Source organism: Lepus europaeus, chromosome 13 (assembly GCF_033115175.1).
Source record: "Lepus europaeus isolate LE1 chromosome 13, mLepTim1.pri, whole genome shotgun sequence".
In the NCBI taxonomy this organism is placed as follows: Eukaryota; Metazoa; Chordata; class Mammalia; order Lagomorpha; family Leporidae; genus Lepus; species Lepus europaeus.
Window position 1 is genome coordinate 84,135,742 of NC_084839.1, and position 69,218 is coordinate 84,204,959.

The 69,218-nt window shown below is 52.1% G+C and overlaps 1 protein-coding gene across 1 annotated transcript; it reads right to left on the reverse strand.

Moving 5' to 3' along the window:
- Positions 1-13,565: 13,565 nt before the first annotated feature.
- On the reverse strand, positions 13,566-57,819 carry FBLN7 (fibulin 7). Its single transcript, XM_062209844.1, has 8 exons — positions 57,619-57,819; positions 39,342-39,501; positions 33,749-33,919; positions 25,175-25,300; positions 22,245-22,385; positions 21,650-21,787; positions 19,483-19,621; positions 13,566-18,019 (listed from the first exon to the last, which is right to left on the reverse strand). Exons 1-8 carry the CDS (start codon positions 57,694-57,696, stop codon positions 17,647-17,649), a joined length of 1,326 nt encoding a protein of 441 aa, XP_062065828.1. The 5' UTR covers positions 57,697-57,819; the 3' UTR covers positions 13,566-17,646.
- Between the last annotated feature and the right edge of the window lie 11,399 nt (positions 57,820-69,218).

Below are 69,218 nucleotides of genomic sequence, written 5' to 3' on the forward strand. Positions count from 1 at the left end.
CAGGCAGAGTGGACAGTGAGAGAGAGAGACAGAGAGAGAGGTCTTCCTTTGCTGTTGGTTCACCCTCCAATGGCCGCTGCGACCAGCCCGCTGTGGCCTGCGCGCCACGCTGATCTGAAGGCAGGAGCCAGGTGCTTTTCCTGGTCTCCCATGCGGGTGCAGGGCCCAAGCACTTGGGCCATCCTTCACTGCACTCCCTGACCACAGCAGAGAGCTGGCCTGGAAGAAGGGCAACTGGGATAGAATCCAGCGCCCCGACCGGGACTAGAACCCTGTGTGCCAGCGCCGCAAGGTGGAGGATTAGCCTGTTGAGCTGCGGCGCCAGCTGGAAGACCTCTCTCTCTGTGTCTCCCCTCTCTCTGTGTAACTCTTTCAAATAAATAAATCTTAAAAAAAAAAAAAAGACGTTTCCTGCCCTGGGTCACCATGGTTTACATGCTGTATACTATCATGTGTATTTACTCCTCTCCTAACGGAATGTTAGTTTTGGTTAGCTTCCTCCTTCTTCCATGGAATCATCTGTGTTTTGTGGATAGTGGGCCCTAGCCCAGACCCTAAGGATTATTATCAACAACAGGAGTCTAAGTTTGTGGTTCTCAACCTTGGCTTCACAGTGAAATCATCTAGTAAGCTATTACAAAAAAAAAAAAAAAAAAAAAGTACTGATGCCTGGGGCCCACTCTTAGAAATTCTGATTCCCTCCCCATCCCCTTTTCTTTTTTGGCTTTGGTTGTGGACATGAGGTTTTTCAGTATCTCTCAGATACCTGATTCCAAAGCACAGCCAACGTTGAATACCACTGGGATCAAAAAATAATGGAAATGCCATTCTTCTTGCCAGTAACTTGTTCAAGCTTGAAATAAGAATATGTATCCTGGGACTGGCATTGTAGTGTAGTGGATTAAGCCACCTCCTCCAGTGCCAGCATCTCATACAGGTGCCGGTTTGAGTCCTGGCTGCTCCACTTCTGATCCAGCTCCCTGCTGATGTGCCTGGGAAAGCAGTGGAGAATGGCCCCCAATACTTGTGTCCCTGCTCTGACTTGGGAGACCCGAAAGAAACTCCTGGCTCCTGGCTTCTGCCTGGCCCAACCTAATTGTTGGTGGCCATTTGAGGAGTGACCCAGTAGATGAAAGATTTTCTCTCTTCTATCTCCCTCCTTTCCTCCCTCTCTCTGCCTTTCAAATAAATAAATAAATATTAAAATTTTTCAATAGTAGATAAAAATCCCAATATAGCTTTGTTCCCTCTTCCCTCCTTTATACTATATGCAAATTAAATTTGTATACATATACATTGTAAGTTCATCAACATGATTTTGCAATTATTGTTTCATGCAGTTGTCGCTTAAATCAGTTAAGATTTGTGGCCAGGAGCCTGGAACTCCATCCGGTCTCCCACATGGGTGGCAGGGGCCCAAGCACTTGGACTATCTTTGCTTTTCCAGCTGCCTTGGCCAGGGAGCTGGATTGGGAGTGGAGCAGCCAAGATGCAAAGTGGCACACAGTATGGGATGCCAGCATTGCAGGCGGCATCTTAAGTTGCTATACCACAACAGTGGCCCACCCCCCCCCATCTTTCATGTTTATGTATATATCTTTACTGATGTTCTTTATGTCTAGACCCACGTTTCTGTCTGTACGGTTTGGATAGTTTGAATGTTGGATTCCAATAATTACCAGATAAAGCGCTCATGTCTGTTGGCAAGAAGCTCCTGGATCAGGAGAACTCAGGTTCCCCTTACTGCACATTTCTAAACTACTTTTTAAGAGATTCTACAGACGTGGTCTTACCATTCCCATAAATCTTAAATAAATACAAGCTTTGTATCCCAGCTGTATTCTGCGCAAAAATACTTCAAATTTATTTGCCTGGATATGTTGCTTGGCAGATAGAGTCGTTACATAATCATATGAACTGGACTTTAATCTTGGACTTCCTGAACAAATTGGTGATTCAGCCTATACCTGCTGACATACCAGCTCTTTCAGACTCCCTCCGATAGGCCCGCCGACTGCAAGCCAACTTAAACTTCCTCGTGTAGCTGAACTCAGTTAGGTAAACCCGGAACCCGCAGAAACGATCCCCCATTGCAGCCAAATGCACATGAAGCAGTCATTTCAGTGCGTGAAGGAACGTCTGGTCGCAGTGAATTCCTGATTGTTTCAGAGTCTGAATGCTTGTCCTTGTGCGGTTGTGAAGGGCTCTATGTTCTCCCCAAGTTAGGGAGATGATGTGAGCAGCTCTCCAGGAAACAGAAGCCTGCCCGGCCTCCCCAGGGCCCCACTGCTCTAGACTGCCAGGAGTTTTGGATGGCTGTGTTCTTTGGGATGCACCCTACAGCCAAATCCGAATCAGGAAAAAGAAGAGGGCAAAAAACAGCTTTGACTTTTGAAATGGGATGTGCAGGCCTTCTCTCCCGGGGCTGGAGAGGGAAGGAAAGGGGAAGGGACAGCCTGGAACAAATGAGGAGACCTGGGAGATTCGCCACTGGAAGATATTTTGGTGCCCGTGGCCTTTGATCTCTTAAATTTTGGCCAGAGAGGCCAGTGTTGTGGTGCAGCGGAGTGAGCCACTGTTTGCAACTCTGGCATCTCATCAGAGCAGCAGTTCATCCCTGCTGCTCTGGCTTCCGATACAGCTCTCTGCTAATGCACCTGGGAAGGCAGTGGAAGATGGCCCAAGTCCATGGGCCCCTGCCACCCACACAGGAGACCAGGATGGAGTTCCTGGCCCCTGGCTTTGGCCTGGCCCAGATGTGGCTATTTCGGCCATTTGGGAAGTGAACCGGCGTTGGAGGATCTCTCCCTCTCGATCTCCTCCTCCCTGCTTTCTCCTTCTCCCTTAGTCTCTCTGTCACTCTACCTTTCAAATACATACATAAATAAATCTTAAAAAACAAAATCTGCCAGAACCCCCAGCTGTGCCAAGGCTGTGGTGTGGGAATGCATGAAGGCCCATGAAACAGGCCTCCTGGGCTCACCCACGAATTAGCAAGGGTGCGCTGTTCAGAGCTCTCTGGCTCCAGTGTCAGCATTTGCAGTGGGGGTCTCTGGACCCTGCCTGCTGCCTCTGAGGCCGCACCTCCATTTCCTCTGATGTTAGTGCACAGGCAAGGGCACCCCTGGCCCTACACCCTCCTTTGATCTCGGCAGCCTGCATGCTCCTTGTCTTTGTCTTCCCTGGTATTCTGGAAACAGCACAAAGGTGTTCAATGTATTTACCTTGTTCACGGCTATATTCCCTTCAAGGATCAGGCACATAAAACACACTTGCTCAGTATTCATTAATTTATCCTATTCATTCATTTATGTGAGGGCCCAACGTTGTGGCACAGTGGATTAAGCTGCTGCCTGTGATGCCTGCATCCCATATAAGTGCCGGTTTGAGTCTCAGCAACTGCACTTCCAATCCCTCTCTCTGCTGTGCACCCGGGAGGGCAGAAGATGGCCCAAGTGCTTGGACTCTTGCACCCATGTAGGAGACCTGGGTGGAGTTTCAGGCTCCTGGCTTAGGTCTGGCTCCGCTCCAGCTGATGTGGCCATTCTGGGAGTGAACCAGTGATTGGAAGGTTTCTCTCTTTCCTTAACTCTTATCATTCAAATAAAAACTGTTACCTGTTGCCTCCTAGGGTGCACATTAGCTGGAACTGGGATGGGAGCCAGTTCTTGAATCCAGGCACTCCAATATGGGATGTGGGCATCTCCACAGTATCTTAACTACTGTGCCAACGCCTGCCGCAAATCACACAATTTCATACATTAAAGGGGTGCTGGTAGTTTCCCTCCCAACAGTATGGGAAATGGTGGACTTTTATATGAGAGATAATAAAGATATTTTAAATAGTTAGGCTCTGAAGTGGTGGGGGCCAATCCAGGAAACCATGCAGGTTGGGTTGATGTCTTTCTGCTTAGGAGATGTAAGAATTGCCCCAGACAAAGGCAGGAAGGAAGGGGGCTGCCCACAATGCAGCCAGTTGTGCGTGCATAAGCTGCGCACACGTGCCACTCCGTGGGTGACTTTCACCGGCACGAGTTTTATATCCAGACTCAGGAATCTTGACCAGTAGTATCCGCCAACTGCTGATTAGCCTGCACCAGCAGACCCAGGCAGCATGGTCGAGATTGCTGGATGCCCAAGGTGGGAGCTGGTGTCTATCAGTCTAAGGTCACCAAGAACCCACTGTATGTGAACAAACTCAGGTTTATGATTTGTTGCAGCAAGAAACACTGGATTTGAGGGCAGCTGAAGGAGATTGCCACGGAAGAGATTTGAGAAAGATACTAACAGGGTGTTAGGGACTAGAGGAGGCCACAGGCTGGGCCTGGAAGGGGGTTGTAAGGTTTTGTAGCCTGGAGAATTGCCGAAAAGCCAGTGGACTTGTCTCGGGCTGGCTGTGGGTGAGCAGGTGTTAGGAGAGTTTGTGCATGGATGGCTTTTGATGTTCCTTTTCTAAATGGGTACAGTGTATGGGTTTTATGAGTCCTGCAAAAGCCCATTTTGAAAGGTTGAGGTTTCTGCTTCAATTCTCAAGTGTTTTTGTTTTTTAAGATTTATTTATATATTTGAAAGGCAGAGTGACAGAGTGGGAGAGGAAGAGAGAGAGAGAGAGAGAGAGAGAGAGAGAGAGAGAGAGAGAGAGGTAGAATCTTCCATCTACTGGTTGATTCCCCAAATGGCTGGAGCTGGGCCAGGCCGAAGCCAGGAGCCTGGAACTTTATCTGCATCTCCCACATGGGTGGCAGGGGCCCAAGTACTTGGGCCATCATCTGTTGCTTTCCCAGGCACATCAGCAGGGAGTTGGATTGGAAGCAGAGCAGCTGGGAATCCAACTGGTACTCCCATAGGGATGCTGGCATCAGAAGCGACAGCTTAACCCACTGTGCCACAATGCCAGCTCCTCTATTCCCAGTTTTACCCGACAACCTCATTACTAGGGCGGTAGTTTTTCACTTTATTACAAAGAAAATTGGCAAATGAGAGAAACGGAGTGTCGCTGGGAAATGAGACTGCCCATCTGATGATTGTCTTCAGCCTGTGTGGAGAGGGAGCGCAGCACACGGGGACGCTGGCGGAGATGCCAGGTGGCTTCTCACAGTGCGCGTGGGCCCTGCCGGGGAGAATTTCAGTGCAGTTCCTCCATGTTTGCCTTGGGCTCTCTCCTGGTCTAGATTATCAGTTGCTTTTCCCTCCTGTACGTCTAAGAGGCAGAGGCCACCCAGGCCAGGCATCCAGTTTCTGGGGAAGGACCTGACTTGAATGTACCGGCAGGGGAGCCCACATAGTCCTTCGCCTGCTTGGTGAGGGCCTTTGAGCTTAACAGGAGCTGAGATGCCAGTGGGCGCTGCGGAGAGCCTGGTCAGCCATGGTAGACCACAGACAGGGTATGGCTTCAGGAGGGGCTGGCTTAGTCTGTCTGAGCTGCTGTGAAAGCTTGGACTGGGTGGTTTTTGATCCTGAGACATTGATTTCTCACACTTCTGGAGGCTGGGTAGCCCCAGACCAAGGTGCCAGAAGATTTGGTGTCTGGTAAGGCCGGATCCTGAATCCCAGGTGGTACCACCTTGCTGCATCTCCCACGGCAGAAGGGGCTCACCGCTCCCTCAACTGTCCTTTACCAGGGCCCGGATCCCATTCTGTGGCCTGCCCCAAAGTCTCCACCTCCTACCTCCATCCCCTTGGGGGTTAGGTTTCAGCAAAGGAATGAGGGGAGAGATACAAACCCTGAGACCCCCGGAAGGGGCTGAGGCTGTGTCCCCTTCCCTGCAGGAACCCTGCTGGACATGTCCTCGGAGACGGGGTGTGTGTGTGTGTGTGTGTGTGTGCTGATTTTGATTTTGCAGCTCTGGAGGGGAGAATGGCTTTGATTTTGTTTGCAGTCCTCTCGGCTAATTCAGGCTTGGATTAGGATTTCTTCCCGTCCCTGGGGTCAATGAGTCTCTTTATAAAATCTGCTGATTGAGCCCCTGGTTTTAGCTTGTACTGCTGAGGTAAGCAGAGTTATGTCATTGCCAGATATAAAACTGTCAACATCTCTTTCAGCAAAAGAAAAAAAGACCACAAGGCTTGAAAATCAGCCTCCTGAATGTCCCAGTGGACTCTGTGCTCATTGCAAAAGGACTCTCCTGTCTGACTCTAAATTTAGCAGCAGTTACGCTAAGAAAGGCATCTCCTTGCTCCCAGGAAAGGGTGGCGGAGTTGGGGTGTGGACCGTCTGCTTGGCAGTCGCTGCCGCCTGTGTTCCCAGGATGGGGCTGTTCCCTCCACTCTGGGGACGTGAGGCCGTGGACCCTCCATGGACATCTGAAGGGGAGGTTGAATGCTTACATGTGTTCATTTCCTGAGGCTGCCTTGACAGATTGTTGCAAACTGGTGACCCATTAAACGATGGAAAGCGGGGGGCCTGTGCTGTGGTACAGCAGGTTAAGCCACCATCTGCAACACCTACATCCCGTTCACTTCTGATCCAGCTCCCTGCTAATGTGTCAGGGAAGGCAGCAGAAGTTGGCCCAAGTGCTTGGGCCTCTGCCATTCAGAGACCCCATCGGGGTCCCCGATGATGCTGGGAAGGCTGTCCTACCACTGAGGTTACATCTTTCTATAGTTTTTTTTTTGTTTGTTTGTTTTTTGTTTTTTTTGGTTTTTTTTTTTTGGACAGGCAGAGTGGATAGTGAGAGAGAGAGAGAGAGACAGAGAGAAAAGTCTTCCTTTTTGCTGTTGGTTCACCCTCTAATGGCTGCTGCGGCCGGCTCATCGCGCTGATCCTAAGTCAGGAGCCAGGTGTTTCTCCTGGTCTCCCATGGGGTGCAGGGCCCAAGCACTTGGGCCATCCTCCACTGCCTTCCCAGGCCACAGCAGAGAGCTGGCCTGCAAGGGCAACTGGGATAGAATCCGGCGCCCCAACCAGGACTAGAACCCAGTGTGCCGGCGCCGTTAGGCAGAGGATTAGCCTGTTGAGCCACGGCGCCGGCCACATCTTTCTATAGTTTTGATGGGACCCTAAAAGTTCACATGCTGTGCACCTACTCCTCAAATTCACCTGTTTATAGTACTTAGAGGCGTGGCATTTGGGAGGTGATGAGGTCCTGAGGGTGGGGCCCCGTGATGGTGTTCATGGCTTTATAAGGGGAGAAAGAGGGACCTGAGCTAGCCCACTGACTCTGTCTCGTGACTCCCTCTGCCATGTGATGATGCAGCAAGAAGGCCCTCACCAGATGCCAGCACTTGTTACTGGGCTCCCCAGCCCCCAGATCCATGAGTCAAACAAACTCCTCTTTATAATGTACCCACTCGGGCTGGCGCTGTGGCACAGAGGGTTAACGGCCTGGCCTGAAGTGCCGGCATCCCATATGGGTGCCGGTTCAAGACCCGGCTGCTCCACTTCTGATCCAGCTCCCTGCTATGGCCTGGGAAAGCAGTAGAAGATGGCCCAAGTCCTTGGGCCCCTGCACCCACATGGGAGACCCAGAAGAAGCTCCTGGCTCCTGGCTTCAGATCGGCACACCCCCAGCCATTGTGGCCAATTGGGGAGTGAACCAGCAGATGGAAGACCTCTCTCTCTCTCTCTCTCTCTCTCTCTCTCTCTCTCTGCCTCTCCTCTCTCTGTGTAGCTCTGCCTTTCAAATAAATAAATCAAACTTTAAAAAAAAATAATGTACCCAGTCTGTGCTATTCACAGAAAATGGACGGAGACACCCTCCCAGCCCCAATTTTGCAATGTAGAAGTCAATTTGTTTTTTCTGAGAAAGCATGTGTAAGGACTTGGATGCACGCCCTCACTCAGGCCATGGCATGATCTCATGGTCGGCGATGGAAGAGTCTCTTATTTTATGATTCTCCCTTTCTGCCCTGAATCAGTCCGGATCGTTATGCTGGAAGAACAAACAACCCTCAAATCTCCATGGCTTAAAACAACAACGAGCCATTTTTGGCTCATGCTTCTATGTGTCACAGGTCAGCAGTGCACCGCAATCACCCAGGCACCTGAGCTGACAGGGCAGCCCCCAGCCTGAGTGGGCCCAGCTGCCAAACAAGAGAGAGAACTTGGGGTCCCGACATCTGCAGCGAGATGCTTGGCTGGAAGACTTGCGCACCTTCTTGGCTGGCACTAGTTCCACCACCACACCTGCCCACTAGGGGGCAGCCTGCCACCCTACCATGGGTTCAGAGTAGAAAAGCAGAAAGTGGCTGAGTTACTCTACCTGTGGCCTGTGCAACACCTGGCCCTGGGACAGGAAGGAGCTGGAGCTCCCTCAGCAAGCATGCGGGGGGGGGGGGGGGGGCGGGGGGGGCGGGGAGTTGCGGTTTCTTCCTGCAGGTTAGATTGGTGAGGATGCTTTCGGCTGCAAACAAGAACTCCTGCAATGCACTTAATCCCTAACCGTGGGATCTCACGTAACCCCAGTCCAGAGGCAGGAAAGACTCTAGCACAATTCAGCGGGGAGTCCAGCTCTGTTTTCTCCAAGCTCTGGCTTTCTCCAGGAGGCTGCTTCCTTCAACTGGCTTTTCTTGTTGTCTAGAGAAAACGGCTTCTAGCAGCAACTGTGATGAATATCTCCTCGCATTCAATGGAAAAGAAAGAGAGCAGTCCAGTCATGTGATAAGAAAACCCTTCCCTTTGCTCTGCCTCAAATATCCATGGACACACAGCAGCCACCCTAGGGACGCCACCTGTGGCTGGCTCTAGTCTGGGTCTCTGTCACTCTTTGGCTAAGGACGTTTCACCGTGGTTGTCTTTGGAACCTGGAGGGTGTGTGTGGTGGGAAGAGGGGGTGGAGGGGTGTGGCCTTCTCCTAAGATGGGCTGGAATGAGGAGTGCAGCAGTTTGTCAGGGCTGCCATATAAAAGCACCGAAACCCCGGGGGTGTGAACAACAGAAGTGTGTTCTGTCACCATTCTGGAAGCTCAAGTCTAGATCAAGGTGTCTGCAGGGTTGGTTCCTTCTGGGGCCATCCTCCTTGGTCTGTTGTTGCCCTCTTCTCTTCCCTGGGTCTTCACAGGGTCATCCCCATGTATGCCTCTGTGTCCTGAGCTCTTCCAGTCTGGACACCAGGCATATAGGATTAGGGCCCACCCAAATGACCTCATTTTAACTTAATCACCTCTTTCAAGATCCACATTCCCAGGTACTAGAGGTTACGAAGCTGTCACAATTTGGGTCCTAACAAGGAAGGAAGGGAGTCTGTGCACAGCACTCTCCTTTTTAGAAGGTAGAAAAGGGAATACTGGATGGGCATGCAAAAGGGTCTGTGCAATGGGGAGGGAAGAAACTTCAGGTGAACACATCAAAAATGTCAAATGGTGGAAAGTGCTTTTAAAGGAAAGAACATAGGGCTAGGTCATCAAGACAGACTGGAGAGGGACGAGCGGCATTGGCACGGGTGGCTGGGGGAGGGGAGATTTGAGAGCCCACCCAGTGGACAGCAGAGGTGAGAATCAGCCAATACAAAGCCCCGGAGGTGGGCATGAGCATGGTGGAGCCCTGGACAGAAATAAGCCTGGTGCATTTGGGAGCATCGTGACCAGTGGGGATCAGCAGAGGTCCAGGAGGTCAGCAGGGGCCAGGTCACTGGGGTTGCACTACGAGTCACTCATATTTGAACAAACACAGTGATTATGATTGAACATGGGGTATGTGGAATTACCCCGTGGCTAGGGAGCTCTGCAGAGATGCATCTGTCCCATGGGCACAGATGACCAAACCACCATAGAACCAGCGCTGGCACGAGGAAGACTCCCCAGAGGGTCATGTTCTTTCTCCGTCAGTTTTCCAGGCCCAGCCCCTAACCAGGTGTGGCTTTCCTATGGGCTGGAGGCTGGAATGAAAGAGTGGGTACAGTAAATTACCTTCCTGCTTGGGATCCCAGCCAGGAGTGGGCACCACACTTCATAGAAGGAGCTTGGCCTGGGTTGGGGGAAAAAAATGAGTCTAAAAAGCAGCAGTCTTTATCTACAGAAACACATCTGATCACTCGGCCAACCGTAAGAAAGGAAAGGAAGCGGCTACTGTTGTGGCGCAGCAGGTTAAGCTGGTGCCTGTGATGCCAGCATCCCATCTCAGAGCCAATTCAAGTCCCATCTACTCTGCTTCCACTCCAGCTTCCTGCTAACACACCTGGGAGGCAGCAGAAGATGGCCCAAGTGCTTGGGCCCCTGCCACCTATGTGGGGGACCCAGGTAGAATTTCAGGCTCCTGGCTTCAGGCTGGCCCAGCCCTGGCTGTTTCAGCCATTTAGGGAGTGAACCAAGAGATGGAAGATCTCTTTCTCTGTTTCACCCTCTCTCCCTGTCATTTTGCTTTTCAAATAAATAAAATAAATCTGGAAGGAAGGAAGGAAGGAAGGAAGGAAGAAAAGAGGAAGAAGGCAGACTATTGTCCAAGTGCCACCATGTAGGTTTTTGAGTCCTGGCATAAGCTAGCAAGGTATATGATAGAGTCCACTTCCCCTAAAGAGTATATTTAAAGGTCTTCCTGGGGATTTCTAAGACCAAATTTTTCATCAGAAGATAGATTCAGAAAGTTCTGTCAGCCCAAACCTAATTCTCATAAAGTCAAACTCTCTTGTTTGCAAGTCAGCTGACAGTTCCTCAGCTTTGCCAACGCTGGATTCTGTTGGAAACCTTCCTCGTTAGAGGAGCTATGCCAGGATGTGGGCTGTATTCCCATTAGGTTTTCTGTAATAAGAACCATTTCAAGCACCAACTTCTCTGTGAACTGGTCCTGACCCTTCTAGTGGTCCCTTTCTCCCAGACTCTGATCTTGGCAAACTTGCAGGACTATGCATATTGGATTTTTTTTTTTTTTTTGCTCTGTTTCTCCTATTGTCCAAGGTATCCCCTTATGACACATGAAGATCTTACCTCCACAACTTGAGGATAAATCCTATCTTAGCAGGGACATTGTTTGCAAGGAACATTCAAAAGAGCTTACACAAAGGAGGACAGAAAAGACACAGGGCTGTCTGATAAAACCCACAGGCTGGAAGCCAGGTTCTGTGTGGCATGGGAACCCTAAGCAGGAATCCAGCAGTGGTGGTTTGAAACCATGGCCCTGAAACCCTGTCAAATCTCTCCTCCCAGTTCAACCCAGTGCTTACTCACTGGCGCACGTCCACTTCCACTTCCCTTTTTTCCATGCTGTTTGTGATTACATCAACCAGCAGACTTTGGCAGAGGTGACCCAACGTGACTCCTGAGATTGGGTCATAAAAGGCCATGCAGCTTCTGCCTTGTTCTCTGGAACACTCATGCTAGGAACCTGAGCCGCCCTGGCAGAAGTTCAACTCTGAAGCCACCATGGCCCTGAGAAGGCTGAGCCACGTGGAGGGTCCAGGATAGATTCTCCAGTTGTCAGTCCCAGTCTTCGAGTCATGCCAGCCCAGGCCAGTCCATCCCCATACTCGAACTCAACTCCTGGCCCACAGACTCCATGATAATCCACAATAAAACCATTATTTTAAGCTACTAAGGTTTGGAAGTGTTTTATGCAGCCATAATAACCTTTGGAGCCTAAAATTAGTCTCTTTCCCTCTAAGTCCTCATGATTCTACTGTTTGCTCTCTTCCCATGTCAGCACCACTGTTCTCTGCAGACAAGCAGACATGATGTCTTTCCCTTGTGCACATGATGAGCTCAATGCGGTCATCCTAGGCTTTTGCTCTGCAGCACCATCTCATTCAGACACCCAAGAGAGATTCTGAGTCACAATTTCAAACACCTGGGAAATGGGATGCAACTGTCACCAGACACAGTTACAGGCTTTGCGACATCCAAGCTACATGTATACATGCTGTGCAGGACCTTTGCTGTATACTGTCATTTGCTCTCTGTCATTGCTTTCGTGTTGGACGATATTCATCCCCTCCTTGCTTCACACATTGTTTACACATGTGTTTTCTGTCTCCCCTGCTACAACTTCAGTATCTATGGCTTTTTTTTTTTTAAGATTTATTTATTTGAAAGTCAAAGGTACAGAGAGAGAAGATAGAGAGGTCTTCCATCCACTGGTTCACCCCCAAAAATTGTGAGACGTCAGATGGGTTAATAGGCAGTCAATGGAAGTTGGGGGACGGTTCCTTAGGGATCTCCCAGCTTTACCATGAGAACAGCAAGGGGGTGGCGGTTCCATCCTCCTGAGCTCACAGTTTACTGTGAAAACAAGTTACCTACCTCACCCTTCTGGATGGCTCTTTTTTTTTTTTTTTTTAAGATTTATTTATTTATTTAAAAGTCAGAGTTACACAGAGAGAGAAGGAGAGGCAGAGAGAAAGAGAGAGAGGTCTTCATCTACTGGTTCACTCCCAAGATGGCCACAATAGCTGGAGCTGCACCAATCCAAAGCCAGAAGCCAGGAGCTGCGGCACCGGCATACCAGGTTCTAGTCCCAGTCGAGGCACCAGATTCTGTCCCGGTTGCTCCTCTTCCAGGCCAGCTCTCTGCTGTGGCCCAGGAAGGCAGTGGAGGATGGCCCAAGTGCTTCGGCCCTGCACCCACATGGGAGCCCAGGAGAAGCACCTGGCTCCTGGCTTCGGATCAGTGCAGTGTGCCGGCCGAAGCGCGCTGGCCACAGCGGCCATTGGGGGAGTGAACCAATGGCAAAAAGGAAGACCTTTCTCTCTGTCTCTCTCTCTCTCACTGTCCACTCTGCCTGTCAAAAAATAAATAAATAAAATAAAAAGAAGCCAGGAGCTTCTTCTGGGTTGTCCCATGTAGGTGCAGGGGCCCAAGCACTTGGACAATCTTCCACTGCTTTCGCAGGTGCATTAGCAGGGAGCTGGATGGGAAATGGAGCAGCCGGGGTTTTGAACCAGCACCTATATGGGTTGCTGGCACTGCAGGTGGCAGCTTAACCCACTGCCTCACAGTGCTGGCTCCATGGCCATTTTATCACTCATTATATCTTCAGCAACTAGTGCCTAGAGTGCAGTAGTCATTCAAGAATATTTATGCAGCTTATAAATGCTCTGAGATTTTCCTGTGTACAAACTAGAGGTCATCAAAGTTCATCTTTCAACCCCGAAGTGGGAGCTTGGGTAAAGCTGAGTCATTGGCTGGGGGAAAAGTGACTCATCCAAATCTCCGACATCCTCCTGTCTCTCCTTGGCTTGGGCTGATTCCCCATAAACCCATCAACATCGCTGTGACTCTGAGATGAGATAGGATCTTGTTTTCTGCCTGTTTTCTTTTTGGCTTGCTAGGCATGGGGATGGGTGTTGCACTTTCAAAATGAAGTGAGTTTTAGAAGTCATCCCAAATCCTAGCTAACTTCTCATCACTGGAGAGTCCATCATCTACTCGGCCTGTCCTGCATCCGTTCTGGTGTTTGCTGCTTGCCACTCAGTGTTCAAGACAGGCTGGGCTAGGCGTGGGTTGGGTGCCACTCTGGCTTCTCTGTCCTTCCACAGGAGCACCTGGTGCACAGGGCAAGTGCAAGAACCAGGGACATCTTTGATTTAGGAACAGGAGTTCTCACACATTGCTGTTGGGGATGGAACATTCCAAAGTCTTACGGAGGAAAAACTGACCCCAGAGACGTGATGGCAAAAATATAAAAAAAGACACACACATATTGCTGCAATATTTTTAATAGTAAAGGACTGGAAACAACCCAGTCAGTCAGGAGTGACTGGCTGAATAACAATGGTATGTTCTCAGAACAGAGCACTTGATAATAGAGAATATACGATACAGTTCTATGGAGTGATACCCAATGCATTGTTAAGCAAAAAGAGAATCAAAGTCAACAAGAGCGTGGAGTAGTATGCTTCCATTTCTCATTTGCTTTACATTTTTTTTTTAACATGGAAGGGTAAAAGGGAAAAAAGTTATTATCTGCAGCAAAAGGAGGAATTAGGGTGGAAGATGGGTCAGAAGATGGACTTCTCTGAACACATCGTAGTTTTTGGATTTGACTTTGGAACCATGTAAACAGTTACAGAATCATAAAACAAAATTAGAATTAAAAAGTCATCTCTAAAAATTTCAGCAAAATGAAGTGAAAGAATCCTGATTACAGTTTGGAACATAACCACAGAGAGAGGAACTAGTACGAGTGACTTTCAAACAGCAAGTGCCCAGTACGCCCTCAGTGCCATAAAGCACAAGAACCATTTTACCCTGTTCTCAGGAGTATGCTGGCACTGTTTTTCTGACAGTTTGTAAACATGTGCACTGTGATGTGAGAAGGAGTGCATCTCTGTGGTGTCTTTTAACAGCTTTTGGAATGAGCAGAGAGAGGACTGGTGAACTTACACACAAACAAAACAAACACAAAAAACCCACTGTGGTCCTAAGTTGAACTGAAGGTACCAGCATAAACTCAGGTGGTGTTTCATGTTTGAAAAATGGAAATGTAAGAACTACTGAAAGTCCACACTTGTATTTCCTAGCTCTGTCCACTGCGGCCTGGAAGCAAAGTCCCTCACGGCGAGCAGTGAGCAGCCCTTGCACCCAGCTCTTGATCTCTAAGGACCGTTCCCCTCTAGAAGGGGCAGGGGGTTCTCTGGGAAGGGAGGGGGTGGCTGATTTAGGGCAGGGGCAGAAAATACACAAAGTGAGCCTGAAACACCTTGTTACTCAACCAGGAAACTTCCAAGGACTACTAGGGCTGTGTCAAACAGAACAGGCCAATCGGAAACAGCTCCCAAGGGCCAAAAATAGGACACTCTAAGCAACAGTGAAGAGATAGTGGTTGAAACGCATCAACCGTGATCTCATAATGTACTCAAAGAAGAAAACAGCTCTCATTGGACACCCTGAGGCGATGCCAGAGAACAAGCTCGTTTGGAGAGCTGGAAAGTGAAGGGGGAAAAGTCAAGAAGTGCCTTTGCTCTGCTTCCGTCGTATAACCCCAATCTCAGAGTAGCCGAATAACCGAGGAAAGGATGTTTCTTTCTATAAAGTACATCGGCCAGTCAATGAACAAGAACCAAACCATAGCACCGGAACCGTAAGTGCAGCCTCTCCATATGCGACGAGTCTCTGCCGTAACCACGCACAGCTCTGCTGCTGAGGTACCATCACCACCAGTAACATGGTCTTGCCAAAATAAACCTAGCTTGGATTGTGTTACACCTGCAGGAACACCTACCGATGCAGAAAAAAGAGAGAGAGAGGACAGAGGTCCAGGTAAAAAGATGCCACAGAGAGACACTCAGGAAAGAGAGCCCGTGAGAAATTCTGTAGCATAAAGAACCCAGCAGTCCGCCTCCAAGGCACGCAGCCTGTTCCAGTAGGCACCGAAGAGTGACGACTGCTGCTACAGATAGAAGGAGATAGAAGAGACCTGTCCATAAATTACAGGGCACGAGTCTAGCTCAGGCAAACAAGCCAAAGAACTCAGGAGCCACTCGGAGAAATTGCAACAGTGACAATATTTGAAGGTGTTAAAGAATTACTGTTAATTCTTTCAGATGGGGACGGCATTGAGGTTATGCCTGTTTTAAGTGTCTTTCCTTTGCAAGAAACATGCTGAAATTTTTACAGATGAAGCGACATGATGTCCAGGCTCTCCTGCAGGATCCTCGGCGGGCGGGCCGAGAGCCCATGAAGCAAGGTTGGCTGTGTGCTCAGCGCTGAGGCTGGTGATTCACGCACACGTGGGATTCATTATCCTGGTCTCTCCAGTTTTGTACATAATTGCAATTTTACATAACAAAAGGTTTTCAAGGCCCCCCTCACAGGACAAAGAACCATATTACCTGGAAGGGAGTGCAAACTAATACCTGTTAACCACTAACTGCCTGGCTCAGCACAGGTAGGAGCTACGAAAGGACAAAGCAGAAGTTGGTTTCCACAGGGGAGTATAGAGGACATTATCCGGGGGAAGGGCCCAGCCACGCCCCACAAGCGAGGGTCCCAAGCAGTCAGGCATTCAGATTGTGGTGCCATCTGGGGGACAGGGCTCCGTGTGTAACTCTACACATGGGAAGTTGGTTTGATCAGGGCAGAGCTGAGTGATGCAAACTGTTGCTTTAGATTGGGCCTGGTTGGCATGAAGGCCATGAGCACACCCCAGTTTAGGTGGGGCACCTGCTCTGTAGACTTCCAAACCACCCCTTGCCTGCTGGGAGGGGACAGGCTTGTCCCTGTGAAGCAGCCCCAGCCCCAGCAGGAAGGAAGACCCCATCCCGGTGACATCTCACTCTCAGGAGCATGCCCAGGTCCTTGGACTCTCCCATCAGAACTGGGACAGGGGCTGGGTGGTGTGCAGGCTGCTGACCCACCGTAGCACCATTTGAAGATATAAGACTGTGGATAATGTTCTAGTAAGTTCTTGCTGCAACTCAGAAAGGCAGGTTTGCAGGCCTTTGTTCTATTGTCAGAACAAGGCTGCAGCTGAGCCCATGGAAAAAAGACTATTGCAAATGCAATTCTTAAATGTGGGGAAAAAAATAGGACACGGATAAACCTTCCTAGAAACCACCTTCATCTGGGGCCCAATGGCTAGACAAACAACACACTTCCTCCAGCCCGATCTTATAGCAGGGCTAATACAATGAGTTTCACAACAAAATCTGTGCGAGGAAACCTCACCCATAGCTGAACACGGACTTGGGTGTTGAAAATGTTCTGATGGCCCAGCTGGCTTTTAAGTTTTCCCTTGAGTGGTCTCCCTGCCACCCTGCTTCACTCTCAGCCCTGGCCAGCGTGCGCCTTCCTCAGGTACCTGGGGGACATCACCCCTGGCTTCTCCCATCAGAAGTGGAAAGCCGTGGTAGAATCAATAACAAAGCGAGTATTTTCTCATGTGTCCTGTGGCCCGAGGTCCCCCTTACCAACCTCCCACGTGGCCAAGAGAAATTTGCATCGATGGAGCAACCCCAAACGTCGCCTCTGTGCACTTCTCCCTCCTTCATGTATTCCAGTGTGTCCATCCGAGAGGGGAAGAGAGCCAGCTAGCCCCTCCTGGAAGGAACTGGCTCTCACATGCAGGGAGAGGGCAGGGGGGCCGCATGGATGGAGCAACAAGGGTTCGTTCTATGGTTATAATCGTAGGTTTGTTTTGAGATGGGATTTCTCAAAAGGGAAGGAATTCAGGCAGACTCTGCGCCTGCCTGTGGCTTCCCTGTCCTACAACAACCTGGGTGGGGTTCACAGGCCCCCTCGTGGACCTCCAATGAGACGCCCAGCGGGTATGTCAAGGGGATGCAGACAAGAACCACACAATGGGGCTTGGGAGGAGGCTCCACCCCAAGCATGTGCACGGGGGCACGGCTGGACCCCCAGCAGCGCTGGAACCACATGATTCCTAACGAGGCTTGGCTGTCACAATGCAGAAGGGCTGACAGGCATCTCAGACACACCATCGGCTTTTCCCTCCCCCTTAGAGTTCAAACTCGTGGCGCCACGCACACGCTATTTGGGAAAGCTGCCTGTGCCCTGAAAGATAAGGAAGGTTTGAAGAGGTTAGTGCATAATCTAAGGGGAGAAGGGCCTTAACGCAGGACCAAAAACCATGATGGCAGCAGTTTGGGTATTGGGTCTGCCCTCCTATGCCACACCATGGGGCAGTGCTACCCTAGAATCCTGGGTGAACAGGCAAGTGGGCTAGTGTGGGGGACAGACATCTGTGACAGCACCCACAGTGGAGTCTTTGGGGATGAGCCATCAGCCCAGATCTCCAGGCCTGGGTGCTCCCAGGGTACCTTAGAAGTCATAGGGGGACACAAAGATGGTGACCTTGGACACGTGGTTGGCCTGGAAGGAGCGGTCCTGGTACTCTGACATGTCAACATCCACCTCCAGCGTCTGCGGCCCCTCCAGGGTCTGGACGAGGATCAGCTCCCCAGTCTGCCGGTCGGAGCGCTGCATCACGAAGTGGCCACGGCTGTTCCCTCCCCCGATCCCAAACCGCAGGCTGTTGGGCCCAGGTCGGCCAGGGGCTGAGGCCGTGGCCATGCGGAAGAGCGTGATGGGCGTCCTCAGGTTGGAGGGCAGAGAGAGGTAGTGGAAGGAGATGGTCTTGGGCATGTGGCGGCAGGGTCTGCTGTCCATAGGGCAGGGGTTTCGCTCACACTGGCTGGAGCAGAAAGGCAAGAGGGAGGCAGTCAGCCTTGGGGGAAACTCCAGTGGTGTTGCTCTACTGTAGAGAACATCCGGGTGTCCCTTCCCAGCCACAGGTCCCTCACCCAAGAGCTCCAGAGCTGCAGGCAAGTGAATACGCCTAGGGCAGCCACAGCCAAGGAGCAGGTGCTCCCCTGACCTACCACTGTATGTATGTATGTAGTATGTATGTATGTGTTTCTGTGTCTGAGTGTGCGTGTGTGCACACAAGACAGAGAGAGAGAGAGAGAGAGAGAGAGAGAGAGAGAGCATGTGTAGCTTTCCTGGGAGAATACAGCCTGGGAATAATAGCGGCAACGCTCGTGTGCAAACAGGTGCCTTTCCTGCCTGTGCCGAGACCCCTCTCCGTGTGCTGGGATCCAAGCAAATAGCTGGCACACCCTGCAATGGGGAGCTCCACACGTGGTGAACTTTGTAAACGCAACAGCCTTTGTTGGCTGAGCAGGAAACCCTATCTTTTTTAACCAGGGTTTTCTGGAAACACTTTCGATGTTTCTCTACCTTATCAATCATAAGTGACAAACACAGTTTAGCAGACCGGGTGCTCCTGCACCACTGTGGTTGCACAGGCCAAGTATCACATCTGGCTGTGAATCCAGGGTCCCCAGCGGCTCTGCCAGACAGGTCTCCTGTGCCTGCACTCAGTGACTCCTTGAGGAAGGCGCCCCCTTGAGGAAGGCACTGGTGTCTTCCCTCTAATAACGGCCAGTCTCCAGTGCCCCTGACTTTCTCCCAATCTACTTTAGTCCAAATAGCAATCCAAGTAACTAAGGCTGCAAAGTCAGTTCTCTGTATTTTTAAAAACAGCTAGGTTCTCTCGGGATCTCTTTTTGGAAAGAAAACGCGTGTGCTTTGTGATAGCTGTAGTCATTCTCCTTAAAGACCCCTCTCCCAATGTTTAACTAACTAAGTCTATTTTCTTGTTAAGCGCCGACGTTAAACAAGATGTTGACCCTTCTAGTGGCACTGGAAGAGAGGGATGGAAGAATGCAGGGTGCCCGGGGTCTGCAGTGGGGCTGGAGCTACCACTCAGCAGCTATGGGAACGTGAGAACACGGTCCTCTCCCAAACCGGTGCCACATACACCTGCCTCCTGGGCTGCTGGGGGCATTTCCCAAGGTGACATCACCTCCAGCTTCTCCCCCACCCCCACCAGCCCTGGCATGGCTAAAAGCCCCTCTTCTGTGTGGCAGGGGAGCACCTGCTACTTTACTCCCATGGGGCAGACTTGGGTTCTTTGGGCACCAAGGCAACCAATGCATTGAAGGCATCCGCTAAAGGGAAACAGACGCTCAGAGCGGCCGGACTCCCAGCTTCTGTCTCTCATCTTTCCCATGCCCCAGGAAGAACCCAGCCCAGCCACACTGAGAGGCCTGGGAGATGGCCGTGCACGTCCATGGGTGGCCTGGATCTACTCACAACGGAGACGTCTTCACGTAGCTCACGTTGCCGCTGCCCTCGGGGCATTCGGGGCTGACACACTGGAAGCCTCCACCTGTGTTGATGCACGTGGTCCCCTGGGGGCACATGGACTGCGGGCCCGCACACTCATCGACATCTGAGAATCGGGACACACAACGAGGGTGACTTGCCCTCTGTCACAGAACACCCAACACTCATTGTGGAGGCCGGACCCAGGGGTCCAGGCTCCATGCTGCAGACACATACTGGGAAGGGCTCATCCCTGAGGGGGGTCATGTCCTCTTCCCTTGGAGTGGGGCAGGTGACAGGGGTGCTGGCAGGCTCCAAGAATTACCAGTCCCAACACTTCCCTTAGACCAGCCTCCTCAGCCCAGCTGCCCTCCAGTCTCCCTTCCATGGTTGTCGCTAGAGTGGAACTCCAAGACTCAAATCTTCTGGAAGGCGTTCGTCCTCGGCCTCACACCGTGTCAAATGCAGACACCCCCATCCAACATCGTGTGAGACCTCTGTTCTCTTTAGAGCTATCCCATGACTCTCCACAGCTGGAGATTGTTCTCTGTTCTCTTTAGAGCTAGCCCATGACTCTCCACAGCTGGAGACTGTTCTCTGTTCTCTTTAGAGGTATCCCATGACTCTTCACAGCTGGAGATTCCAAGTGGGAAGGGGGTGGAATGGGTGGATGCGTGGGCAGATGGTGGATGGGTGGGCAGGTGAGCAGATGAGTGGGTGGCTGTCTGAATGCCGTCTCCTACTCTAGCCCCAGGTTGCTCACCCCTCTGAGCTCCACAGTGAAGACCCACCACCTCTCCTCTCACAGCCCCATGTCAGCCCCTGGAGGAGCCCTGTGCCTTCTCTCCTCCACCGCTCCCCCAGGATTTCAGAGCCCCTGTGTGGGGCCAGCTGGGCTCCCTTCTGTGTCCTCCGCCAGGGAGACGTGCAGCTGGGGGCTGCAGGCCTGTCCACCCTCCTGGCGCGAAGCAGGCCTGCATTCGCAGATCCAGTGCGCCCCCAGAAGCCCACTGCAGCACTGGGGCTCCAGGGCCTAGCACCGGGATGAGCAAGAGGAGACCTGGCGTATCCATCTGTATCTGTCCTGAGAGGAGGTGGGGAAGCAGAAGGCCCCGTTAGTGTGCACAGGGTCTCTGAGACTCGTCCGGATGGTAAGGATGGAGACCCGCACTTCACACACACCCTCTCCTGCCTCCTGGGTGGGAGCCACCCCCACCGCAGGCTTCCCCTGCAGAGGAGGGAGCTCTTTGGCCTGCAGTCACCTTCACAGGCCTCCACCCAGTCCTCCAGGGGGCCACTACCAGGCCAGCGGGATCCCACATGGGGTGAAAGCTGAGCCGGTTATTTTCTGTTTGCACCCCTCCCCCCAACACACACACACACACAGACACACCACCCACAGATCCACCACTCTCTGTTCCTGGGAGGCTGATCAGTCTGGATTCTGTTCCTGGCCTCCAGGCCCTGTGGCTTCCAGTAAATGAGAAGCCTGGGGGCTGGGATGTCCCAGCCTGGATGCAGTGCTGGTGGGGGCCCCTGAGCAGTCCATGCTGTGATCTGTCAGGCCTGGGTGCCCCTTCCTCCCACCCTGCAGGCCTAGACACAGTAGCAGCACCCCCGCCTCTTGTCAGTCCCTAGGTGTTCTGCCTCCCTGTTGGCCTCGGCTGACCCTCAGATACGGCCGGCACTGGGGAGACTGACCACACTAAGGCACGCATGCCTGTTAGGTGCAGTGTCTTTGAGGGATGAAGTTACAGGTGCCTGTGTGGGGTTGTGGAGCCTCATGGGGTACTCCAGATTGAAGGACATGGGTGACTGGTTGGCTGCTCTGCCTCTGGGTCTAGCCCTGGCTCAAGGCATTGCTGAGCTGGTGGAAGAGACCTTGACCTTGAAAACACTTACTTGCATAAGGTCAGAAGCGATTGTTTGCCAGGATGGTTAAGCAACCCATTTTCCTATTTAGGTAGATGATGATGTAGTCTGATCTCTGGCCCTTTCGTTGGTGGTGTTTTAGAGATCTGACACTGATTCCCCCATCACCCCACTCCCACTAGTGAGGTCCTGGGGGGCTGTCACAGGAGAAGCAGGTGCCCTGGTGAGGAGGGCATGCGCCACACCTGTGGCCACCTGCCTCTGCTACCGACGTCTCACTTACCCTCACAGCTCTTCCCATCAGCCAGGATCCGGTACCCGCTGGGGCAGGTGCACCGGTAGGAGCCGGGGGTGTTCACGCAGGCATGCATGCAGAGCCGGGGACGCGCCTCTTGCCCGTAGAGCTCACACTCATTCACATCTGGGGACAGAAGCACCCGCTGAAACTACAGGGGCCATGCAGCCAGTATCCAAGATGTCGAATTCTCTGGCAGCTGTGGCTAAGTGGCTGGGCCAGGTGCAGCCATGGAGCCCTATCCCCAGCAGAGTACCCGGAAGAGGAAGTGTGCTCCCCTTGCTACTGAGCCTAGGGCCTGGAGGGCTTGGAGGGAGGAGCAAACAGAGAGCTGACCGGGCAGGCCCCGGGGGGCTGCAGAGGCAGGGCTGGGCTCCCAGCTTCCGCAGTCTTGCTTTCTTCTGGCTGCCGGTGATGGCTACATTAGCTGCATCCTAGCAACCACTAAGTACACACTTACCTGCCCGGGAGGCCCTCCGACAGGAGGGAGGCCGGTGAGCGCCCCTGCCCAGCCCCCACCCACCCCCCAAGGGCCTGGTGCCACTGCCAGCCTCCCTCCCGTGCCCGCGAAGTGCGCGCCTACCCTGGCAGACGCCGTCGCCGCCCGCGGCGCCGCTCAGATGGAATCCGGCCTCGCAGCTGCAGTGCTGTGCCCGCTCCACCTGCGCACAGCGCGGCGCGCGGCTGAAGGCGGAGTCGCCGGCTGTGGTGCGCTCGGGGGCAGCTGCAGAGGGAAGACACCGTCAGTGCCCCGCCCTGATGCACCTGCCATGGGACTACCTTGGAGAGGGGCCAGGGAAAGAGCCAAGACAGGGCTCAGCCGCTTCCCAAGGAGCTTATTCCGGAGTCAGAAAAGGAGAGACAAATTCTTAAACCGTGAACCTAGCTGACCGGTCCAGGGTCCACCCCAGGGGCCAGTGCACGCAGCGACCCGGAACCGGACAGCTCATGGAAGGCAGGACCCTAAACTGGTCGGGAGGACCCGCGAGGATGCTAAGTCCACGTTTCGCCTAAAAGGGTGAAACATATCAACATGCAAGAGTCTAAAAACTTTGTTTTTTTTTTTTTTTCTCCTTTTGGGGGTGAGAGGAGCTTGGTTTCTTCTTTGTTTTGTCCTTTTCTAAAGTGTTTAATTTTTTGTTTGTTTTCACCGAGAACATAAATCCCTGTTCTAATCAGAGAGACAGTGCTACTTTTGAGATTCCAAAGAATTCATAGCTCTCATCTGGTTGGTGGAGGCAGAAGACTGGGCTGTGGAAAAGGACAACTGCTGGGTGATTCACTGAGGTGAGGCGCTGGGTGCAGCCAGGTTCACAGAGCCAGGAAGCAGAACAGGGGCTGCCAGGGGCTGGGGAGGGGGGACGGAGCCAGCATCTATGGCACAGAGTTTCAGTTGTGCAAGGTCAAAGAGTTCTGGAGATGGCCGGTGGTGATGGCTGTACAACTGTGAGTGCTTAATGCCACTGAATCGTGCACTTAAAAATGGTTACATGGGGGCAGGTGCTGTGCAGGTAAAGCCGCCACCTGCAGTGCCAACATTCCATGTGGGCACCGGTTCCAGTCCTGGCTGCTCTTCTTCCAATCCAGCTCCCTGCTAATGCGCCTGAGAAAGCAGCAGAAGATGGCTCAAGTGCTGGGGCCCCTGCCACCCATATCGGAGACCCAGATGAAGTTTCTGTTTCCCGACTTTGGTCTGGCCAAGCCATGGTGATTGTGGCCATTTGGGGAGTGATAAAGACCCCCCCCCCCCACACACACACCTATGGATATAATGCTACTCACCAATGCCCGCCCCCACCCTAGGCTTCCACACAGAGATAGAACCCACCAAGCTCTCTGGCAAAGGAATAAGAAATCATTTGGATTGGATTTTTTGGTAGCAGGAATCTTACTGAACCCTGGTGTGGGAATCCCATCCAGCCTCCTTGGATTCCTTGGCACTGCATTTTCTTGCTGTATGCAAACCCAGCCATGCGTGACTCCTTAGACCTGGCTGGGGATTTGCTGGTAGTCAAGATGTGAATAATACTCTCATCACTAGTTATCCAGCTCTTAAAATACTCTGGGCTGCACCTATTACTGCTTTTTTTTTTTTTTTAAGATTTATTGATTTATTTCAAAGGCAGAGTTACAGAGAGAGGGAGGGTGCGAGAAAGAGAGAAAAAGAGGGAGAGAGAGAGAGAGAAAGAGAGAGAGAGAGAGATTTTCTATCTGCTGTTTCACTTCCCAAATGGCTGCAATGGCCAAGACTGAGCCAGGCAGAAGCCAAGAGCCTGGAACTCTGTCCTGGTCTCCTGCATGGGTGGCAGGGGCTCAAGGACTTGGGCCATCTTCTGCTGCTTTCCCAGGCACATTAGCAGGGAGCTGGATAGGAAGTACAGCAGCTGGGACTCGAACTGAAGCTCATATGGGGTACTTACCCTGCTGCACCGGCCACAGTCACTGCTGATTCTGCAGCCTACCATGGAAATATTTGAAAAGAAAAGTCGGAGGCCGGCGCCGCGGCTCACTAGGCTAATCCTCCGCCTTGCGGCGCCAGCACACCAGGTTCTAGTCCCGGTTGGGGCACCGATCCTGTCCCGGTTGCCCCTCTTCCAGGCCAGCTCTCTGCTGTGGTCAGGGAGTGCAGTGGAGGATGGCCCAAGTGCTTGGGCCCTGCACCCCATGGGAGACCAGGATAAGCACCTGGCTCCTGCCATCGGATCCATCGGATCAGCGCGGTGCGCCGGCTGCAGCGCACCAGCCACGGTGGCCATTGGAGGGTGAACCAACGGCAAAAGGAAGACCTTTCTCTCTGTCTCTCTCTCTCTCACTGTCCACTCTGCCTGTCAAAAATTAAAAAAAATAATAAGAAGAAGAAAAAAGAAAAGAAAAGTTGGGGCTAGCACTGTGGCGTAGCAAGTGAAGCCTCTGCCTGCAGTGCCAACATCCCATATCAGCACCAGTACAAGTTCCAGCTGTTTCACTTCTGATCCAGTTCCCCGCTAATGCACCTGGGAAAGCAGTAGAAGATGGCCCACGTGCTTGGGCCCCTGCACCCACATGGGAGAGCTGGAAGAAGTTCCTGACTCCTGGCTTCAGTCTGGCCTAGCCCCAGCCAGTATAGCCATGTGGGGAGTGAACCAGCGGATGGAGGACCTCTTTCTTTCTTTCTGTAACTTTGCTTTTCAAATGATTTTAAAAAAAAAGAAAAGTGCTTCTGTCAAAAGAAATGTCAATTAAGTGAAGACGGAGGTTCTCCAACTAAACTCCCTGTCTGGAGAGTTAGTGGATTGGGAATCGGTCCTCCCACTGTTTTCTTCAGTAAGAATGATCAAAACTCCGCCTACACCAAGGAGCCCAGCTCCACCCGAGTGACCACCTGAGGGAACCAGCAGGATGGATGAGACAGAGGGGGCAAGCCTTCATCTTCCAGTGGGCCAGAGCGTGCACTTGCATGGCGCGTGTGCACTTGCCAGCCTACAGCCCGCAGCAGAGCATTCCCATCCAGCCCCTCAGAGGCAACCGACCTACCAGTCTGGGTCTGGTGCTGACACCGATTCCCCGTCCTTCCCGGAGGACAAACGCATCTGTACTGGTTGGCTCCTTCTACACACGTTCCGCCGTTTTGGCAGGGCTGGCTGGCGCAGTCGCTGACATCTAGGAAAACAAACCATTTGTGTGCTAGTTCTAAAATAGAACACAACGGGTTAACTTTATAGGCAGCCTCTAGCTTTCTACCTGCCTGCCCTGCCCCTGCCCCCCTCTGTACCAGAAAGAGCTGAGCGGGGACCCCTGGGGCTGAGACACAGCCCCTACACCTCTGCCCAGCAAGCCTTACACCCCGGGCCCCTCTGCCCACCCAGCCACGCCCCACCAAGTATCACTTTCCAACCTGCAGGGGGCAGCGTGCACAGCTGGAGCCAGACAGAGGTGGCAGCTGCTGGGTGCTGACCTGCACTAGGCCCCTTGTCCACCAACTGCAGCTCCCTCAGCCAGTGCCTGGGTAGAGCGCCTTGTACACAGGACTGACACCCGTGGGGGACTGAAAGGGAGGAGGGGATCGTCTTTTGGAATATCAGGGGTGGGGATATTAATTCTCCGAATTCCCACCTGGAGGCCCTCCTCTGCTCTGCCAGGTAGGAGTCTGTTGACATTTCCTGAGCGTTTGTAAACACAGACTGTCCTCAAACCCACAGCCATTCTGTGGGAAATCCATGGGCGGGGGAGGGACGCACTCTCCAAGCCCAGTAGATTTTTCTCTGAGTAGTAGCTTTACAGTGATTTTTCACTGCCGACTTAGACTTTGTTGTATTCTTCCATTTTTCCCACAATAAACATTTACGTGTTTTATAATTAGAAAGAAATGATTTTTAAAAATATTTATTTATTTATTTGAGAAGCAGTTACTGGGGGTGGGGAGAGACAGAGGGAGGTCTTCCATCCACTGGTTCACTCTCCAATGGCTGCAATGGCCAGAGCTGGGTCTATCCAAAGCCAGGAGCCAGGAGCTTCTTCCAGGTCTCCCATGTGGGTGCAGGGGCCCAAGGACTTGGACCATCTTCTACTGCTTTCCCAGGCCATAGCAGAGAGCTGGATCGGAAGTGGAGCAGCCAGGACTCGAACCGGCGCTCATATGGGATGGCAGCACTGCAAGCGGTGGATTTACTTGCTGCACCACAGCACAAACCCCCAAAGAGATGATTTTTTTTAAACCCTCGGAGCACCTATGCTTGTTAGGAATTCCGTAAGCCCAGTTTATGCACAACCACGAGTCTCTTCCCCCAGAGGGAGGTTTGATAGTTCACTGACTGGACCACAGCATCTCAGGAGAGAAAATGGCACACATCGACTTGCTGGCAGAGGAAGGCTCTTTCCTGCTGTGTCTACCAAGAGGAAGAAGCAGGTGTTTGCTCCTAATGAGAAGCACAGCCTCGTGCGGGTGGATTGCAGGGGATTTGGCTTCCTTGAGGCCGCCTCGTGACGGGGACGCCGCGTAGACTGTTACATGATTTCTACCCAGCACGGAGGCCCAGGGCCGGCCAAGCACTGCTTACCCCTGGGCAAGGAGCCATGGCGCTCTCTCGGGCAGCGCAGCCTGGGTGCACTCCCTCCCAGCTGCTCTGTTTGCAGATGATCGCTTTCCAGGAAAGAGGCTTCAGCGACCCTGTGCACAGAGGCCCGGGAACTCGGAACCCCGGATCCACCATTGTCCAGCGCGTGGGGCTGCTCACCGCATACCCTGAAGATGAGCAGACCACTGGGCTGTGACTGTGACGCTGTGGCAGAGAGCCAAAAAGTGTGAACACCCAGGGGGCCCAGTGCCATTGTCCCTCCATTGGAGGCCTCGCATGGAGGAAGGCACCTGACCCTGTGGGTGGGGCTTGAAGGGCTCATTGGCTTGACAGAGGGATGCACAGGTGCCCAGGAACAGGGGTTCTGCCCTCTCTCCGGCTCTGCCCAGGAGCCTGCTTTCTGGACAGGTCTTGCACAAGCTTGCTTCGCTTTCTTATCTTGATACATAGTCGGCGGCATGCAACGCCCGAGGCCGGGTCTGGCACCTCATCTGATTGGCATCGAGTGGCGGCAGATCAAAGTCAGGGCCACACTCCTGTTTCAGGCTGTTGTTGGCAAACTCTTGCTGCTTCCACGAAGCCAAGCTCACCCCGGTCTATGCGTGATCTGATGTTCGTTTTTTTCTTCCTAATTCTTTCCTGGTGCTGTTATCTCAGTCCAAACTTTCCACTCCTCCAGTCGCCTGGTTTCTGAGGTTTTCCCCTTTTTGATTTATGTGGTTCTTTCAAAGTTTTAAGCTTTAAAACGTTTCCTGCAGCTTGTTTTGAATTCTAAGTTACAGTTTTCACCTGCCTTATGGGCATGTCTTTCTGGCATTTCTTTATTGGCTGTACGGATTTTATCCTCTTTCCCAGTTTGTGTGAGAGTTGACAAGAGTCCTTTTCTAATCCTCATGTTTAAACACAATTAGTTTTCCCGTAAAGCTTTGCTGACTTCATGAGTCTAAAATGCCTACTTCTGGGGTGGGCATTTAGCTCTGCAGCTCACGTCACTTGGGATGCCTGCATCCCCTATCAGAGTGCCTGGGTTCAAGTCCTGGCTCAGTTCCCAATTCCACCTTCCTGTTAATGCACACCTTGGGAGGCAGCAGGTGATGGCTCAAGCAGTTGGATCCCTGCCACCCACGTGGGAGACCTGGATGGAGCTCCTGGCTCCCTGGTATTTGGCAAAAGAACCAGTGGATGAGATCTTTGATTCTCTCTCTCTGCCTTTCAAGCAGATAAACTTTAAAAAAATAATAAAACATGCAATTTCTACTTCTGTTTTTTTATCATTGTACAAAAAAGTGGGCCTCCCACTCCCTCAGCTGGGTCCCTTTGGCCTTCCCATGTAGACGCCTGCAGCTCCCTCGGCATGTGTGTTCCTTGTGGTGCCCAGTGTGTACCATCCTTCCATGAGTCTCTGCACTCTTGGGTTTTGAGCTGGACAGTATGGAGGCTCCCAGGGTCAGACTCCTCCAGCAACAAAATTGTGGAAGAGATGAGCCCCTTGGGGCCAGCGCTGTGGCACAGCAGGTAAAGCCAATGACTACAGTGCCGGCATCCTATACTGGTGCTGGTTCGAGTCCCAGCTACTCCACTTCTGATCCAGCTCCTTGCTGATAGCCTGGGGAAAGCAGTGGACAATGGCCTAAGTCCTTGGGCCCCTGCCTCCCACATGGGAGGCCGGATGATGCTCTTGGTTCCTGGCTTTGGCCATCATATGCTGCCCCCCCCCCCCCCCCCCCGATGAATTGGAAGCAGAGACTGGGACTCAAACCAGCACTTCACTATGGGATGCTGGTGTCCCAAGTGGTAGCTTCATTGTATTATGCTGTGTTTTTTTGTGAATTTAAAGTTTTCTACAAGAAGAAAATATTTCAAGATGCATATCTTGGTATTATTTGTGATTACAAAAACCTGAAAACAGTAGAGAGATCATTCAATAAAGCATAGAATAAGGCCAGCATTGTGGCACAGACGGTTAGGCTGCTGCCTGTGAAACTGGATGAAAGATCTCCCTTTCTCTCCCTGTCTCTCCTCCTCTCTCTATAACTCTGCTTTTCAAATTAAACAAACAAATAAAATTGTTTTAAAGTATAGAGTAGCCCTTAATAGGAAATGCTTTATAAGATGCAAAGTTACGTTTGGAAAGAAGAGGTGTAGAGAATTGCTTATGTTAATATCTCAGTTGCTTGTTGGATCTTTTTGTAGCATTCACCATGAATGCCACCCCATCGCCTTTGTGTGTGGCTGCTGGATCTGCCATCTCCCACTCGGAAAGTGAGCCCCGCGTGGCTGGGGCAGCGTCTGTTAGACTTGATGTTGAATCGCCAGCGTTTGGTGCAGTGTTTTGTGGATGGCTGGTACACAGGGAAAGATGGTTGAATGGATGAAAGAAGATTTAAAAGGATGGGACGGCCAACAAAAAAATCTGCCTCCCCAGCATGGTGGTGACCAAGGCACCCGTGGTTCTAAGCTTTTTCCTTGGTTTCCTCTGCTGGCGAAGGAGAAGGCCTTTGGCTATGGTCTCCCCAGTTTGGAAGGCTTTACATCCTGAAAACACGCCCTTCAGGGGAGAGGGGAAGGATAATAACCCAGGAAGCCAAAAGGCCGCTTTCCATTCTGGAGTCTGAAGCCTACCTCTTACCACTGTGTTTCTTAATGGCATAATTGCGTGTAATTTGCTTCTACGCCAAGTTGAGTTCATCGCCCTCTGTCCAAGCAGCTGACTGGGGAGGAGGAGGACGTGAGGGACAGTTATGAAAGTGCTGGCAAGTTTTTCACTGACACTGACATTTTGGGTCTTGTAATAAATCCCCTGTAATTAAAAGATTATTTCTCCCTTGTGGTTACAACGCACAGTGACTACAAGACTGGTGATCTCAAAAATAAAGCCAATGTACTCTGAGGTTCTGGGGTTGTACCCTGGACTGCTGTCCCATCCACATCAGTAATACTGTCACCATTGGCCACCAAACAGAAGGCATAAGCACCATTGCTCCCTCTTGACAAGTTTGGCTGGCACTGTCTTGAGGTTCTTCTTGCAGACAACACCCATTAATCAAATAAATTCCTGCTGAGAACAGAAGTGTCAACACGGGTTCAGTCTACTAACTTGGGAGACGCCAGATCCAGCAGCTGGTTGTGTTGTACAAGTGTTTTTACTGGGTCGCCATCAACAGCTCCCATGAAATGAAAAATATCCATCTGTGATCTCAGCGTGGACTGGCCACCATCTTCTACCCTGAGCCAAGCCTTCCCAAGTTTTAGACAGTAAATGCAGCCTTGGTAGAGGCCCCACGTGGGCTGTACCAGATGGATCCTCTGGTGCGGAGGCCAGGGAAGAAGGACCAAGGTCCAGGGAGGATGCTGGGGCGGGAGAAGGCAAGGAACACAATGCGAATCTGGAACGAGCCGGCAAGTTCAAGGACAAGAGTCACAGGCAGGGCTACAGGGGGTGCCTAGGGAAGGGCAGCAGATTTGCTGTCCTGGCTTGGCAGGTGGGACCACCCATGCCACACAGTGGTCTTCCAGGGGAAGTCTGACCTCCACAGCCCAGGAAAAGAAGCCGTGCTCAGCGGGGCAGAGCCCAGCAGCAAACACACACGGGGCACGCACTTGGGCTACTGTGGGCCTGCAGCTGTAGCCATTCCAGTTAGCCGAGCCCCGAGTGATCGGTGCTTCAAGACTCTCCACATCTTTCCTGCTTCCAGCCACAGCAAGAACAAACAACGTGGCGTTTCTCAAAAGGTAGTGAGCGTCAGTAATGCCTAAGCAATATATGAGATGCCGCTTTCCTAAGTCTTGTCTACGAAGACCCAGGCTTTTTGCAGGCCTGGGATCTGCCCTTTACAAGCTTTCTGGGGACTGCGGAGCACCTGAGAGTTTGAGAAGCACAGCACACAAGCTGAGATTCAGCGGGGTCCTCTTTCCCATGGAGGGGGTCCTGCTGCCATGAGGGAGGTGCTAATGCATGGGCAACACGGAGCGGCAAGGCCCGGCCCAAGAGCAACAAGGGGGCTGGCAGGCACACACAGGATCCTCAGGGAGGCATCAGCAAGCCGCCAAGGTGGGGCTGGGCTGTGCAGGTGCTGTGCTATGAGCATCCCTACCTTGGTAGAGCAACTACGTCTACGCCTGGGTTCCTGGGTTCTCCAATGCTTTGTGTCTCTCTGCCTAAAAACATACTCTTTCAGCTGCCTTCTCTGACGAACTCATCTTTTCCCCTCAACCACAGGAAGCTCACTGTCAATGTTGAGCAAGAAAGAAAAACAGCACATGGGTAAAATGTGTTTCTGCCTGCAGCACCGTCGGGCAACGTGGCCTGGCACAGCCCTTCCGAAAGGCAACATGGCAGGGTAATTTAGCAGGGGTGGGGAACCTTTTTTCCGCCAAGGGCCATTTGGATATTTTTAACATCATTCGCGGGCCATACAAAATGATCAACTTAAAAATTAGCTTGCTGGGACTGGCGCTGGGGCATAGCGGGTAAAGCCACCGTCTGCAATGCTGGCATCCCATATGGGCATCCGTTTGAGTCCTGGCTGCTCCACTTCTGATCCAGCTCCCTGCTAATGTGCCTGGGAAAGCAGCAGAGAACGGCCCAAGTACTTGGGCCCCTGGACCCACGAGGGAGATTTGAGGGTAGATTAGACGCTCCTGGGTCCTAGCTTTGGCCTGCACAGCTCTGGCCAATGTGGCCATTTGGGGAGTGAACCAGCAGAAGGAAGATCTCTCTGTCTCTCCCTCTCTCTCTGTAACTCTGCCTTTCAAACATATAAATAAATATTTTTAAAAATTAGCCTGCTATGGATTTATTGAATTTTGCGTCGCACCTGCAATTGCCCTGGTTGGCAGGGCCAGACCACACAATTTTGCGGGCCTTATAAGTCAGACATTCCCCACCGCTGGTTTAAAGGAAGTGAATGTGCGCCAACAAGTCCCCAACTCCAATCCAGATTCACCACCCAGAAACAAAGCAGGGAGATAAGATGCTCCGCCAGCATTGTTTACGGTGGCCCAGGGTTCACTGCCACCTTGCAGCCACCACAGCCACATGGAGGAGAAGTGGGGGGTGCACCCCATGGAGCACAGGGCAGACATCGGAGGCAGACGGCCGCACGGATGAGACCTGAAAGTGCTCAGTGGACCAAGAAAGAAACCAACTCGGGTGGACTGTTGGGTCTGTACGTTACAAATACAGACCCCCTGAGGCTGGCATAGCAGGTTTAAAGCTCTGGCCTGAAGCACCAGCAACCCATATGGGCACTGGTTCTAGTCCCGGCTGCTCCACTTCTGATCCAGCTCTCTGCTGTGGCCTAGGAAAGCAGTAGAAGATGGCCCAAGTCCTTTGGGCCCTGCACCTACGTGGGAGACGCGGAAGAAGCTCCCGGCTTTGGGTAGGTGCAGCTCTGGCCATGGCGGCCATTTGGGGGGTGAACCAAAGGAAGGAAGACCTTTCTCTCTGTCTCTCTCTCACTGTCTAACTCTATCTGCTAAAAAAAATTTAAAAAACCCTTTGTGCTCCTACCTCCACCACCATGGTTTATCACCCGCAGGGCGCTTAACCTGGACTGAGATGGTGCAGGGTCAAGGGTAACTGGCAGATCTTTGCGCCTCCCCGGACATGTCTGCAGAGCATTTGACTCGCAGACTGGGCTGGTTCACAGCCAGGTCTGGGGGCTGCCACCTGCAATCAACCTTCAATCACGGCTCTCCCCGGGAGATAGGTAGGGAGCCCCAAAACTGCAGCCTGCCCTGCGCTTCCTGTGTCACCCTGCATTCGTCATTAGAGGCGGCATCTTTCCTGGGGTTCCTGTTTTTCAACTTATTTACACATTCAGGGTCCTCTGCGCACTACCTTGTGTGACCGCCTCATGCTTGTGCTGTTTGTGTTTCCCCGTGAACTCTAACATCACTGACATTCTGCCCCCAAGCAGACGTCTTGTGATTCTTGCTCTGTAAATGACAGGTATCCGTGATGGTTTTTTTTTTGTTGTTGTTTTTTAATTTTTAAAAAAGTTTTTTGACAGGCAGAGCGGACAGTGAGAGAGAGAGACAGAGAGAAAGGTCTTCCTTTGCCGTTGGTTCACCCCCGCAATGGCCGCTGCGGCCGGCGCACCACACTGATCCGAAGCCAGGAGCCAGGTGCTTCTCCTGGTCTCCCATGCGGGTGCAGGGCCCAAGGACCTGGGCCATCCTCCACTGCACTCCCGGGCCACAGCAGAGATCTGGCCTGGAAGAGGAGCAACCGGGACTAGAACCCGGTGCCCTGACCGGGACTAGAACCTGGTGTGCCGGCGCCTTAGGCGGAGGATTAGCCTAGTGAGCCGCGGCGCCGGCCATCCATGACGTTTTAACCACGGATTATTTGAAAATCCAATGGATTCATCAGTGCCAGGTCTGATGTTGCTCTCTATCAAAAGGTACTGGTTTCAAACCTAGTGCACAGAGAGAAACCTTTGCAAGCCTTCCCCTTGCCTCTGTGGGTTTTCTTGAGCCCACACCAAGCCCCCATGCAGACAGAAAGGACCCCCGAGAAATTTCTTCAACCGAAAAGGAAGCTAGTGGCCCTGCAAACAAATGACAGCCTTGGTACGGAGCAGCCACGAGGAGCGTCTCCCAGCAGTACCCTCCTCTTGTCCCTCTCCCCAGCCACAAGCAGCTTCTGTCCTCCCCATGCCAACAACCAGTCACCAGCAGCCAGGGCAGAGTCAGCTGCTGGGGATCAAAGACTCAGGTCAGAAGTGGCTTGGAGTGAATCAACAGCTCTGCTGCAGCTGTGTGACCTCGTGCAAGTTCCTTAACCTCTCTGTGCCTTGAACAAGAACTGTTGTGCAGGTCTGGTGAGCGCATGCATACAGACAGCAGCCCAAGAGGCAGATGATGGGGTACCTGGGCTGCTGTGCTGCAGTCAGGGAATGATTAGGGAAGCAGGCAGAACGTGCTCCAAGGTTGGATGAGCCTTTCTACCCAGCAGACCCCTGCTGCATCGTGAGGGGTGGGAGCTGGTGGGCTGGGAAGGCAGGGGGCGGGTGGGGGTGGGCAATACCTTTGCAGTGGGGCTGCTCCCCTGTCCAGGTGCCGTTCGGAAGACACACCACGCTGCTGGGCCCAACCAGCCGGAACCCAGGGTTGCAGGCAAAATGGACTTCGTGATCCACTAAGTACTTGCTTCCGAACTTCCTGCCATCCGGAGGGGCACTCAGAGCCGGGCAGGAAGCTGAGGAGACAAGGGAAGATTAGGAGTGCCTCTTCCTGCACCCCAGACACTTAGCACCATCAACCCCAGGCTTTGAGTCCCCGCCGCAGGCTGCGCATTGGGTGGGACAGTCCCCTTTTTCAAAGTTATTTAGTTAGTTAGTTATTTGAGAGGCATAGAGGCAGAAAGTTAGAGAGACAGACAGGCAGCTCTTTTCTGCTGGTTCGCTCCTGAACCCCTGCCATGAAAGGGCTGGGCCAGACCCAAGTTCAATCCAGGTCTCCCACGTGGGTGGCCAGAATCCAACTGCTGCCTCCCAGTGTGTCATGGGGAAGGAGCCAGAGCTGGTGTCGACCCCAGGCACTCTGCTGTGGCCTGCATCTTCACTGTTAGGCCAACCACCCACCCTGGGCTGCACGTTCTTAGTGCTGTGTGCCTAACGTGTATGTCTCATTGGAGTCTCAAAACACTCTTAGGCTGGCACCGTGGCTCAACAGGCTAATCCTCCGCCTTGCGGCGCTGGTACACCGGGTTCTAGCCCTGGTTGGGGCACCGATCCTGTCCCGGTTGCCCCTCTTCCAGGCCAGCTCTCTGCTGTAGCCCGGGAGTGCAGTAGAGGATGGCCCAAGTGCTTGGGCCCTGCACCCCATGGGAGACCAGGAGAAGCACCTGGCTCCTGGCTTTGGATCAGCGTGGTGCGCTGACCGCAGTGCGCCGGCCGTGGCAGCCATTGGAGGGTGAACCAACGGCAAAGGAAGACCTTTCTCTCTGTCTCTCTCTCTCTCACTGTCCACTCTGTAAAAAAAAAACAAAAAAAACACTCTTAGGGATGGCTAGTGTGATGCCCACTTAGTGAAAGATGAGGTGACCAGGGCTCAGAGAGAGGCACTGGGCAGTGTGCCCAGGCCTCAGAGCAAGGGGCAGTCAGAGCAGGGATGCCCCAGAGGTGTGGCTGACCCACCCCATCACTGCCACCCACCTACTCAACTTTCTCGGAGCTCCAGTCCTACTAGGTTCATTTGGGTCTCCTGCGCAGGCCAAGCTGGGACCACCTCTAGGCTTGGTGTTTGTTCTCTGTCTAGCTCCTTCTTGTTCTTTAGGTTCCCATTCAAATGCTACTGCCTCCTAGAATGTCCCTGGACCAGCATGCCCAGCCAAGACCTCCATGGGCCCTCCATAACCCTTGGGCTCCCTTCGCTGCCCTCCCAGCATCTGTCACCATGGGCATTTCCCGCTGGCTTGCTATTTCCCCGTGTTGTCAGTGTTCCCCATCAGGATGCATCCCGCCTCTGTCCTTGCTGGGTCCCGGCACCAGCCAAGTGCTGGACCCACAGAGCAGGCCCCATAAATAATTCTTTTTCCAGAAAATGTACTCATTTTATTTATTGGAGAGGCAGAGAGAGAGAGCTCGCATTTGCTGTCCCCAAATGCCTGCAACAGGCAGGACCGAGCTGGGCCGAAGCTGGGAGCAGGGAATTGAATCCAAGCCTTCCACACGAGCAGCAGGAGCCCAGCTGCTGGATCCATCGCTGCTGCCTCCCAGGGTGCATTAGTAAAGAAGCTGGAATCCGGAGCAAAGCCAGGACCCAACTCAGGTGTTCTATGTGGGACGTGGACCTCCCAAGTAGCAGCTTACCTGCCAGGCCAAATACCCACCCCCATAAATAATTCTTAAACAAACGAAAGAACAAAGCATTGATTATAGAGTTCTACCATGTGCCAGGCTCCATACTAGGCACTTGGGATGTGCCAGTAAATAGACAAGACCCAGGCCTCAAGAGGCGCACCTTGGAGCTGGGGAGATAAAAAATCGTCCATGAGCAATGGCAGAGTGGGATAAGGCTCATGAAAAGATTAGTAGGTAATGGTGTTAGAAATTCACAATTCTGAATATGGCAGTCAGGGCAGACCTCACTGGGACAGAGCTGAAAGGGATGGGGTGTTCCCACAGGGGTATCTGGGAAAGGCAGAGGGAACACCCAGTGCAAAGGCCCTCGGGTAGGAGTATCCTGGCAGTCTAAGGAATGTCAAGGACTCCACCAGGGCTGGACTGGACTGCGGCAGATGAGGGGCAGAGTGCTTGGGATGAGTCAGGCAACCGGGAGTAAGAGGAGAGAGAGCGAGAGAGAGCAAGAGCGAGCGCAGAGTTACACAGTGCTTTGCAAAGCGAAGATGAGGCCACACAACCTGTTCTGCACAAAATCAGGCCACTTGGAAGATCTGCAGTGAGGAATGGAGAGACCATACGCCCCCGGGCCACACAGCCGGGTCCTGCACAGAGCAGCTACGGCTGCCGGTCCTCTAGGGGCTCCGGGGACGATTTCACCCTTGCGGCATTGCCAGCCTTAGCAAAGCCCCGAGGTGTGAGAGGGAAGCCAGTGAGGGCTCTTATCCCGAGGCTCCGGCACCCCCACAGTGCTGCCTCAGCCCCTGAAATAAATGGCCTTACAGTGTCTTTAAAGATCTGGTCGTTTGCTGTATTACGAGGGGTTTCAATCTTTTGGAGGAAAGCAGTAAGGTCCTTTTGGGAATGAGAAATCCTAAAAAGCAATGAAGAAAAGCTACCTGCTGAAGTAGCTCCTGGATCCTCAAACCTGACTTAACTGGACAGTCCCTGGCACACAGCAGGTGCTCACTAAACCTGGGTGCTGTGAACGAGTGGGTGCCGATCACTCCTAAATCAGAGCCCAGGACTTCTGCTCCTCTCCTGGGGGGTGAGGATGAGCCCCGTGGCTGGTTCATTTGCCTCTGAGTACGTCCCAGGGGGTGCAGGAGCCACCGTGTAGCCCTCTGCACCTTTGGAGCGAGGTGAATGTGTGAGGAGTTCCATTGGCAGGTAAGCAGTCACAGAGATTAGGGGTGTGAGTGGAATGAGTAGGATGCTACTCCTCCGGAAGAAAGGATGGAAAAATAAGGGGGAAGGGGGATGTTCAGCATGGAAACCGGAAGAGGAAGACAAGAATTCCTCAGGACTGGACATTTGTTCTCTTTGACTCCCAGAAAATGCCTTTAAGCAACCATAAAGCACAGGTATTTTCCCCACTGCTTGCCATCTGAGCTGGGGCAGGTGTCTGGCTGTCCCCTAGCAGCAGGTGCAGGTGCCCATCCACTCTGCCCCGGGATCCTGACAGCGGCCTGCCCTCGGCACGGCTGTCACAGGAAGTACCCAGCACAATGTCTAACACCCACGGTGAGAGACACATTTTGAGTGGCCAATAATTACAAAGAGAATTTGCCACATTTTGAAGTCTAGCATGTTGCAGGGAAGAAAGACCCCAAATGTGGGGATGAGGCAATGGATAATGGAATCATAGCTTCCTCTATCTCTGTCTCGTGGACAGGGCCAGCTAACATGGGCACAGAGGTTTTAAAAATTATTCCTGGGGGCTGGCGCTGTGGCTCACTAGGCTAATCCTCTGCCTTGAGGTGCCGGCACACCGGGTTCTAGTCCCGGTCGGGGCACCGATCCTGTCCCGGTTGCCCCTCTTCCAGGCCAGCTCTCTGCTGTGGCCAAGGAGTGCAGTGGAGGATGGCCCAAGTGCTTGGGCCCTGCATCCCATGGGAGACCAGGAGAAGCACCTGGCTCCTGGCTTCGGATCAGCACGGTGCGCTGGCCACAGCATGCCAGCCGCGGCGGCCATTGGAGGGTGAACCAACGGCAAAGGAAGACCTTTCTCTCTGTCTCTCTCTCACTGTCCACTCTGCCTGTTTAAAAAAAAAAAATATTCCTGGGGTGGGCCTTTGAGGCAGCAGTTAAGACACTGTTTGGACAATCTCACCCCGTAGTAGAGTGCCTGGGTTTGAGTCCTGACTCTGCTTCCAATTCCAGTTTCCTGCTGATGCAACCCCTGGGAGACAGCAGCTGATGACTTGGAGTACTTGGCTTCCTCCACTCACGCGGAAGACCCAGGTTGGCTCATGGATTCAGCTTTGTCTCATACTGGCTATTGCAGGATTCTGGGGAGTGAACCAGCAGATGGGAGATCTCTCTTCTCTCTCTCTCTCTCTCTTTTGAGCTTTCTGCCTTTTTAATAAAAAACAAAAAATTTAATGCATTCATTCAAAAATTAAAATAAATGATTCCCTGTGGCTTGTCTAGGAATAGCAATGAGCTCTGACCCCCGTGGAAACAGGAAGGCTCTGCGGAGTTGAGCCTTTAACAGGAAAACAAAACAAAACAAAAAATTAAGGACCTATAGCTGCTAACCTGCTTCTTGTGGCCTCAGTTTCCCCATCTGTAGCAGGAAGGAAGGCGGCCCTGCCTGCCTCATGGGCTTTGTGCGTGGTGAGCCCTGCATGGCCAGGGCCTCCTAGCACCTGGGGAAGTGTGCGGTTTGGCTGGCAGGTCTGGGCCTGCTCCAGTGGAGCCGAAGGAAACAGGAGCAGATCCAGGGCTGGTAAGACTCTGGATTTGCTACCCTAACCCCTGCCATGGTAGAAAACCTGACGCCTTCCCCGCAAACTTCATCCCACTCCACAGAGAGGTGCTTAATGAATGGCCCTGCAGTGAGCAAGTGATGGTAGATATTCCACAGGCTCGGGACTCAGAACAACTGGGAGGATGACCCCCCGACCCGAGGGGCCAGAGGAAAGCCAGCCACCACCTCTGGGTCTGGCCCATGTGAAAGTTGTTCCCAGGCAACCAGGAGAAAGCCGCCAAGAGGAAGCATGGGGGGCCCACTACAGCCTCATAACACACAGGGCGACCTTGTCCTTGACAGCTCCTCCACCCAATATAGGATGTATTTTTATTTTTTTATAATATTTCTTTTTATTTATTTGAAGAATGAGAGAGAGAGAGAGAAACAGGTCTTCCATCGGCTGGTTCACTCCCTTAAGGGCCGCAACTGCTGAGGCTGGACCAGGCTTAAGCCAGTAGCCAGAAACTCCATCCGGGTTTCCCATGTGGATGCAGGGGCCCAAGCACTTGGGCCATCTTTCGCTGCCTTCCCAGGAGCATCAGCAGGGAGCTGGATCGGAAGCGGAGCAGCCAGGACTCGAACCAGCAGCTTAACCCACTGGGCCACAACAGCGGTCCCTGCCACGTTGGTTCCTGGACAGTCACAGTGAGCACACGGGTTCGGGACGGGGCTGAGGACGTGTCTGGGGAGGGGTGTGGAGGCACTCTTTGCCTCCACTCCATTTGGCTATGAACTTAAAACTGCTCTAAAAAAACAAAGTGTTAAATAAAAAACAGAAACAAAACCCAAACAGAGGCCGACCATGGTTCTACCTGGTGGGGATAGAGAGAGGGGAAAGGAGCTAACGCTCTGAAAGGGGTGCCTCTGGGGGACTCTGTGACCACTGGTAAGCCTGGAACGCAAAGGTAGAGAGGAAACATGCAGGCCGGGACGCTGCCACCAACGTGGGCGGCAGGAGGAAGGCGAGGCATGGCCCGGGGATGTGGGTGGGCAGAGAGTCCCCTGCTGCCTCGGGCACCCACCTGGGGGCGCGTCCGGGGCCACCTTGCTCACAGAGCTGTGCAGTGCGGCCAGCCGGCTCTTCATGCTGCGGATGCCCTCGGCAAAGCGCGTCTCCTGGCCCTTCAGCAGCTGCTGCAACTGGCGGATGGCCGTGAGGAGCTGCGGTTTGTTCAGACAGTTCTGGGGAGAGAAGAGACCCCACCGCAGGTCACTCGGGGCTTCCAGAAGTCACCCCGACACCCCCTGGCCCACTGAGCACGAGGCGGAGGCCACCTCCCAAGGTCACGGCCCCCTCCCACTCCATCCCCAAGACAAACACTGTAGCCCCTCCTCACCCTCAACAAACACAGAAGGGGCAGGAGGGAGGGCTCTGAATGATGGGGTAGCTGAACACTTATTTGAATCACTTCTTGGTTCCTCCGTGCAACGTACTGGCTAATTTTTCACTCTAAGTTAACCCCTGGAAATCTGGACCCTGGTGAAATGTTTCTTTCTCTCTGCCATGCACTTTTTTAAAAAAAATTGTTTAATTATTTGAAAGGCAGAGAGAGAGGTAGACAGAGAGATACACAGAAAGAGAGACCTCCCAACCACAGGTTCACTCCTCGAATACCCTCAAGAGCTGGGGCTTGACCAGACCGAGCCAAGAGCTAGAAACTCAATCCAATTCTTGCACATGAGAGGCAGGGACCCAAGCACTTGAACTGTCCATCACCTGCTGCCTTCCAGGGTGCACATCAACTGGGAGCTGGAATCAGGAGTGGAGCCAGGACTTAAAGCAGGGAACTCCAACGTGGGATGTGGGCATCCCAAGTGATGTTGGAACCATGGTGTGCAAACGCCACCTCTGTCTTGGGCACTTTTAAAAAGCAAATGCATGGCAAAATATAAAACAGGCAAAACAGGGGTGCCCAATGGTCCCTATGCTTTTAAAAATACAACTGTCAAATAACAACAACAACAAAAAGAAGCAATAAGGTTCAAAATGCATTTAGTAAAAGTCAACACCCAGGGGCCGGCTCACTCGGTTAATCCTCCACCTGCGGCGCCGGCATCCCATATGGGTGCTGGGTTCTAGTCCTGGTTGCTCCTCTTCCAGTCCAGCTCTCTGCTTTGGCCCAGGAGGGCAGTGGAGGATGGCCCAAGTGCTTGGGCCCTGCACCCGCATGGGAGACCTGGAAGAAGCACCTGGCTCCTGACTTCAGATCGGCTTAGCTCCAGCCGTGGCGGCCATTTTGGGGGTGAACCAATGGAAGGAAGACCTTTCTCTCTGCCTCTCTCTCTCACTGTCTATAACTCTACCTGTCAAATAAATAAATAAAAAAAAGTCAACACCCAGTTCTGATGATTTTTTAAAAGGCATTAAAAAAAAACCAAAAAACAGGAAGAAAGGATTCTGCTCATCACAGATAAAGACAACCTGACTTGAAACAACTTGAGTTTCATGCTTCATGATAGAAGTGTCCAGGTTTTCAATCCCAATTGCCCTTAAAAACCAGGAAAATGAAATGGAGTAAAGAAGGGAATCCAGTAGGGAGGGATGGAATCTCCTCCTTGTGAGGCGAGCACGGGTGTGTGAGGGGGTGGCATGGTCTTTCCTTGTCTTGCTTTATTTGGGAGACACATAGAGAGAGAGAGAAAGAGAGAGCGCCTCTCATTGGTTCCTTCCCCAGATGCCTGAGACAGCCAGGGGGACTGAACACGGAGCCGGGACACAATCTAGGTCTCCTATGTGGTGGTAGGGATCCAGCTACTTGGCCTTCGCCACTGCCGCCCAGGGTCTTTTTCAGCAGGAAGCTGACGCAGGCATCCTAACCAGCAGGGTAACTGATGGGCTGAACTCCTGCGTATTACAGCAGCCCCGCCTCCTCTCACCTGACTCACATCACCTGGGCACAAGGAAGAAGACCCGCCACCATGGTGACGATGGTTGGCTTTTGGAATAGCTTGCGGCTCCTGTTCATTTAATTCTTACACTTTGTTTTATTCTACACTGAGTGGAACAAAATGCAGAATTGTAATCAATCTCCTGAGAATCCGTGGTGGCCGGGGCAGCGGGGAGGCATGTGCCGTCCACAGCCAGGGCGGCTCCCGGCATGCTCAGCAGAGCCGCCACCGTGGCCACCACCGCACCGGAAAGGCAGCCGCTGCCAATGGCCGGGGAGGCTGCCAGGCCGCTGCACCTGGGCGCCTTCACCAAACGATGACTCACTGGCAGGATTCAGTGGATGCTTTGACAAAGCTGAATCCCCAGTTGCCCCTGAACCTTGTTACTCCACGGGGGCTCCTTGCCGGATGAGGCTTAGCCCCAAACGCAATTGCTGGGAAGACAAATCTCGTTGGTTGTCCTCCCTCCTCTCCCATTGTGGTCCACCCCACGCAGGTCTTGCAGCAACCAGGCAGGGGCCTCCTGCAACCCCCAACCTGCCCAGCACTGGACAATGAACCCAGCCAGACCAGAGTTCCCACACCCACATGTCTGCCTTTCAAAACAGAAGTGGAGAGGCCAGTGCTGTGGTGTAGTGGGTAAAGCTACTGCTTGGAACGCTGGCATCCATAGAAGCACCAGTTCGTGTTCTGGCTGCTTCACTTCCGATCCTGCTCCCTGCTTATGGCTTGGCAAAGCAGTGGAAGATGGCCCAAGTGCTTGGCCCCAGCACTCATGCGGGAGACCTGGAAGAAGCTCCTGTCTCCTGGCTCAGTCCTGGCTGCTTTGACCACTTGAGGGGTGAACCAGTAGATGGAATATCTTTCTGTGTATGTGTGTGTGTCTGTGTGTCTCCCTATCTCTCTGTAACTCTTCCTTCCTCCCTCCCTCCCTTCCTCTTCTTCTTTTTTTTTTTTTTAATATTTATTTATTTGAAAGGCAGAATTACAGAGGCAGAGGTAGAGAGAGAGGGAGGTCTTCCATCTGCTGGTTCACTCCCCAAATGGCTGCATTGGCCAGAGCTGGGCCAATCCAAAGCCAGGAGCCAGGAGCTTCTTCAAGGTCTCCCACGTGGGTACAGAGGCCCAAAGTCTTGGGCCATCTTCTACTGCTTTCCCAGGCCATAACAGAGATCTGGATCAGCAGTGGAGCAGCTGGGACTCGAACTGGTGCCCATATGGGATGCCGGTACTGCAGGCAGTAGCTTTACTGGCTAGCCACAGTACCAGCCCCTGTAACTCTGACTTTCAAGTAAATAAAAACATCTTAAAAATATAAAAAACAGAAGAGGAGCTGCTTCTGTAGATTCTTTTTTTTTTTTTTTTTTTTTTTAAGATTTATGAGAGGCAGAGGCAGAGAGAGAGAAAGAGAGGTCTTCCATCCAATGGTTCACTCCCCAACTGGCTGCAACAGCTAGAGCTGGGCTGATTCGAAGCCAGGAGCCAGGACCTTCTTCTGGGGCTCCCATGTGGGTGCAGGGGCCCAAGCACTTGGGCCATCTCCTACTGCTTTCCCAGGCCATAGCAGAGAGCTTAATTGGAAATGGAGCAGCTGGGTCTCGAACCGGTGTCCATATGGGATGCCGGCGCTTCAGGCCAGGGCATTAACCCACTGTGCCACAGTGCCGGCCCCTTCTGTAGATTCTTATGTGGTCACTGTACTTCTCTGCTTCTTCAGAGAGTACTTCAGCTACGGATTGGCAGCAGCCCGGTAAAGAAAGTGAGGGGCTGAATCCACCTCACAGATGCCGATACACAGTCTGAGGAGGGGCGGAGCCAGGCCAGGAACCTGTGACTGCCACCCAGCCCCTGGCCCCACAGGGACAGTGTCATTTGTCCTCGCACACCCCTGGGTGCCACAGTCTTCCTGTTGAATTTGCTGTAGGAAAGGGCAACCGGAAGGGGGTGTGTTTGGAGGGAGGGGCCCATTTTCCACCTGGCCAATGGGTGGCCAAGCTGTCCTAGCCTCAGTGCCACTGGCTCCCAGCACAACTGTCCTCTGGTCCTAATGGCATTTCCTGCCCTGGGGTGCCCCATGGGGCCAGCTGTTGTCCCCAGGTGCACAGTAGGAGTGAGATGTGCTCATCCTGCTAGCTGAACTGAAAAACCTTAGAACCCATTTAAGACCAAGCAAGCTAAGGACTGCCCGGGCAGTGCAGTGGCGGGGGAGGGGGTGTTGTGGGGTGACCTGCTGCTGGAGGTCCTGAGCTCTGGTCCATCCCAGAGTCTGACTTCTCAGGGGTCCCGCTAACAAATCCGCATGCTTCCAGGAAGATCCCTGGTGTACCGCCATGTGCCAGCATGCCGGGTCAGAGCTGGGGTCAGAATTGGGGCACTGGGGAAGCAGAATCCATGCCTTCAGGGCAAGGTTGGCAGGCCTGGGCTGCAGTGGATCCTAACAGGGCAGGTCCCTTTGCCCAACATGTTTAAAGTTCAGCCCTTGGGTTCTATTCCTGGATGGGGCGCCAGTTCTGTCCCAGGTGCCCCTCTTCCAGTCCAGCTCTCTGCTGTGGCCCAGGAAGGCAGTGGAGGATGGCCCAAGTGCTTGGGCCCTGCACCCACATGGGAGACCAGGAGGAAGTACCTGGCTCCTGGCTTCAGATCGGCACAGCGTGCCGGCCATAGCAGCCATTTGGGGGGTGAACCAACGGAAGGAAGACCTTTCTCTCTGTCTCTCTTTCTCACTGTCTAACTCTGCCTGTCAAAAAAAAAAAGTTTTATTTATTTATTTGAAAGGCATAGTGGGGGCCAGCGCTGTGGTGCAGTGGGTTAACGCCCCAGCCTGAAGCGCCGGCATCCTATATGGGCACCGGTTCTAGTCTCGGATGTTCCTCTTCCGATCCAGCTCTCTGCTATGGCCTGGGATAGCAGTAGAAGATGGTCCAAGTCCTTGGGTCCCTGCACCCGCTTTGAGAGACCCAGTAGAAGCTCCTGGCTCCTGGCTTCGGATTGACACAGCTCCGGCCATTGCAGCCATCTGGGGAGTGAACCAGTGGGTGGAAGACCTCTCTCTCTCTGTCTCTACCTCTCTCTGTAACTCTGTCTTTCAAATAAATAAATAAATAAATAAATCTTAAAAAAAAAGAAAGGAGAGTGAAAGAGAGGGAGAGTCAGAGAGACAGATCCTCCATCCATTGGTTCACTCCCTAAATGGTCACAACAACTGGGGCTGGGCTCAGCCCAAATCAGGAGACAGGAATTCAAAGCAGGTCTCCCATGTGGGTGGCAGGGGCCCAAGGAATTGGGCCATCTTCAGCTGCCTTCCCAGGCACATTAGTAGGGAGCTGGATTGGAAGTGGAGCAGCCAGGACTGGAACTGGCACTCTTGACATGGGATGCCGCCCACATTGCAAGGGGCAACCCAACCTGCTGAGCCACAACGCTGGCCCCATGTTTTTGCTTGGTCGTAATAAAAAGCATATTTCCTTCAAAACAATCTGAAACAAAGAAGAACAATTCTCATGGCCAGAGACAACCACCAGTGACTTTCTGTTCAGCTTTCACTTTGGGGTTAGACCCATGTGTGCCCACGCACAAGCGCCGTGTTGCACGGCCCGGACCGGAGGATGCAGGGCGTACAACAGCCCTAGGTCCCACCTTTCCCCGCAGTGCCAGGGTGGCGTCGGCATCCCGTCCATGAGCAGAGCAGCCCATCGGACTCCTGAGGCTCGACCCCACTTCTGCTCCTCTGTGCAGTTTGAGGAGCGATGGCCTACTCCCCCCACACCCACCACTGCCTCCGGCACTGAGTCAAGGGGAGCCACAGCATGGGAACAAAACCCGTTCCATCTTTGCAAATGCAGCCCTTGCTGAGGTCAGCCTGAGGGGGCTGCCAGAGCTTGTTGGACAGGAAGCCCACCACACTCTCCAGGGCTGTCCACCCACACTTTGGTGAAGGGCTGGCTTTGCATAGTTCTTTCCCATCTCGGGGTCCTGGGCACCCCTACCTCCACCCCCACACTGTGAAAGCACCCACAGGCACTGCAGTGGCAGAGCTCTCCAAGGCTGCGACTGGTGGAGACCAGATCCAGAGGGGTGATCCCCTCAGAGGGGGAGCCTCATACACTGGTGGTGGGAACGTAAACCAGCAGCGCCATTGTGGGAGACAGTACAGAGCCTCTAAACAAAATAGAACTGCCATGGGATTCAGCCACCCCACTACTAGATAGCCCAAGGCACTGAAATGCTTGTATCAAAGAGACGTGTGCAGGAGCTCTAATCACAGTAGCCAGTATACAGAAGCACTCATCACACGGACAAGTGGATCCAGAAAACACGGTATGTACGTATACTCACTGGAATACTATTCATCCACGTGGCAACATGGATGGAACTGAGGGACATTGCGTTAGATGAATAGACATAGCAAGACAATTACTGCAGGTTCCCACTCATACAAGTGGATGGCACCTAAGCAGTGGGCAGATTAGCAGTCATGGGAAGAAGGTGGGGGAGCGGGGAATACAGGGAGGTTGAATAACAGCTACAAAATACAGTTTGAGAGAAGAGCTAAGTTCTAATGTTCTACAGTACACTGGCTGGGGCTGGGCCAAGCTAAAGCCAGGAGCTCAGAACTCCATCCGGGTCTCCCACATGGGTGGCAGGAGCCCAAGCACTTGGGCCATCTTCTGCTGCCTTTCCCAGGCACATGAGCAGGGAGCTGGATCAGAAACAGAGTGGTCAGACTCGAACCAGCACTTTAATATGGGATGCCAGCGTCGCAAGCGGAGGCTCAACCAGGTGTGAAACACAGCCGGCCCCTGCTTGTTTCTTTTCTGTTGTGTTTGTTTTGCTTCCTTGCCTTGGTGCCTCTGGGCTCTTTTCCTTTCCTCAAATTAGCCTGGGAATCCTCAGATGCTCTCTGCTCCCTGGGCAATGCCCCCAGCTGCTGGTCTTGCCCTCTGACCCCAGCCACTCCTTCAGAGAGCAGAGCCAGCCCAGGTGAGCAGGAGGAAGGTGAGAGGCAGGTGGATCTGCAGTAGAGGGAAATGTTCAGTCAGACGGCGCCAGTGGGGCCAGTGGTGTCTCCTTCTCCCAAGCCTCTGGTCTTTGATGTGAATGACAGCCCCTCAGTCTTGGTACCTGGAATCGCAGGCCCAGGGTGAGTTCCTCGGGTCTCACCTCCCACCCAGGCTGCATCCCTAGGGAGACTCTGGCACCCACACTGCCCTTTACATGGGGGAAATAATGACTTCCTGGAAATGCAGATTTTACTGACTCGAATGGTACATTGGGTTCTATTGGATTATGGGTAGTTATTTTTTTCTTGAATAAAAACTTATGTCCTGGGGCTGGCACTGTGACGTAGTAGGTGAAGCAGCTGCCTGCAGTGCCAGCATCCCATGTGGGTGCTGGTCCAAGTCACAGCTGCTCCATTTCTGATCCAGCTCTCTGCTGTGGCCTGGGAAAACAGTGGAAGATGGCCCAAGTCCTTGGGTCCCTGCAGCCACATGGGAGACCAGAGAAGCTCCTGGCTCCGGATTGGCGCAGCTCCAGCCGTTGCAGCCATTTGCAGAGTGAACCAGTGGATTGAAGACCTCTCTCCCTCTCTCTCTTTCTCTCTCTCTCTCTCTGAAACTCTGCCTTTCAAATAAATTTTAAAAATTAAAAAAAAAAAAGAAAGAAAAAGAAAACGTATGTCTTGTCCTTATTTTTTGGTTCCAGGCAGTAACTGAGAAGCATGGAAGGCCCTGGCAAGGGGTGGGGCGTTGAAAGGATGTGGAAAGATTTAGCCCCTGCCCCTTGGCCAGGAAGTCCGCCCTTCATCCCCAGGACCTGGGGGCTGCACAAGCCTCAGGAAGGTACGCAGAGGCCCAGCGGTCCCACCACTGCACCTGTGGATCAGCGGAGTGAGCAGCCCCGTCAGGCCTCTGCCAACAGCTCTCCCCAGACAGCAGCCTCTTCTCCCAGGGTAGCGGGAGCAGGTGTGAGGGACAGGTGGAGGGAGGGCTGGTGCCCACGTGGCAACAGGAGCAGCTAGCATCAGGGGGCCCAGAATCGCGTATGGCTCTAAACAGGCCCCTTGAGGTGAGCAGGACTGGGACACCTCTTCCTCATTGGAGTGCCAGCCTGAGCAGCCACTGTGCCACCTGTACCCTAAACCGCAAAGGCCCAAGAGAGCCAAGTGGGAGCGGGCTCCACTCTTCTCCACAGTCAGGGCTGCTCTCAACAGGACTTGCCTCCCATTCCTAAATGTGCCAGGGAGAAGGCAGACGATGACGCCAGGGACGCCTCCCACTCACTGAATCACAGGGACGTGCTGCGGGCCACTTCTGGGAGACTCCGGTGGAGGCTGCGAGGCTGTGCCACTGTCCTCTGCCTCCCCAAACCGTGCCATCGGCAAGGATGGCTGCTGCTCTGCCCAGCAAGAGAGAAGTCTGCTTTCCCACAGCTCGCCTCTGGGCTGCCCTGGGGATGGCTTTGACTGTCAGAATATGGTGGAAGTGGCGCACCTGTTCCCAGGAAGCTGTGTGCTTTGCTGCTCACTCCTGGCCTCCATCTCTACCAGCACCATGCAAAAAGCTCCAGCTCAGGCTACACTGTGGCTCAGTGGGTTAGGCTGCCACATGCAACACCAGCATCACAGAGCTTAGCAGCCAGTTCCAGTCCTTGCTGCTCTGCTTCTGATCCAGATCCCTGTTTATGTGCCTGGGAAAGCGGCAGAAAATGACCCAGTACTTGGACCCCGGACATCCATGTGGGAGACCTGGATGGAACTCAAGGCTCCTGGCTTCAGCCTGGTCCAGACCCTGACACTGTGGCCATTTAAGGAATGAACCAGCAGATGGAAGATCTCTCTCTCTCTCTCTCTCTCTGCCTTTCAAATAAATAAAATAAATCTTTTCAGACAGGAAGAGAAAAGCCCTGGCTTTCCTGATGGAGAATGAGTGAGAGAGCTGTGCCTGGGTGAGCACACTGAGCCCACTCCACGCCCTGAGCCACTCTTTCTTTCAAAACCAAAAGCAGGGGCCTTGGGGTCAGTGCTGTGGCATAGCTGGTAAAGCTTCTGCCTGCAGTGCTGGCATCCCATATGGGTGCCGGTTCGAGTCCCGGCTGCTCCACTTCTGATCCAGCTCTCTGCTATGGCCTGGGAAAGCAGTAGAAGACAGCCCAAGTCCTTGGGCCCCTGCACTCACTATGGGAGACCAGGAAGAAGCTCCTGACTCCTGGCTTTGGATCAGCACAGCTCCTACCATTGCTGCCACTGCGGCTATCTGGGGAGTGAACCATTGGATGGAAGACCTCTCTTTCTCTCTGCCTCTCCTTCTCTCTCTGTGTAACTCTGATTTTCAAATAAATAAATAAATATTTAAAAAAAAGCAGGCTCCTTGTCTATTTTGTTTCCAGTATTTTAGATATAGATGATTCACAATCCATACAATTAGTGTAAAAATCCCTCCAGGGCTGGTGAATACATCCAGAGCTGTGACCACAGCAGACATCCCTAATCGATCACAGACAGTAGACATCCCTAATCAATCACAGGATCTTTTCATGCTGAGCTCCAAAGTGACCAGTAACCCCTCTCCACCTGACTCCAGGCAGCCCCAGGTAATCGATTCTAACCACAGCTGCATGCACACCGAGGAGCTGTCTTTCCGGTCACAGTATGCTGGGAAGAACAGGCTTTGGTTTTCATTTTTCTCCTGTTCGTCTCATTCATTCTCAGACTGAGGAATAGGGTCTGGAATCCCGCCCCCGGAAAGCAGCATGGGTTTTCTCCGGGAAGTTGGCGGGGGTGGGGGGTGGGGGGTGGGGTGGCAGGAGAGGAAACCTGGGTCCCTGTTCCTCCCCTTACTCCCTCCCGGGGCTGTCACTCTATTGGCCACATCAACTGCTGGCCCCACCTACAACGTGGGGCAAATGGTGCTACCGTTGACAGCTTTAAAGCTTCGCTGTAGAGAAAGGGAACAGGAAAAGGAATTTGAGAAGCCTCAAAGTAATGGATTAAAAATCGTGTCCCTAAGATGTGTTCAAAAACAACAGGGAGAGGAAGCCAAGGACAAAGAAGGCTCCGGCTCAGACGAGGAGGGCGGCTCCTCCCCATCAGGCCTTGGGTAGGTGCAGGCGTGAGGACTGGGGACCCCAGTTCCAGGACAGCAGGCTTGATCAAATGTCCAAGAGGACCTTGGAGACAACTGTGCTTGGGGAGATGACAAATGGGAGGGAAGGGGAAAAACCCCAGGAAAATCGACAAAATTGCACAAGAAAAGAAGTTAAGCAGAGTGGGCTGTTCTGCCTGCAGGGAGCAATGGAAGGAAGCAGATCAGTTGTTTAGCAATGAGCCGTGGCCTTCTGGGTATTTCAAGGAGAGAGGGGCTCTGGACTCTACAACCTGCCCAAGGGAACACAAAAGTAAACCTAGATACTGCGGTTCTGTGTCTACCAGAAAACAAATCTCCAGGTCCCCATGGTTTTATTGGCAAATTTTAGCACACATTTCAAGAACTGGCACTAATGCTACACAATCGTTTCCAGAAAACAGAAAAAAAATATCTATCTTATTAACAGACTAAAGAAAAACCACAGGATCATACCAATTGAGGCAGAAAAGGCATGTGACAAAATTGTACATCCATTCATAATAAACACTCTAAGCAGGATGAGAAGCAGATCTTAGCCAGACAAATGGCAACAGCAGAAAACCTGCAGCTAACATTACACCTAAAGCTGAAAAACGTTTTCTTGCTAAGATGTTTTTATGCTAAGTTCTCAGACAAGCTAAGAGTGTCCACTCTCCTATCACAGTACTTGGAGTTTTGGTCAGTGTAATATGGCCAAGTAAGTAAATGACACATAGCTTAAACAGGAAGAAATAAAGCTGCACCTACTCACAGATGACGTAACTGTTTATGTAAAAAATCTGGGAAAACCTACCCCAAGTTTTGCAATAACTAAGTGAGTACCACAGGTCAATACAGGAAAGCCAACTGGATTTCCATATCCTAAGAATATACAACTGGAAATGAAAAAAATAGGGCTCAGCACCGTGGCACAGCAGGTTAAGCTTGCAATGCCAGCATCCCACATGAGCTCTGGTTCACGTCCCAGCTGCTCCACTTCTGATGTAGCTTTTCGCTAATGTGCCTGGAAAAGCAGCAAAGGTTGGCCCAAGTGCTTGGACCCCTGCTATACACCTGGGAGACCCAGATGGAGTTCCCAGCTCTTGGATTCGGCCTGGCCCAGCCCTGGCCATTGTGGCCATTTGGGGAGTGAACCACAGGATTGAGGACCTCTCCCTCCCTCTCTCTCTCTAACTCTGCCTTTCAAATAAATAAATAAAATCTTAAGAAAAGGAAAACATGTAAAAAAGCTCCAAAAATGAAGCACTTAGATATAAACTGACAAAATATGTTCATGTTGAAAACATGATCAAAGATCTAATGTAAAAATGCAAAACTATAGACATTTTAGAAGAAGCCACGGGAGGGATGGGCATTTGGCACAGCAATTAAGACACTGCTCTGGACGTCCACAGCCCACATCAGTGCTGAGTTCCGGTCTCAGCTCCACTCCTGGCTCCCGCTTCCGCTAAGGGGCAACCCGGGAGGCAGCAGGTGATGGCTCAAACACCTGGGTCCTTGCCACCCACATGGGGGACCCAGATTGGGTTCCAGGCTTCTCCCTTCAGCCTGGCCCTGCCCCGGCTGTTGTGGGCGCTTAGAGAGTGAACCAGCATATGGGGGATGTTTGTCAGTTTGTCTGTCTCTGCCTTTCAGATAAATAAGATAAACAAATTAGAAATCAAAAGGAAGAAAACATAGGAGAAAGTTTGCATTACCTGTGGTGAGGCCAATAATTCTGGGACTTGACACCAAAAGTACAATGCATAAACACTAAACATTTAAAATCTCTATTCTACAAAAGATACTAGGAAGAGAGGCTACAAACTGGGCGAAAATATTTGTTACTCACATATTTATTATGTAAGGAACACCTAAAATTTAACAAGTAGAGGACAATCCATTTTTTTAAAGATTTTATTTGTTTTATTTATTTGAGAGGTAGAGAGAGAGGGAGAAACAGAGAGAAAGGTCTTTCATCTGTTGTTCACTCTCCAAATGGCTGCAACGGCTGGAGCTGGGCCCCTTTAAGTCAGGAACCAGGAGCTTCCTCTAGGTCTCCCATGTGGGTGCTGGGGCCCAAGCTTCCAGGGCTTTCCCAGGCCATAGCAGAGAGCTGAATCAGAAGTGGAGCAGCCAGGACTTGAACCGTTATGCATATGGGATGCCGGTGCTGTAGGTAGAGGCTTAGCCCACTACACAACAGTGCCAGCCCTAATCCAAATTTTTTAAAACAATTTTTAGTATTTATGCAGTGAAATAAATATACAGGCCCAATCCAATTTTTAAGAATAAGCTCATATTGGCAAGTAGATATCATTGATGAGTGGTTTTACTTATTTATTACATATATTTATTTACTTACTTATTTGAAAGGCAGAGTGACAGAGTGGGGGAGAGACAAATGTCTTCCACCTGCTAGTTCAGTCCCCAAATGGTTGCAATAGCCAGGGCTGGGTCAGCCCAAAACTAGGAGCCAGGAGCTCCATCTTGGTCTCCTATTGTGGGTGGCAGGGACTCAAGTACTTGGACCACCATCCAATGCTTTCCCAGTTCACACAATAGCAGGAAACTGGAACAGAAGCGAGAAGTCATGAACTTGAACTAGTCCTCCAGTACAGGATGCTGGCACTGCAAGCAGAAGCTTAACCCACTGAGCTACAACACCAGTGCCAAAAAATCCGTTTTGAAAACAGGCAGCAGGGGCTGGAGCTGTGGCATAACAGGTAAGCTGCAGCCTGCAGTCCCGGCATCCCATATGGGCACCGGTTCGAGACCTGACTGCTCCACTTCCTGTCCAGCTCTCTGCTATGGCCTGGGAAAGCAGTAGAAGATGGTCCAAGTCCTTAGGCCCCTGCACCCACGTGGGAGACCCAGAAGAAGCTCCTGGCTCCTGACTTCGGATCGGCGCAGCTCCTGCCATTGCAGCCAATTATAGAGTGAACCAGCAGATGGAAGACCTCTCTCTCTTTGCCTCTCATTCTCTCTGTGTAACTCTGACTTTCAAATAAATAAATAAATCTTAAAAAAAAAAAAAAGAAAACAGGCAGCAGGCGGGGCTGGGGCTGTGGTGGAGTTGGTTACACCTCCGCCTGTGGTGCCAGTGTCCCATATGGGCACCATTTCCCATAGTGGCTGTTCCTATTCCAATCCAGCTCTCTTCTATGGCCTGGGAAAGCAGCAGAAGATGGTCCAAGTCCTTGGGCCCATGCAACCACATGGGAGATCCGGAAGGAGCTCCTGGCTCCTGGCTTCAGATCGGCCCAGCTCCAGCTGTTGCAACCATTTGGGGAGTGAACCAGCGGATGAAGACTTTCCTCTGTATTTCCCTCTCTCTATAACTCTGCCTCTCAAATAAATCAATAAGTCTTAAAAAAAAAATAGACAGCAGGCATAAACAGACACTTCATCTATAGACTATTCATGTGGCCAATAAGCACACTGGGAGATGCCCCACATCATTAGTCAGTAGAGAAATGGAAATTAAAACCACAGAGATACCACTACACCCCCATTAGAATGGCTGGGTAGAAAACACACCTGACAAAGTTCAGTGCCGACAAATGCACAGCACCTGGGAGGGTCATGCAGCGTCCATGGGAATGTGGAATGATGAGGCTGATTTAGAAAACAGCTTGGCAGTTTCTTACGAAGGGGAGCATGCCCTTACCACAGGACCTAGCAATCTCACATCTACATATTTACCTAAGAAAAATCAAGGGGCCAGCGCTGTGGCACAGCCGATAAAGCTGCCGCCTGCAATGCCGGCATCCCATATGGGCACCGGTTCGTGTCCCAGCTGCTCCCCTTCCATTCCAGCTCTCTGCTATGGTCTGGGAAAGCAGTAGAAGATGGCCCAAGTCCTTGGGCCCCTGAAACCATATATGTGGGAGACCAGGAAGAAGCTCCTGGCTCCTGTCTTTGGATTGTCGCAGCTCTGGCCATTGCAGCCAATTGAGGAGTGAACCAGTGGATGGAAGACCTCTCTCTCTCTCTCTCTCTCTCTCTCTCTCTCTCTCTCTCTCTGCCTCTCCTTCTCTCTCTGTATAATCTTTCAACTAAATAAATAATTCTTAAAAAAAATCAAACCTTTATCTACACAAAAAAAGCTGTATGTGAAGGCTTGCAGCAGCTCTCTTCATAATTGATAAAACCTGGGAGTGACACCAAGAGTGTTGCTCAGTGGATGAACTGACCAATTTGCAGTATAGGCACACAACCACTTACAACTGAGCAACACAAGGAACCTAGCACACGGCAGGATCTCACGGGCATTGAGATAAACTGAAGAAGCCAAACTCACAAAGCAATCCCTTGGAGCCAGCACTGTGGCACAGCAGGTAAAGCTGTCACCTGCAGTGCTGGCATCCTATATGGACACCAGTTTGTGTCCTGGCTGCTCCACTTCCATTCCAGCTCCCTGCTAAAGCACCTGGGAAAGCAGTAGAAGATGGCCCAAGTACTCAGGTCCCTGCACCCATATGGGAGACCCAGATGAAGCTCCTGGCTCCTGCCACCTGACACCTGACATCAGCCCTGGCTGTTGTGGTCATTTGGGGAGTGAACCAGTGGATGGAAGATCCCTCTCTCTCTCTCTCTCTCTCTGTAACTCTGCCTTTCAAATAAATAATAAATATTTTTAAAAAGCTATGCATCTTTGATTCCATTTATACGACATTTATATGACTATAACAGTGCAGAATAGCTCAGAGTTGTCGGAGGCTGGGGTGGTGGATGGTGGAATTTCAAAGGGTGGCATGACAGTTTTTTTGGGGGATAGAACAGCTGTGCCTCCTGATGATGGTGGTAGAGTTGCCACATATAGAATATAGCTCTATGGTTAAAATCAAGGAGATGTATACCAAAAACATTTGCTTGTATATAACTTTAAAAAGCAACACAGCAAATAGGAGGATGTGGCCTGAAGAGCAGAGCTGTAATGGTGGAGTCTGGGAGCCTGTGACATCTGATCCCAGAGAGAGATTCTGGAGAGGGAGAAGTCTCTGCTTCCCAGGTGAGGAGGGGGCAGGGAGTCTCCTCCCCTCACCAGCTGGTCCAGAGCCTCTGGGCAGGGAGTGGAGAAGGTGCAGGGGTTGTTGAATGTCCCTTATGTCCCTAGGGAGGCTGCTGTTCCTCCTGCGGGAAGGCCACAGAGTGGGCCAGGAGGTGAGAAAGGGTCTCCCCTTGTGGGGCCCCCACACTGCTCAGCACCTCCTCTTCCCCTACAGCCACCTGCTTTCCATCCGTTGGTCACAAAAATGCCTGCAAAATGACTTGGGACAGATACGTCAACAAGAGGCCACAGTGGACAGCCAGGAGTGACAAGACTGCCTCACCCCATGGGGTCCTAGTGCCAGACCCTGCAGAAGGCAGCCTCCCCCGACCCTGGAACACCCACACTCACACACACCCCACCACAGACACAGTCAGGAGAAAGATGAGACTGTAGCTCCATGGGATCCTGGCACCATAGACTGAGGAAGGCAGCCACCCTGTAACACACACACACACACACACATACAGGTAGACATGTACATACACCCACCACCACGAACACAGATACACACATGGATATACACTTGGGTACACATAGACTCTTACCACCATAAACACACAGTCACATAGACACATACACACACAGTCAAGCATGAACACACACTGATACATGTGCACACAAGTATACCTACTATCACAACACAGCCTCACATTCACACAGCTACATGCATACCGTGACACAGACACATGTACATACATACACCCATCACCGTGCACAGCACACATTCACACACACACATAAACACACTGACACACACACTAATACAGAGTGCACACACTTACACACCCATCATCACACGAACAGGCACACATTTCCAAAACACACAAATTTCTGCACACACAATTGTAGACACCAACACACATCACACAGAGACACACACTCATAGAAGCACAAACACACAGAAACCTGCTATGTTTTCCATTGGCTATCATCCAAAGGACAGAGTGAACACATGTGCTGGCAAAGAGAGGAACCCAGCCAGGGCCATGGGCACGTTCTCCACCTGCGCACAGATGGCCAAGGGTTGCTGTGGCCCCGGGCCTTTGCTTGGGAAAGCCTTGTCTTGGTGCCCTTGCCCTATCTATCGCATCTGCTCTGTGGCAAGAATGGCCCTGTGGGTGCAATGCAGTCCCCTCACACCGAATCCCCACCAGTCAACAGCTCTCACTGCTGGGGGCAAGAGTCCTGGGACTATCAAGTCACCAGGCCCGCCCTGGTCCAACCGTGTGCCCTGTGAATTCCCCTGCTGCCGGCCCTCCCCTACCTCCCCAACTTCCAACTCTGAGCTTTGGGGTTGCTCTAGAACCCCGTCACCTGCTCTACTAGGATCTCTAGGAGCAACCCCATCTCTAGGAGATGGACGCCATCAGATTCTCCAGGGTGAGGTCCATCAGGATTCTGCCAGTGTCTGCCCAGAGAGGGCCAGCTCTGTGCAGGTCACCCCCGCCCTACTGTGATCCATTCAATCCTCTGAGCACCTGCTCCGTGGTGGGGCCTGGATCAGCACTCCAGGTGGAGTCCCTGCCCTTGCAGCTGGAAAGGGGAAGACAGACCAAAAAAACACCCCAGAGCAGCCACATTTGTCATTGTAAGTGGTGATCAGCCTCGTGCCAGGTTCTTCAGGAGACCACAACAGGAAATGTGGGGGCAGGAAGAGGGGGCTGGAAAGGCCTCTGCAAAGGGGCACGTGTCTGAGCAGAGTCCCAGAAGATGAGAAGGGCCAGCGAAAGCTTGCTCCAGCATGCACGGAGGCTCCCAGGCCTGAGGTCGGGGAGACCCCCGCCACATGGGAATCTGGGGAAGGGCAGTTGCATCAGAACTTTAAAGCAAGTACTTCCGCAGGCAAAGAAAACAAGGTGAGGAGATAAGGACTTTGGGAAAGTCTGGGTGCGGCAGGGCAGGGATCCCACCAGGATCTTCCAGGAACAGAGCCCAGCCAGGCAAGCTCGCCTCTCCCTCTGTAGCAAACGTGTGACAATGCCGCCGTCTCACCTGTTTTCTGTGTGACCTCAGGAGACAGACATCTGTGCTGTCCCAGAGGATATGAGCAGATAGGATCAGGCGATGGCAGGGCGGGACCCTCACCCCATTGCACATCCTGCGCACGCTGCCCCCCTTGGCAGCCTCGGCTGCAGCTCCAGGATGCTCTCAGCTATGCTTCTAGCCTCGGGCTCTGGGCCTGAGGTTTGACTTTGTTTTGCAATCTGCAAAGTGGGTGGGAGATCCCACTGCCTGTGTTGGTGGGGGGGGAGGTCATTGTGGCCCCACACTGGGCCTCTACTGCCTGGTTGCAGAGTAACCTGGATGCAGAATGTGCCTGTTGACCACATCACCAGGTTTAGTTTGTGCCAAATTCTCCCTCCTCTTGCACCCTAAAAGGAGCCCAAGAATTTTGTCCCAGGGCAGGGAGTATGGACAGACATGAACAAGGGCTTGGAGTTGTTGCACAAGACAGACTGAATTCGCTGCACTCTTTCCTGGCTACATGACCCTAAGTGAGTCATAATCCTCTTGGGCCTCAGTTCCCACATCTGCAAGATGGGGATCCAGGCTGCTCTGGGCGCTAAGTGCCTGGAAGATCCAGACAGGGAGCCTGCTGCACGGCGGGCCCTCGGAAGCCTGTGCAAGCCTTCCTTCCTCCACTGCTACTGTCGCTGGCATTGCTGGCACGCCGGAGCTAGTCTGGTGGGAGCTGGCTCTGAGCTAGCAATGCCAGTTCCACCTTCAGAGGATGCATTTTTGTCTGCTTTCTTAATTTTTGCAGTCAGTTCCTCATGCTCAATACAGAAGCCAATCTGCTCGAGTCCCTGGGTCAGTGGGACTGGAACCATACAGATGAGAAAAACGCCACCGCCAACAGCCGGTATGCGCGCGAGAAACGCTTGAACCCCAAATCCAAGGCCCCGCGGGCAGTCTCAGGGTGAGGCTGCGCCACCTCTGCCGTCGAAATGCTGGCTCTCAGATCTCGGAGAAACCATCCTGCCGTCGGCGGTTTCTCACGAGGAGCCCTGGCCCGCGTGTACCGACGCGGAGGCGCCTGGGCTCGGCGAGACCAGCCCGGGTCCTCCCAGATGCCCGAGATGGCCCGCGATGGTCTGAGGTCACAGATGGGGGACCCCGCGCCTCTCTCGGAAACCCAATCGCAGCCCAAGACTCGCTCCGGGTCCCAACCCGGCACCCCAGGTGGCTGTGGCAAGCCCGGGGAGTCCGCGGCTGCTGGCGGGACAGGCGAGCGGCGCGCGGGACACTGACCTGGGAAGCCCGCGACGCGGGGCAGGCGAGCAGCGGCAGCAGCAGCAGGAAGAGCGCGCGGGGCAAGTTGGGCACCATCTTGCCGCTCGGAACCTAGCTGTTGGCGAGGGAAATAACTTTCTGTGACTTCCCGCCTGAGCGTGTCCCAGCGACGCCGCAGCCGTCCCTGCAGGGTGCGGGCGCCGCGCGACCCAGGGGGCGGCTGGGGCGCGGGGGGACGCGGGAGGCGCCGGGGCGCAGCGCGGCCCGCGGGGGTCGGGAGCGCAGACTGGGGCCCCGGTGCGCGGCGCGCCGGACCCTGGAGCACCCGCACGCACGAGACAGTGCCGGCGAGGCGGGGGAGGCGCCAGCCCCTTGGCCAAGGCCGAGGGAGGAGGGGCTGCCCGGCCAGGAATGCGCCTGGGAGCGCGCCCAACCCGCGCGGCTCCCTGAGGAGGCCGGGCGCGACGCCGACACCGAGTGGGCAGCCTGCGGCCCGGGCAGGGAGGGGCGGCCGGGGCCCCGCACCCGTGTGGCTGACCGGGAGCCCACCCGGGGCCGGTCCACTCCTGACCCTCCCCGTCTCCCAACCGTGGAGACGCCAAGTCACCTGGTGACAAGTGGCCCAAGTGTGTCCCTAAACGCTGAAGTCTCCCTTCCTAGAACACCACCAGTCTGGGCAGGACGTGGCTTCCAGAAGCTCCAAACGGTGCCGGGGGGACTGTGGGCGCTGGGAACACACCAGCGTGGTGCCTGAGAATCTAGGACCCCCGCCCCGCCCCCCAGCCACACTCTCCTACTCCCCAAGGGGAAAGAGACCGTCAGTGTGCAATGGCCCCCGGGCTCCAGGATGCCGGCTGCTTTGCGAAAGCCAGAGGAGAAAAGAGCGAGGCAAGGCCAGGCCCGAGCAGGGCGAGGGCCGTGCATCCAGGGGCTATGGGAGAACCAGATGACTCAGACGGAAGCGCCTGGAAAACATGATGCACCTCCTCCCGAAAAGAAGGCTTCTGACCGCAACGCAGCGGAGGTCGCGGTGCGCACGGAGCCCCAGGCCCCAGACCTAGTTCACCTGCGCCGCCTTTGGCTTGGCACAGCCCACCGGGGGCTGTTTACCGCCGGAAGCCAGAAAGGGAGGCTGGAGTCCTGTCTGAGGCTGTTGAAGCTGCTGTAACAAAACACCCCAGTGGAGGTGGCTTAGAAACAGCAAACATGTATTTCTCACGGTTCTGGAAGCCGCACGTCCAAGCTCTAGATGACGGGAGACTCGGTGTCTTGGCCAGGGCCGGCTTCCGGCTGCATTGGCAGCACCTTTTCGCTGTGCCCTGCCGGGATGGAGCAAGCGGACAAGCTGTCGGAGGGCTCCTTTATAGGAACACTAAACCCATTCTGGAGAACCCAGCCCTAATGACGTCACTGCCTCCCAAAGGCCCCAACTCCTACACCTGGAGGGGTAGGATTTCCCCGTAGGAATTTTGTGGGGACACAGACATGCCCTGGAAAGGTTGGAGCATGGGGCAGGCTGGCCACCCAAGGAACTCCCACAGAGCCGCCCGAGGAAGCAGAAGAGGGCGCATGTGACCTTAATTGGCATTCCTCCTTGAGCACCCTGAAGGGCTCCTGGCGAGGACACGGCTTGTCTCCATCCAGGTGGAGAGGACAGCACAGCGCGGCCAGAGCTGGGCAGCCTGTGGGCACTGTGGCTTTCTGCCTCCCTCTCTCTCGGAGGCTTGCTGTCCGAGCCGCGGAAGCCCAGTGTCCCCCTCCCGGTCTCTGCTCCGCCCTTGCGGATGAAAGGTTTCATTCTGGTCCTTGTGGCTGTGTTTAACCTGGCGGCTGCACTGGGCAGCCAGGCACCCGGCACAGGACAGCAAAGCCTCTGCCCCTGTCCTTTCTGTGGTGAGTACAGACCGAAGGACTGTTGATGTCGCAGAAGAAGCGAGGCGTGCGTGCGTGCGTGGCTTGTCCAAGGTATGTGACCTCACACCCCCCACCCCACCCCCAGGGCACCGCTGCTTCCAGCACAGCCAACCCTGGACTCGATCCCCTCTTTCATTTTTAGGGCTACTGTGTTATTATTATATGAAGCCCAGGACCAAAGGATTTCAGAAATTTTATGTACAGAAACTGAGGGTGGGGGGCAGGAGGTCTGTTCCTTTTTCCTTGTTTTTGAGTATTTCTGAGTTTCAACTTCTATTTTTACCTCCTTTTTTGTTACCCTCGAGCAGTGGCTGCCTTCTGTCCAGTGCTCTGTGTCCGGTCTGAATTACCCTCCCAAGTTGGTTTTTTTTTTTTTTTTTTTTTTGACAGGCAGAGTGGACAGTGAGAGAGACAGAGAGAAAGGTCTTCCTTCCATTGGTTCACCCCCAATGGCCGCTGTGGCCGGCGCACCGCACTGATCCGAAGCCAGGAGCCAGGTGCTTCTCCTGGTCTCCCATGTGGGTGCAGGGCCCAAGCACTTGGGCCATCCTCCATTGCCTTCCCAGGCCACAGCAGAGAGCTAGACTGGAAGAGGGGCAACTGGGACAGAATCCGGCACCCCAACTGGGACTAGAACCCGGTGTGCCGGCGCTGCAGGCGGAGATTAGCCTAGTGAGCTGCGGCGCCAGCCTCCTCCTAAGTTCTGCCAGCTTCTCTCTCTGTCCTCAACCATCCTGGATCTGCAGTCACTGAGGCTGGCCCTCCGCAGCTCCGAACCTGCCAAGGCGGTCTAAAAACTCAGCTTGTGAAAAGCAGCCAACACCTCCCCTTTGACCTAATAAAATGGGCCCATCAGCTATTATTTCCCCTATAGTTTTCTTTTTAAAAATTTTTTTTTAAAAATATTTATTTATTTGAAAGTCAGAATTACACAGAGAGGAGAGGCAGAGAGAGAGAGGTCTTCCATTCGCTGGTTCACTGCGCAATTGGCCGCAACGACCAGAGCTGTGCCAATCCGAAGCCAGGAGCTAGGAGCTTCCTCCAGGTCTCCCACATGGGTGCAGGGGCCCAAGCATTTGGGCCAATTTCTACTGCTTTCCCAGGCCATAGGAGAGAGCTGGATGGGAAGTGGAGCAGCCGGGACTAGAACCGATGCCCACATGGGATGCCGGTGCTTCAGGCCAAGGCGTTAACCCACTGTGCCACAGCGCCAGCCTCTCCCCTATAGTTTTCTTTTTCTTTTCTTTTTTTTTTTTAAGATTTATTTATTAATTTGAAAGTCAGAGTTACACAGAGAGAGGAGAGGCAGAGAGAGAGGTCTTCCATCCGATGGTTCACTCCCTAGATGGCAGCAATGGCCGGAGCTGAGCCGATCTGAAGCCAGGAGCTTCCTCCAGGTCTCCCACGCGGGTGCAGGATCCCAAGGACTTGGGCCATCTTGTACTGCTTTCCCAGGTCATAGCAGAGAGCTGGATTGGAAGGGGAACAGCCGGGTCTCGAACCGGCACCCATATGTGATGCCAGCGCTTCAGGCCAGGGCGTTAACCCACTGTGCCACAGTGCCAGCCCCAAAGGTTTACTTCTTTTTATTTTTTTAAGATTTTTTTTTTATTTGAAAGAGTCATAGAGGTAGAGACAGAGAGAGAGGTCTTCCATCCGTTGGTTCACTCCCCAGATGGCCTCAACGGCTGGAGCTGTGCCAATCCGAAGCCAGGAACCAGGAGCTTTTTCCAGGTCTCCCACATGGATGCAGGGGCCCAAGAACTTGGGCCATCTTCTACTGCTTTCTCAGGCCATAGCAGAGAGCTGGATCGGAAGAGGAGCAGCCGGACTAGAACCGGTTCCCATATGGGATGCAGGCGCCCCAGGCCAGGGCGTTAACCCGCTGTGCCACAGCGCCAGCTCCCCTATGGTTTTCAAGAGAATGTTCTGGGTATTGGCATGGTGGGGGTCGACAGGTCTAAACGAGATATATATTTTTTTTTTTTAATTTTTGACAGGCAGAGTGGACAGTGAGAGAGAGAGAGACAAAGGGAAAGGTCTTCCTTTTGCCGTTGGTTCACCCTCTAATGGCCGCCGCGGTAGCGCGCTGCGGCCGGCGCACCACGCTGTTCCGATGGCAGGAGCCAGGTGCTTATCCTGGTCTCCCATGGGGTGCAGAGCCCAAACACTTGGGCCATCCTCCACTGCACTCCCTGGCCACAGCAGAGAGCTGGCCTGGAAGAGGGGCAACCGGGACAGGATCGGTGCCCCGACCGGGACTAGAACCCGGTGTGCCGGCGCCGCAAGGCGGAGGATTAGCCTGTTGAGCCACGGCGCCGGCCTAAACGAGATATATTTTGAGGCCAGCATTGTGGTGCAGCAGGCTGGGCCTCTACCCGTGACACTAGCACCCCATGTGAGTGCCAGTTTGAGTCCCAGCTGCTCCACTTCCACTCCAGCTCCCTCCTAATGCTCCTGGGAAATCCAAGTGTTTGGGCCCTTGCTACCCGTGTGGGAGACCCAGGTGGAGTTCTAGACTCCTGGCTTCCACTGGGCCCAGCTTTGACTGTTGTAGCCATTTGGGGACTGAACCAACCAGTGGAAGATCTCTCTCTCTCTCCCTCCCACCTCTCTGTCTCTCCCTCCCTCTCTATCACCCTGTCTTTCAAATACATAAAATAAATCTTAAGGAAAAAAATTTTTAAGCTTGTTGGCTGGCCTGCCTCCCCCTGGGATCAGTGCTCTGATGACACTGGGTGATGTGGGAATGTAAAATGAGAGGGGAAGCCTTGTAGAAATGCCTCTGCCCAACCAGAGGCAGCACCCAGTCCGAAACAGTCACTCCAAAGCTGTCCTGTGGGGCCCTCGGGGTCCCCTAAGGTGCCCCACACAATGCTGCTACTCTTTTGAGTTCATGGGCTTCAGCCCATGGCTGAACGTTGCTGTCAGCTTGCTCACAGCTGCTTCTCTCCCTCTGCTTCCTTGACCTACATCCAGCTGTGGTTCTGTCGTCAACCTCCAGCGAGCACCTACAGAGGCTCCCAGGAACAAGGCCTAGCATGTTAGGCACGTTAGCCTGACCCATGACGACAGGGGAGGAGGAGGGGGAGAATCGCCTAGCAAGAGAGCAGTGACTTCATCGGATTCACTCATTACACAAATATTTATTGAGTGCCAACTTCAGGCACAGCCGTGTGCCAAGCACTTCGCAATGCTTTCACGTTATATCCGGGGCTCCGGCCAACAAAACTGGGCAGTCTTGTGCTAAACGTTGAAGAGATTGTGTGAGCCAGGACAGCCAGAAGAAACTGTCCCATCTAGAGAACCATTTCCAACTGTGCAAGATGAAACCTGTTGCAGAACAGATTTCACGGTGCTGTGACTAAAGACCAAAAGCCAATTAACATCTGCCCGAAGGAGGAAGACGCTGAAAACCCACCAATGCCAGGCGACGTGGAAGTCCAGATGCCTCTGGAAGGGCAGAAGTGGTGAATGTAGTCAAGAACACACACAGCCCTTCAAGTCAGACACACCTGGGCCAGGTCTTACCCCCTACCTGCACCTGCTGCCAAGGTCCTGCAGCCCTCCTCATCATAGCAGGCCTGTTTCTGCTGCTTCCTCCTCCTTCTCTTAATCTTCCTCCTCCTCCTCCCCCCACCTCCTCCTTCTGCTTCTTCCTTTATTTGAGGGACAGGATTACAGATAGAGAGAGGGAGAGACAAAGAGAAAGGTCTTCCATCCGTTGGTTTACTCCCCAAATGGCCACAACAGCAGGAGCTAGGCCGGTCCAAAGCCAGGAGCCAGGAGCTGCTTCTGGGTCTCCCACATGGATGCAGAGGCCCAAGGACTTGGACCATCTTCCACTACTTTCCTAGGACATATGCAGAGAGCTGGATCAGAAGAGGAGCAGCAGGATACAAACTGACCCCTATATGGGATGCCAATGCTACAAGCTGAGGTTTAATCTACTATGCCACAGCACTGGTCCCTGTTGCTTCATTTTTATAATGGGAATCAAAATATTTATCAAACAATTGTGATGAGATTTTAAAGTAACAAAGTACCTAGCATACAGTAAATGCTTAGTTAAAGGGGTGTTGCCAACATTTCTCAAGCATGTACTGCAGGCCATTCCCTCTGCAAAGCACCTCACAGGTGTTCCCATTTAGTCCACATAACAATCCAGTGGAATGGGTACCATTATTCTCCCCATTTTAGAGATTGGGAAATTGAGGCTTAGAATGCTTCAGAAACTCTCCCAAGATCAAATTGAAACTTTGAATAAGTGCACAACAAAAGAGAAACCTAAAGTAAGGTGTAAGGGAATCGTCTGCAACTCTTCCATCAGTCTAAAATTATATCTAACTAAATAAACATGCGAATATAATTTGAAATTTTATATCACTTATGATAAATTATAGTTTACTTATTTTAAAGATTTGTTTATTATCTGAAAGGCAGAGTGACAGAGATAGAAGGAGAGAGTGAGAGAAAGAGAGAGATCTTCTATCTGCTGGTTCATTCTCCAATGACCTCAATGGCTGCGGCTGGGCCAGGTCAAAGCCAAGAGCCAAGAATTCAATTCCATCCTAGTCTCCCATGTGGGTGGCAGGGATCCAAGTACTTGGGGTATCATCTGCAGCCTCCCCAGGTAAATTAGCAGGGAGCTGATTGGAAGCAGAGCAGCCAGGACTTAAACCAGCACTCCAGTATCACAGGTGGCAGCTTAACCTGCTGCATCACAACACTGGCCCTGTTAAATTATAATCTTCAAGAATTTTTTTTCCTGTTAATCTAACTTGTCAGATTTATTGGCATAAAATACTGTTAATCTCGTAATACTTTAAGTATCTATAGGATCTGTAGTGATAGCTCCTCTTTTATTCTTGATATTAGTGACTTGTGTTTGCTCTCTCTCATTATAGTTAGGCATTTATCAGCTTTGTTTATCTTTTAAAAGAGCCAACTTTCAGCTTTGCTAATTTAGTCTACTATTTGTTTACACTTCCATTGGTTTCTTCTTTGTTTCTATGGCATTTGGCATTTGTTTTAATCAGTTGTGATAAAGTTCAGAAACATGAAATAATTGCCATGGAAATATTTATTCTACTCACTGTCTCCTAGAAAGAGAAACATGGTGGAGCATGCAGGGTTACCAAGAGAGTGCTGGAGTGAGATGAGTAGCCAGAGAGAGAGAACTGGGGGCAGGAGACTGTGGTTTTGAAGGAATGAATGAAGCAAGGCAAGTGAGCTAAGCAGGTTTAGAATTGGACAGTCGGAATAGTTTTGGGCTGTAGGAGTGATACCTAGTCTGGTACCTGGCCCTGTGGTGACGAGGGTAGGGGGACAGTGTCCCAGGAAAAGGAGGAAGGAGTGTATTAACAGGCACTGGTTAAGACCCTTCATCAGTTGGTTTGCCTATCAAAGGTGTGCTCAAAGCAAGTCACTTACTATCTCTAAGAGTTAGTTAACTGGGTTACTTGAGAGTCTATATAAATTTGTAGCATCAGCTTCTCAATTTCTATAAAGATACTGGGATTCAGCTGGGATTCTGATAGGAACTGCATTGAATCTGTAGATCAATCTGGGGACAATTGCCTTCTTAACAATGCAATTTATTTATATCTTACTTAATTTCATTCAACAGTGTTTTGTAGTTTTCAGTATATGAGTTCCATGCTTCTTTGGTCACATCATTCCTAGGTATCTTATTCCTTTTTGGAGCTTTATTTATCCTTATTCGTGTGAAAGGCAGAGTGATAGAGAAATACAGAGAGATTTTCCATCTGCTGGTTCACTCCCAAATGCCCACAACAGCCAGGGCTGGGTCAGGCCAAAGGTGGGAGCCCGGAACTCCATCCAAATCTCTCATGTGGGTGGCAGGGACCCACATACTTGAGCCATCACCTGCTGTTCCCTAGGGTGCACATTAGCAGGAAGCTGGATCAGCAGCAGAGCTAGGACTTGAACCCAGGCACTCTGATATGGCATGTGGGGATCCCAGGCAGCGATTCCACTTCTGCCCCACAATGCCTGCCCTGTGTTTTATCCTTTTAAATGCTATTGTAAATGGATTTTTTTCTTTCTTTCATTTTTGGATTACTTATTGCAAATTCATAGAAATAGGATTGAGTTTTGTACATTGATCTTTTATTCTGCATCCTTGCCAAACACATTTTTGGTCTAATCATGTTTTAGAGGTGTTCTTAGAGTTTTCAAAAATAAGATCATGTAACCTGAAAATAGGTTACATATTTCTTCTCTCCAATTTCAATAACTTTTATTTCTTTTTGTCTGATTGCCCTGGCTAGAAGCTTCAGTACAATGTGGAGCAGAAGTGGTTGGAGTGGACTACTTGTCTTGTTCCAAATCTTAGGAATTGTATTAGTCCATTCAGGCTGAAAAATATCTTAGGATGGATAATTGATTTTTTTAAAGATTTATTTATTTTATTCAAAAGGCAGAGTTACAGAGAGGCAGAAAGAGAGAGAGAGAGAGAGAGGCCTTCCATCCGATGATTTCTTCCCCACATGGCCACAACAGCTGGAGCTCAGCCAATCCAAAGCTAGGAGCCAGGCGCTTCTTCTGGGTCTCCCACATGAGTGCAAGGGCCCAAGGACTTGGGCCATCTTCCACTGCTTTCAGAGGCCATAGCAGAGAGCTGGATGGGAAGAGGAGTAGCTGGGACTAGAACCGGTGCCCATATGGGATGCCGGAACTGTAGGCGGCGACTTTACCCACCACAACACAGCACAGACCCATGGATAACTGATTAGCAACAAAAATTTACTGCTCACAGTCCTGGAGGCTGGAAAGGCCAAGATGAAGGAACCAGCAAGTTCAGATCTGCTGCGGACTGTCTCCGTCTCAAGGATGCTGCCTGCTCGGTGCGCCCTCCAGCGACAGAAGGGGCAAACAGCTCCCTCAGCCTTGAGTAAAGGCGCTAATCCCATTCACAAGGCTCTGTGCTCACAACCCAATCGCCTCTTAGAAGTTCACCTCTTACAGCGATTGCACTGAGAATCAGGTCCAATACTTGAATATGAATGTGGGAGAGCCACAAACATTCAGCCATAGCAGGGAGAAGCGCCCAGTCTCACTGAGTATCATGTGAACTCTGGGTTGGTTTGTAGGTACCCTCTATCATGTAGGGGAAGTTTTCTTCCATTTCTAGGATGTTGATTATTTTTTATGAATAAAGGATACTTGATTTTGGCAAATGCTTTTATGTATCTGTTGAGATGACTGTGGCAGTTTTGAATATCTGTCCTGTTTATATATTTTATACATTGTTTCTCAGATTTTAAACTACCTTTGTATTCCTTGCATGAGAGTTGCTAGGTACTGGTGTATCATTCTTTTTGTATGTTTTTGCTTTTGTTGTGGCTGTCATCAAGGATATTTGGTTCTGAATTTCTGAGAAATATTGGTCTGTAATTTTCTTGTGTTGTTTTGTCTAGCTTTGGCATCAGGATAAAGCTACTAACCCCATAGAATGAGTTGGGAAGTGTTACCTTTTCTGTTTTTAGTAAGACTTTGTGATAATTAGTATTAATTCTTTAAATATCTGATCAAGAAATCATCTGGGCCTGAACTTTCTCTCTGTTTTATCTATCTGTCTATTTATTTATTTTTGAAAGATTTATTTGTTTATTTAAAAGGCAGAAGAGAGGCAGAGGCAGAGAGAGAGAGAGAGAGAGAGAGAGAGAGAGAGAGAGAGAGAGGGAGGTTTCCCATCCACTGGTTCACTCCCCAATGACTGCAAAGGCAAGAGCTGGGATGATCTGAAACCAGGAGCCAGGAACTTCCTCAGAGTCTCCAATGTGGGTGCAGGGGCCCAAGGACTTGGGCCATCTTCCACTGCCTTCCCAGGCCACAGCAGAGAGCTGGACCAGAAGTGGAGTAGCTGGAACATGAACTGATGCCCACATGGGATGCCGGCACTGCAGGCAGCGGCTTTACCTGCTATGCCACAGCGCCAGACCTCTCTCTCTTTTAAAAAAAGGTTTATTTTATTTATTTGAAAGGCAGAATTACAACAAGAGAGGGAAAGGCAGAGAGAAAGAAAGAGAGATTCATCTGTTGGCTCACTTTGGGAGGACCAGGCTGAAGTCAGGAACCAGGAATTCCGTTCAGGTCTCCCGTGTGGGTGGCAGGGACTCAAGTACTCAGGCCATCAACTGCTGCCTTCCTAGGCACATTAGCAGGGAACTGAATTGGAAATGGAGGAGTCTGGACTCAAACTGGTGTTTGTATGGGATGTCAGTGGTGCAGGTAGCAGCTTAACCCCTGTGCCACAAAGCCAGCCCCCCACTTTTTTTAAGATTAACTTAATTAATTTATTTGAAAGGCAGAGTGACAGAGAGGAGAGACAGAGAGAGAAAGAGATCTTTCATTTGGTTTTCTCACCAAATAACCGCAACAGCCGGGGCTCATCCTAACAGAAGCTCAGAGCCTGGAACCCCATCCAAGTCTTCCACATGGGTAGCAGGGGTCCCAGTAACTGGGTCACCCTCTGCTGCCTTCCCAGGCACATTAGCAGGGAGCTGGATCAGAAGCTGAGCAGCCAGGACTCAAACTGCTGCCCTGATATGAGGTGCTGGCACCTCAAGTAGCAGTTTAACCTGCTGGGCCAGAAGTCTGGCCCCTTCCCTTCTTAAAAGAAGCATCAGTTGAATCTCATCACTTCCTGGGTCTATTCAGATTGTCTATTTCCGAGTCAGTTCCAGTAGTCTGCGTCTTCCTAGGAGTTTCTAACTTTCATCTAAGATGTTGCATTCACTGACGCTTGCAGGCAGTGGCCTTACCTGATAGGCTACAATGCTGGCCCCAAGGATTTTTACGAACAAATTCTCTCCAGCTTTGTTTATCTGAAGTGTCTTTATTTATTTATTTATTTTTTGGCAGGCAGAGTTAGACAGTGAGAGAGAGAGACAGAGAGAAAGGTCTTCCTTCCGTTGGTTCACCCCCCAAATGGCCACTACAGCTGGTGCGCTGCGCCGATCCGAAGCCAGGAGCTTCAGTCTCCCATGGGGGTACAGGGCCAAAGCACTTGGGCCATCCTCCACTGCACTCCTGGGCCACAGCAGAGAGCTGGACTGGAAGAGGAGCAACTGGGACAGAATCCGGCGCCCCAACCAGGACTAGAACCCGGGGTGATGGCGCTGCAGGTGGAGGATTAGCCTAGTGAGCCGCGGCGCCGGCTAGTGTCTTTATTTTTGATAGACAGTTTTCCTGGATGTAGAATTCTTGATTGATAATTCATTTTTTTTCTTATAGCATATTTAAAAATATTTATTTACTTTTGAAAGAAGGACAGAGGGAGAGAGAAAGAGAGGATCTTCCATTCACTTGTTCACTCCCCAAATGTCTTTAACAGCTGGGGCTGGCCAAGCTGAAGCCAGGATCCCAGAACTCCATCTGGATCTCCCATATGAGTGGCAGGGACCCAAGTACTTGAACCACCACCTGCTGCCTCCCAGGGTGCATGCTAGCAGGAAGCTGGATTGGAAGTTGAGCCAGGACTCAGCGCAGACAGACACTCTGATAGGGGATGGAAGAATCCAAGTAGTGACTTAACCACTCTGCTACCACATTGTTTTTTGCTTCAGCTTAATATTTTATTTATTATTTTTGCACTAATATTTTAAATTTACGTTATCGCCAAGGGTTTAGTGCTCCAATAAACAAAGGGTTCAGCAGAGAAAAAGTAAAAAGACCAA

Coding starts and splice junctions, on each gene's coding strand:
- FBLN7 (XM_062209844.1), bottom strand. CDS start 57,696: ATGGTGCCCAACTTGCCCCGCGCGCTCTTCCTGCTGCTGCTGCCGCTG. Junction 25,301..33,748: donor GGAGCAGCCCCACTGCAAAG/GTATTGCCCACC, acceptor TTGTTTTCCTAG/ATGTCAGCGACTGCGCCAGC. Junction 19,622..21,649: donor TGATGGGAAGAGCTGTGAGG/GTAAGTGAGACG, acceptor CCCGATTCTCAG/ATGTCGATGAGTGTGCGGGC.